The sequence below is a fragment of the Polyodon spathula genome, chromosome 31 (genome assembly GCF_017654505.1).
Source record: "Polyodon spathula isolate WHYD16114869_AA chromosome 31, ASM1765450v1, whole genome shotgun sequence".
Lineage (NCBI taxonomy): Eukaryota > Metazoa > Chordata > Actinopteri > Acipenseriformes > Polyodontidae > Polyodon > Polyodon spathula.
Window position 1 is genome coordinate 616,068 of NC_054564.1, and position 52,500 is coordinate 668,567.

Sequence of the window (52,500 nt, forward strand, 5' to 3'; positions counted from 1 at the left end):
GCAAAAATAAAAAAAAAACGAACCCTCCCAGGCCTCTGAGTACGCGGGCCCGTGTGCAGCTGCACCTGCTGCACCTGCTGTACCTGCTGCCCCTGCTACCTGCTGTACCTGCTACCTGCTGCCCCTGCTACCTGCTGCACCTGCTGCACCTGCTGCCCCTGCTACCTGCTGCACTTACTGCTACCTGCTGCCCCTGCTACCTGCTGCACTTACTGCACCTGCTGTACCTGCTGCCCCTGCTACCTTACTGCTACCTGCTGCCCCTGCTACCTGCTGCACCTGCTGTACCTGCTGTACCTGCTGCCCCTGCTACCTGCTGCTACCTGCTGCTACCTGCTGCCCCTGCTACCTGCTGCACCTGCTGCCCTGCTGCACCTGCTGCCCCTGCTACCTGCTGTACCTGCTACCTGCTGCACCTGCTGCCCCTGCTACCTGCTGCACTTACTGTACCTGCTGTACCTGCTGCCCCTGCTACCCCTGCTACCTGCTGCCCCTGCTACCTGCTGCACTTACTGCACCTGCTGTACCTGCTGCCCCTGCTACCTGCTGTACCTGCTACCTGCTGCACCTGCTGCCTCTGCACCTGCTGCACCTGCTACCTGCTGTACCTGCTGCACCTGCTACCTGCTGTACCTGCTACCTGCTGTACCTGCTACCTGCTGTACCTGCTACCTGCTGCCCCTGCTACCTGCTGCACCTGCTGCACCTGCTGTACCTGCTACCTGCTGCCCCTGCTACCTGCTGTACCTGCTACCTGCTGCCCCTGCTACCTGCTGCCCCTGCTGTACCTGCTACCTGCTGCCCCTGCTACCTGCTGCCTGCTACCCCTGCTGTACCTGCTGCCCCTGCTACCTGCTGCACCTGCTACTTGCTGCACCTGCTGTACAAAGTCTTGCTGTTTGTACATGCCTACTGTGATATAGATAACCCGGTTGTACTATCACGCACGGTCGGCGCTGTATTTCACTTTCTGTCTTGCCGCTGACTCTGCTCTGCTATCGGCTGAGCGCTCCTCTCACACTCTCTCTCCGGCTGCGTGCTTGTGTCGGGACAAGTTTCTCTACCTTCAGCAAAAAACGTCGCTTGTTTTTGTAAAGTTTCTCGTGTTTCGAGGCGGTCCTGCACTTTCAGCCTAAAACGACGTTCTGCGAAGCTAAGAAACAAGTAGGTGAGGAAACACTGGAGTGTGGATTATTATTATTATTATTATTATTATTATTATTATTATTATTATTATTATTATTATATGCATTTGGTAAGTGCGGGTGTCTAAGTGGTGCTATAATGTCACTAAACTCGACGTGTGTGTGTGTTTTTAATCTTTTTTCACGGTGCTGCAGTTGCTGGAAGGTGATCAGCACACCGGGGTTACGGGGGGGGGTTACGCTATTAAGAAATATTTTCTTTAAATATAAAAAAAAACAAAAAAACAAAAAAACAAACAAACAAACAAAACAAACAGCGACGTTGAGTCACGGGGTTTCTTTTCATGGAAAATGAAACCGAAAGTCATTGAAAACTGGTTCCAGTGAAATTGAGCGAGAGAAGCGATCTGATCTCGATTTACAAATACTACACACACACTAACACACACACACTAATTCAGTGCCACTAATGAAACAGTACCACTAATTACACACACACACACTTATAGTACAAACAGTGATTATGTACACACACTTACTAAGACCAACACACTTACTTGTGTGTGTGATGACTATGACACACCACACACATGTGTGTGTACCCACATGGCACACACTTCACTTAACACACTACATCACAACCACACACTCCATCATGGTGTATGGTGGGGTGTTCTGTGTGCTACAATCATACGTGTGTGCACTCCTAACACTACACACACACACACACACACACACACTAACACACACACACACACACACACACACACACACACACACTAACACACACACACACACACACACACACACTAATACACACACACACTCACTAATACACACACACACACTAACACACACACACACACACACACACACACACACTAACACACACACACTCACATACACACACACACACACACACACACACACACACACACACACACACACACACACACACACACACACACACACACACACACTAATACACACACTAACACACACACACACACTAATACACACACACGTGTGTGGAAAGGTCAGTAAACTCAGCACAGTTCACTTCGGAATCTCTTATTTTGACATCATCATGACATCATCGTCACGGAATTGAAGAACACCAAGCGCACTGCTGCTCATGATGTCTTGTGAGTCAGTTCTTAACATTTTTAAGCTGTTGATATGCAGGTAAATATTGCCAGGAGAGAAAGACTGTGTGTAGGGGTTTACTTATTTCTTTGTTTACTTTGTTGTGTCAGGGCTTGTAGATGATATCTATAACCCCCCACTGCTGCAAATGTATTAGTGAAAGAGCTGATTGAAACATTGTAAATCTGTAGACTTAGAGTTTTTTTTTTTTACAGGAATGTCTTTGAAAAACACAAGAGACAGAAATGACAGCTCTCAAATGTCGAAGTTGTTAAGAGACACACCGTCGCTCGGTCCCCAGGAGCCAGGGGATTCAACAAGGGCAGAGAACAGCATGACCCCCCCAAAGGGGTCCACTGCTGAAAAGGAGAGCGACAGGGACAAGGAAGAGAAGAGAGAGGTGCAGAAGAACAGGAAGGGAAAAGAAGAGAGGGAGGAGGATGAGCAGAAAGGGGAGAGGAGGGAAGAGAGGGAGGAGGATGGGGAGAAGGGGGAGAGGAGGGAAGAGAGGGAGGAGAAGATGAGAAAGAGGGAGAGTAGGGAAGAGAGGAAGGAGGATGAGCAGAAGGGGGAGAGGAGGGAAGAGAGGAAGAAGGATGAGAAGGGGGAGAGGAGGGAAGAGAGGAAGAAGGATGAGAAGGGGGAGAGGAGGGAAGAGAGGAGGAGGATGAGGATGAGAGAAGGGGGAGAGGAGGGAAGAGAGAGGAGGGAAGAGAGGGAGGAGGATGAGCAGAAGGGGGAGAGGAGGGAAGAGAGGGAGGAGATGAGAAAGAGGGAGAAGCCGACGAGAGAGAGGGAGGGGTCGACAAAAGAGAGGGAGGGGTCGACAGAAGAGGGGGAGGGGCTGAAGAGAGAAAGGGAGGGGCCAACGAGAGAGAGGAAGGAGCTGATGAGAGAGAGGAAGGAGTCGACGAGAGAGTCGTTGATGGAAGTGGAGATGTCCCAGGGAGGGGGGGTCAGCCCCAGCAGGGGGGCAGCGTGTCTGGGGGAGAAGCTGGCGTCGATGAGGAGAGCCCCAGAGTACAGAGAGGACCCTGGAGAGCTGCAGTTCGGACCCAGCCACACTGTGCTCATCAATGTGAGGCATTCACTGAGTTAGCTTACCATCCAGTACAGCCCCCCACAGTTGAGAGCTCACTGGCTTTGCCACGAGTCTCATATATATTTTATATTGTTAGTGAAAGAAGGGACTGGCTGAAGAGTTTGTCTACTTGACTGAGTCTCATTGACATGGTAGGCTAACACAACATTATCAAGCATGTTTCTAAATGCTCGCTGGTTAATCAAGCAGAGTGTCTTTCGAACACCTACAAACATATTCGTTGTCGTTAAGTGTGAATAAAACACAGGCGAACGCTGATATTAACACACTTAGATTCTGCTGTGGTTTGAACGTTTACAATTCCTTGTCATTCTGAGTGCAGATCTACACTCTCAGCGAAGCACACAGTATGTCCTTATCAACAGATACACCAGAGCGATTGAGCAAGCCAGCCATACCTGCCGTGCTCCTCCTTCTTTTAGAGCTGCTCCGACAGTGTGAGCAGCACTGGAAACGGGGAGGGAAGCAAGGAAGCACACAAAACAAAAACCCCAAACCGGATAGACAAGTAGGCACACTTCCCTACTAACACATACATACAATAAGGGGTGTGCTGGGGAAATTATTGTAACATTATTGAAGTGAAAGCAATACGTCCCAGGCTGTATAGGGTACCTTTGTTCTATTTATCAGTGTCACTGTGAGAGAGGTAAAGAGATCATCAGTTTAAAAATGTAAAAGCGAGATGCCTATTTTGTGCAAAGCAAAGAGACATTTTAATCAAAGCTTGCATTTCCATGCAACTGTACTGAATGTAGTTTTTCTGAATTTGGTCAAATGCCAGTATGAAACTGTACAGTAAGGAGGTCTATATAGACATGCTTGTTCATTTACCCTTGTTTGATGTACATTACTAAAGATAACTGTACGTATGGCAGCCAATCAAAATGCTCACATTTCACAAGCACTAATTGGAAGCTGTAAAGTTGCTTGCAACTCCTAGTCTTTATTTGTTTATTTATTTATTGCCTGGGCAGGTTCAGGGTTTCAAAACGGATAAGCAGCTGCGGCCGCAGCCTGGAGCCAGCGTGTGGAACAGTGACCATGTGAAAATGCCGTACTCCGTGAGGAACACTTTCACCAAGCAAGGGCCGGTAGGAGAATCACGCGGCCACCGAGAAATCACACAGCTCCTTCAGGCTGGGAAAACTGGCTTTCACTATGACAGCCTTTCCTCTTTTATCCTTTGCCTTTTAGTTTCGGAATGAAGATAAACTCCGTTGGGATTTGATAAGAAAGAAACTCAACAAGCTGTCAAACGTCACTAAATCTGAAACCATTGAGGTAGGAGAAAGCGACGAGCGAGGGAACGCTTCATCTACCAAACTAGCACCTCGAGCAAGGTGACAGGCTGGTCTAGCGCCACCTAGCCCCCGAGCCTGGAACCCAGGCCTCCAGAGCAAGGTGACAGGCTGGTCTAGCGCCACCTAGCCCCCGAGCCTGGAACCCAGGCCTCCAGAGCAAGGTGACAGGCTGCTCTAGTGCAGTAACATTAACCCACTAGCGCCACCTAGCCCCCCAGACTGGAACCCAGGCCTCCAGAGCAAGGTGACAGGCTGGTCTAGTGCAGTAACATTAACCCTCTAGCGCCACCTAGCCCCCGAGCCTGGAACCCAGGCCTCCAGAGCAAGGTGACAGGCTGGTCTAGTGCAGTAACGTTAACCCTCTAGCGCCACCTAGCCCCCGAGCCTGGAACCCAGGCCTCCAGAGCAAGGTGACAGGCTGGTCTAGTGCAGTAACATTAACCCTCTAGCGCCACCTAGCCCCCGAGCCTGGAACCCAGGCCTCCAGAGCAAGGTGACAGGCTGGTCTAGTGCAGTAACATTAACCCACTAGCGCCACCTAGCCCCCCAGACTGGAACCCAGGCCTCCAGAGCAAGGTGACAGGCTGGTCTAGTGCAGTAACGTTAACCCTCTAGCGCCACCTAGCCCCCGAGCCTGGAACCCAGGCCTCCAGAGCAAGGTGACAGGCTGGTCTAGTGCAGTAACATTAACCCTCTAGCGCCACCTAGCCCCCGAGCCTGGAACCCAGGCCTCCAGAGCAAGGTGACAGGCTGGTCTAGTGCAGTAACATTAACCCACTAGCATCACCTAGCCCCCGAGACTGGAACCCAGGCCTCCAGAGCAAGGTGACAGGCTGGTCTAGTGCAGTAACGTTAACCCTCTAGCGCCACCTAGCCCCCGAGCCTGGAACCCAGGCCTCCAGAGCAAGGTGACAGGCTGGTCTAGTGCAGTAACATTAACCCTCTAGCGCCACCTAGCCCCCGAGCCTGGAACCCAGGCCTCCAGAGCAAGGTGACAGGCTGGTCTAGTGCAGTAACGTTAACCCTCTAGCGCCACCTAGCCCCCGAGCCTGGAACCCAGGCCTCCAGAGCAAGGTGACAGGCTGGTCTAGTGCAGTAACATTAACCCTCTAGCGCCACCTAGCCCCCGAGCCTGGAACCCAGGCCTCCAGAGCAAGGTGACAGGCTGGTCTAGTGCAGTAACGTTAACCCTCTAGCGCCACCTAGCCCCCGAGCCTGGAACCCAGGCCTCCAGAGCAAGGTGACAGGCTGGTCTAGTGCAGTAACATTAACCCTCTAGCGCCACCTAGCCCCCGAGCCTGGAACCCAGGCCTCCAGAGCAAGGTGACAGGCTGGTCTAGTGCAGTAACATTAACCCTCTAGCGCCACCTAGCCCCCGAGCCTGGAACCCAGGCCTCCAGAGCAAGGTGACAGGCTGGTCTGGTGCAATACTCCAGGTCCTCATGTTAGTTTTGCATTTTTCTCTCATTGGACTGTTTCTCTGTTTTCTGCAGGAGGTGATCAAGTCCTACAATGTGAATTACAAGAACGAGTGGAAGTTTGATGCTCTGCACTTATTTTTTGAGGTTGGTTGCTCAGCTCTATACTAGCGCTGTAGACTTAGAAAAGTTTCCCACAGGTCTGGTAAAGCATAGGGAAGCATTGTAAAGGGCAGAGAGGTCTGGTAAAGCATAGGGAAGCATTGTAAAGCACAGAGAGGTCTGGTAAAGCATAGGGAAGCATTGTAAAGCACAGAGAGGTCTGGTAAAGCATAGGGAAGCATTGTAAAGCACAGAGAGGTCTGGTAAAGCATAGGGAAGCATTGTAAAGCACAGAGAGGTCTGGTAAAGCATAGGGAAGCATTGTAAAGCACAGAGAGGTCTGGTAAAGCATAGGGAAGCATTGTAAAGCACAGAGAGGTCTGGTAAAGCATAGGGAAGCATTGTAAAGCACAGAGAGGTCTGGTAAAGCATAGGGAAGCATTGTAAAGCACAGAGAGGTCTGGTAAAGCATAGGGAAGCATTGTAAAGCACAGAGAGGTCTGGTAAAGCATAGGGAAGCATTGTAAAGCACAGAGAGGTCTGGTAAAGCATAGGGAAGCATTGTAAAGCACAGAGAGGTCTGGTAAAGCATATTAAAAACATGGTAGATGAATAGTAAAATCATGGGAAAACTGCAGCTTTACTGTGGTAAACTTTTGTAAGGTAGCATTGCAATGTGTAAATGCAATGCGTGTGTCTGTCAGACTGCATTGTGTGCAGCATTCTTGTAGAAATGTTACTCAGTTCAGTTCAGTTCCTCTCCCTCTCTCCACAGAAAGGGGGATCCAAACCCGAGCTGTTTAGGGTTGTGAAGGCCATGGCTGAGCTGGCTCTCAAGCTACCAGACATCTGCCCCAAAGTAACAGTTCACTTGTTTCATTTAGTGTCCTATTTATTTATTGATTTCTCTCTACATCTGTATCTCACCCTGTCTTTCTCTTTCTCTTCTAGACTATCCCCCTCCTGAAGCAGGGCATGAATCACTCCCTCACCCTGTCTCAGGAACAGATCTCCTGTCTCCTGGCCAACGCCTTCTTCTGCACCTTCCCTCACCGCAACTCCACCCACCCGCGAGCTGAGTACAGCAACTACCCCACCATCAACTTCAACAGGTCAGAGACAGCGAGTACCAGGGCCTGGGCTCCTGTCTGGGGGGGGCTAGGTGGCGCTAGCGGGTTCATGTTAATGCACTAGACCAGCGTTTCAGTCACGCAGTGCACTGAATGAATAAAGAAAATCTTTCTCAACAGGCTGTTTGGAGAGAGTTCACAAAGGAAGCAAGAAAAACTGAAGACAATCTTCCAGTACTTCAGGAGTGTTACAGGTACTGCACAGCATAGTAAAAGCACGGCACAGTGTAGTACAGCACAGCGAAGCACAGTAATAAACACAGTGAAGCACATTGAAGCAGAGCACAGTGTAATAAACACAGTGAAGCACAGCACAGTGTAATAAACACAGTGAAGCACAGCACAGTGTAATAAACACAGTGAAGCACAGCACAGTGTAGTAAACACAGTGAAGCACAGCACAGTGTAATAAACACAGTGAAGCACAGCACAGTGTAATAAACACAGTGAAGCACAGCACAGTGTAATAAACACAGTGAAGCACAGCACAGTGTAATAAACACAGTGAAAGCACAGCACAGTGTAATAAACACAGTGAAGCACAGCACAGTGTAATAAACACAGTGAAGCACAGCACAGTGTAATAAACACAGTGAAGCACAGCACAGTGTAATAAACACAGTGAAGCACAGCACAGTGTAATAAACACAGTGAAGCACAGCACAGTGTAGTAAACACAGTGAAAGCTTGGTAAAGCATAGGTTCAGCATTGTGAAGCCCAGATAGGTGTGGTAAAGCATATTAAAAGATGGCAAACCAGCATAAACAAAGTCACAGTAACCATGGGAAAAGCGTGCAGGAAAGTTGCAAAATGACCCTGCACATGTATTCTGATCCTAGGGGCGAGACCAGTGAACTGAGCCCCGCGTGTGCTTCCTCTCTCCTCTCACAGAGACGCCTCCGCAGGGTCTGGTGACCTTCGAGAGACGAAGCCTTGTAGGACCACATGACTGGATACAGTGAGCTGCCAGCCTCGCGTCTTTCAATATCTTCCTTATATTATTATTAGTAGTTGTAGTCATAGTGTTCTACCACCTACTTCATAAATACATTGACTTCCTCAAACAACAGTCCACAGCAGGGTATCACACTTTAATGTCCTGTTTATATCAAAATAATGAATACAATATGCATTCCCATTGGCAGTGCATCAGGCCCTGGGGTCCAGTTGCAATCATAACTGTGTAATTAGTAATTGTATTTGAATCTTGGCACACCTGCGTAATTGAAATTGCAATGAGACCACATGGTTGATGGATCGCGGTTCAATCACACCCGTTTCCAGGCTGAGCCGCTGTCAGTCCCATGTTGTGTTTCACACCGAGTGATCCTTCTTCTCGTACCTTCGACCGCTTTCAGTGCCCCCCCCCCACTGTCATCGCAATTGTAACTGTAATGATAATGGACTCCAGGTCTTCATTACACACCGATATACTGCACAGCGGTACAGTAGCACACTGTCTCTCTGTCTGTCTGTGTCGCTGGCTGGCTCACTGACTGGCTGGTTTGTGGTGGTTTTTTCCTTTAGTATGTCAGTACAGATGCCGTTTTCTTCTGATTCTGTTCCTGTTTTTGTTCCTCCTCTTTCAGCTGTGACTCCAAGATCAGTAAACTTCACATCACTTCAGAGGGTGCAATTGAGAAGGAGGGGAAGGGAATGCTCCAGGTGAGTGTGAGTGCGAGTGTCTGGTTCTGTTGCAGGTTGGTTTCGCCTGTGCGATGGTCGATGGGGGTGGTTCTGGTTCTGGTTTCTGTTCTGACCCGGTCTGTCTGTGTCTCGGTTCTGCTCTGTTGCAGGTTGACTTCGCCTGTGCGATGGTCGGCGGGGGGGTTCTGGGTTCTGGTCTGGTTCAGGAGGAGATCCGGTTCTTGACCCACACGGAGCTCATCGTGTCTCGACTCTTCACTGAGAAGTTGAGCGATCGGGACGTGCTGTGTATCACTGGTACAGCTCTGCCTGAGTGTCAGTGTGTGCGCGTGTGTGTGAGTGTGTGTGCGTGCTTGCCTGCCTCTCTCTCTCTGAGTCTCTGTCTCAGTGTTTCTCCATCTCTCCAGGGCCCCAGTGCTACAGCGAGTACACTGGCTACAGCGACACCTACCGCTGGGTGGGGCCTCACACAGACACCACAGAGAGGTACACACCCTTCTCACTATCCCTCCCTAGTGTGTGTGTGTGTACAGTGTCTCAGTGTCAGATCTGTGTGTGTGTGCAGTGTCTCAGTGTCTGATCTGTGTGTGCCGTGTCTCAGTGTCTGATCTCTGTGTGTGTGTGTGTGTGTGTGTGTGTGTGTGCAGTGTCTCAGTGTCTGATCTCTGTGTGTGTGCAAACACGTCAGTGTCTCACTGTGTGTGTGTGTGTGTGTGTGTGTGTGTGTGTGTGTGTGTGTGTGTGTGTGCAGTGTCTCAGTGTCTGATCTGTGTGTGTGTGTGTGTGTGTGTGTGTGTGTGTGTGTGTGTGTGTGTGTGTGTGTGGTGTCTCTGTGTGTGTGTGCAGTGTCTCAGTGTCTGATCTGTGTGTGTGTGTGTGTGTGTGTGTGTGTGTGGGTGTCTGATCTGTGTGTGTGTGTGTGTGTGTGTGTGTGTGTGTGCAGTGTCTCAGTGTCTGTCTCTCTGTGTGTGTGTGTGTCTCAGTGTCTGATCTGTGTGTGTGTGTGTGTGTGTGTGTGTGTGTGTGGTGTAGTGTCAGTCTCAGTGTCTGATCTGTGTGTGTGTGTGTGTGTCTCAGTGTCTGATCTCTGTGTGTGTGTGTGCAGTGTCTCAGTGTCTGATCTGTGTGTGTGTGTGTGTGTGTGTGTCTCTGTGTGTGTGTGTCTCTCTGTGTGTGTGTGTGTGTGTGTGTGCAGTGTCTCAGTGTCTGATCTGTGTGTGTGTGTGCAGTGTCTCAGTGTCTGATCTCTGTGTGTGTGTGTGCAGTGTCTCAGTGTCTGATCTCTGTGTGTGTGTGTGCAGTGTCTCAGTGTCTGATCTCTGTGTGTGTGTGCAGTGTCTCAGTCAGTGTCTGATCTCTGTGTGTGTGTGTGTGTGTGTGTGTGTGTGCAGTGTCTCAGTGTCTGATCTCTGTGTGTGTGTGTGCAGTGTCTCAGTGTCTGATCTGTGTGTGTGTGTGTGTGCAGTGTCTCAGTGTCTGATCTCTGTGTGTGTGTGTGTGTGTGTGTGTGTGTGTGCAGTGTCTCAGTGTCTGATCTCTGTGTGTGTGTGTGTGTGTGTGTGTGTGTGATCTCTGTGTGTGTGTGTGTGTGTGTGTGTGTGTCTGATCTCTGTGTGTGTGTGTGCAGTGTCTCAGTGTCTGATCTCTGTGTGTGTGTGTGCAGTGTCTCAGTGTCTGATCTCTGTGTGTGTGTGTGCAGTGTCTCAGTGTCTGATCTGTGTGTGTGTGTGCAGTGTCTCAGTCAGTGTCTGATCTCTGTGTGTGTGTGTGTGCAGTGTCTCAGTGTCTGATCTGTGTGTGTGTGTGTGTGCAGTGTCTCAGTGTCTGATCTCTGTGTGTGTGCAGTGTCTCAGTGTCTGATCTCTGTGTGTGTGTGTGTGCAGTGTCTCAGTGTCTGATCTCTGTGTGTGTGCAGTGTCTCAGTGTCTGATCTCTGTGTGTATATATGAACAGTGTCTCAGTGTCTGGTCTGTGTCTCCTCTTGCTGATCCATGCAGGGACGGGTGGCTGAGACGCTGCACTACAATCATTGCCATTGACGCCATCAAATTCAAAAGTGAACAGCAGCAGTTTGAGATGAGAAACGTGGAGAGGGAGCTCAACAAGGTGGTGCCGCGGGCCTGTGTGACGATTCATACAGCCCTGCAATAAAAAAACAACTTTCCGCTCAGCAACAAGACGACAAGAAGTCACGCCCGCTCACTAATGGCAAAATTAACAGTAGAATGGAACTGTGTTTAATAATTTCAAATATCCAGCTGACCCTGTGTCTCTATATCGGTGAACATGTCCCTCTGACCCAGTGTCTCTATATCGGTGAACATGTCCCTCTGACCCTGTGTCTCTATATCGGTGAACATGTCCCTCTGACCCTGTGTCTCTATATCGGTGAACATGTCCCTCTGACCCTGTGTCTCTATATCGGTGAACATGTCCCTCTGACCCTGTGTCTCTATATCGGTGAACATGTCCCTGCTGACCCTGTGTCTCTATATCGGTGAACATGAACATGTCCCTCTGACCCTGTGTCTCTATATCAGTGAACATGTCCTGCTGATTGAGAGGGTCTGTGTTCTGTAATGCTGTTCTTGTGTTTGTCTCTCCCAGGCGTACTGTGGGTTCAGATCCCGGGTTCAAGCACAGGGCTACCCCTCTGTGGCGACTGGGAACTGGGGCTGTGGAGCCTTCAATGGAGACAGCAAGCTGAAAGGTGCGGCGGTTTCAGCACGTTTACTTCTTCGTTGGGTTTACATTTTGTATAATTATATATATATATATAGTGACAAATAAAGAGGTTTATCTAAACTTCACCGGGCCACCGATCAGGTAATCAGAACAGGGCAGGTCCAAACTCACACGCATCAGAAACTCTGCGTCTTCAGTGTAAACTCACAGGCAAACGTTTCCACTAGAAGTCATTATCAGTGTCCTCATTTGAAGTTTCTTTATTATTTCTCAGTTCAGTGCTGTCGAGTGTTTAATAGATACGGATGTTAACCCTAAAATCAGAACAGCAGAGAACAACTTCCCTCAGATGAAGCGCCTCATGTCCTTTCAGCAGCGTGATGGACTGTTGTTTCTGCCCTCTCCCTCCTTACCCCAGCTCTCATTCAGATAATGGCGGCCTCAGAGGCGAGGAGAGATGTTGTGTACTTCACCTTTGGTAACAAGGAGCTGGTGCAGGAGATCTGGAACATGCACAACTTCCTGCAAAAACAGCACTTCACAGTCGGTAAGAAACACAAAGGCAGCTGTGGCGTGCTGGGGATCTGTTCCTGTAGGTGTGGAAATACTGACGGGGTCCAGTGGCTATCATGAGTTTACTTTGAATGTCATCTAATGGGTTCTTCGTATTTCCCTTGATGTAATCATTCTGCGTGGTTCTGACTCCTGCTGCTCCAATAGCCGGCCTTGTCTGTCGGCACGTGATTTAAGTAGAATGATCTTCAGTGCCCTGGGTTGGGATTCTCCAGACAAGCTCAAGGCAGACTCTGTAGAAAACAAAAATGTAATAACTCCCCATTGGACCAACAGAACCGCTCCGAAAGAACTCCATGAGCTGAATTAAAGTGACTTGAGTGCTGTTACTGTTACAGGACTTGCAACACAGCACTCAGCCCCCCACTCCCCTCTCTCTCTCACCCTCTCCCAGGTAAACTCTACAGCGTACTGAAGAAGTTCTGTGAAAGAAGGCGCTACAATCCAGCAGGGGACCTTTATGGTTTTATCTACCAGTCCTACGCAGATTTGAAAAGCCGACATTAAAACAGCCAGCCAGTTAACAATCAGCCTCTGGCAGGTCCAGCCTTGATCACTGAACCGGGGGCGGGCAAGAGACTGGACCAGAAGGGTTTGGCACGGTTAGTTAGCCTGTGAAAAAGACATGGCCTGTAAAAACTGGTAAACATACAGCTACTCCACTGATAAACATAAACTGCTTCCAAATTGGGATTTTTATTTCAACCAATGTGATTGACTGGGAATAAATCAAACAAAAGCTGGGCCTATATATATGTATATAATTGATTTAAAACCTGAATGCCTTTGTGCAGGAGTCTCAGTGAAGGAGAACAGAGAATGCATACATGACTGTAATACAGATAGAGATGGGATGTGTTTGATTTTTTCTTTGATATATATATAAATAAAATACTAAGACTATCCACTAACTAATGATTTAATGAAGCTTCTTGGCTTGTATTGCTTGGAAGGATAAGGTATGGGGGGGGGGGATGGGGAATGCAGATTAATGTTCTCAAGCGATCACTGCCTCCAATTGGCTACACAGAACTCCTGTGTGTGTGGAAGTGCATGCTGTACACTGTGGTGTTTACCACGAAAATAAACAACGCTGTGTAAATACAAGCAGCTTCGTTCGTGTTTACCACGAAAATAAACAACGCTGTGTAAATACAAGCAGCTTCGTTCTCTCTGGGTATACACGCAGCGCATTGTGCTGCTCTGAGGGGAGTTGTTTAATTCGCTAATTATTGGTATACAATATCGACAGCAACGCAAGACAAATTCACACGGATGCCAGTGGAGAAGATAACGCCTTTTATTGAATGAAGCAAAAAAGAATCACAATGAGAAAAAAAAAAACCTTTTAAAATCACCCACATATGAAAATAAATAAAATCAGCTTGTATCCCAGAAAGATCTTTCCTAACGCGAGTGGCGATTCCTCGATCTCATTTTCCTTTAGGTAAAGCCGCCCCGTTTAGTTTCTCTTGGGTTTGGCACAGGGTCGAGCTGCTGGTACTGCGACGCTGAGGACAGACGCACAGCGCCGTACCACAGTAACAGAAACACACACACGGACACACACACACACTGCGAACTGCTCTGTAACCCAGACCTCAAACCAAAGCTCTCTCAAAGCATGCAGGCAACAGCACAGCTCTTTCCTTCGTTTAAAAGAGCCGGTTCATATCCTCTTCCACTCCATGGCAGCCGAGCTGCAGAGTTCAATCCAGCCCTCGGGAAAAATCCTGCCAACTCAACACTTCTACTTTTTACTTTATTTCCTGTTTTTTTTTTGTTGAGTTATATATATATATATATATATATATATATATATATATATATATATATATATATATATATATATATACACACACACACACATACATATACATACACACAGAGCACTCAAATAGAAAATTCCCTAATTCACAAAATGTACAAACTGCACTCAGATATATATAGATCTCTATCTATATATCCATCTATACATCTCTCTATCCATCTATAGCCATATCTAGATAGACAGATAAATAGATTTGCTTGTTAACAGCTTGCGCGTGTGTGTGTGTGTAAATGCATTATTTTCTGTATTGAAACGATGCATTTCGGATGGAAGGAGAGGCAACGGGAGACACCTTTGCCTGCCCAGTGACCGGTCTGTTCATTCTGTACGTCGCATGATTTCTGCTTCAGTGTTTTTTTTGTTTTTTGTTTTTTTTTATGTATTATTATTAATTCTGCATTGGTTGATTTTTTATGACTGATTGATTTGCGAAAAAGTCTTATCCACCTGTCATGTTTTCTTTGGGTTTGTTTCGTGTGTGTGTTTATTTATTCTATCCCTTTGTAATATATATTTTGTTTTTGAAAAAAAGCAAACAAAATAATAATATCAATAATAATAATAATTAATAATAATAATAATACAGATGATTCAGGAGCAGGATGTAAGATGGCAGTAGCATGCACAGACTACAGTGCTGGCGTCCCTTAGGCTCCAGGAGTCAGACACTGTCGAGGAGGACAAAACTGAAGCGCCATGAGCTTGAAACCACACCCTAGACTTCGTTTGCAGTTTAATTTTTTCTGGGCGGATGGACAGGCTGACAGGAGTAGTGGAGGTGAGTTTGCAGAGTGTGTGTGGGGGGGAAGGGGGGGGGACCCTCGAAGGCCCCCCATGTTGAAGACTGAGTGTGGACAGTGTGGGGGGATGGGGGACCCCTCTAGGAGAGCCCCTTGAAGGCCTCCAGGTTGAAGGTCGTGTCCAGAAAGCGCTTCAGCTCCTGCAGGTGAGTGTGTTTGTTACCAGTGGCAGGGGCTGCGGCGGGGTCACGACCGGCATACCTGAGGAGGGGAGAGCGAGAAGGGAGAGGAGTAATAACAGAATGAGAACACTAATACTAACACAGCCGAAAATAGTACTTACAACACTAACAGCAACGCTAGCAATACCAATACAACCCCCACAGGAGGAGGACAGGAGAGCAGGGCAGAGGAGGATAGGAAAGCAGGGCGGAGTTACCAGACGGGCCGCTCGCGGTTGATGGTGGTCCGGATGCGCGGCTTCACATAGTCGTAGTATCCCTGGTTCTTGTGCTCCTCCTGGCACCACACCAGCTCTGCATTGGGGAAGCGCTCAACCTCCGCCTTCACCAGATCAAAGGGGAAGGGAGACAGCTGCAAACAGCAAGCAAACACAGTACTGCAGATCAGAGTCACTACTGCAAACACACAACTGCTGCAGATCAGAGTCCCTACTATGTTACTAAAAGTTATTGAGAAGGCCTCTGGAATTTCCTGCAGGGACTGGGTGTTGATTATTGATCCAGCTCTCCACTGTAATCAGGGGAGGGTGTCCGGTGTCGATCGGGCTGGTTTACATTCACAGTGAAGAAACACCTGCTTGGGTTTGTGATGGGCGATGCTTTTCTTACTCTGCAGAGAACAGCGATCCACACTCTGGAATTCTCTCCCTGAGAGCATTCGCCTGGCTGACTCACTTTTGAAATTTAAAAATAGTTCAAACACATCTTTTTGATTTGGCTTAATCTGAATTTTTCAGCACTTTGTGACAACGCTGTTATGAAAGGCGCTATATAAAAACCCAAGCGGCTGTTTCTTCACTAGTTTCACTCTGCGTGGTAAATCTGCACCAATAAGAACGACCCTTGACTGTGGAGAGCTCGATCCAATCAAATCAATGACTCAGTGCAATAATGTCCTGGTGCAGCTCTGCCTCGGCCCGGTGGCTGCACCGACCTGCTCGATCCTGGCGATGGCGACGTCAGCCTCCATGCCCCGCATCGTTCGCTCGCGGTTCAGCTCATAGTAAACCTTCCCGGTGCAGAACACAAGCCTCTTCACCGCGGCCGTGCTCCGAGACGCTGCGCTGACATCCGGGATCAACCGCAGGAAGTCCGTCCCTGTGGAGAAACAAACAAAGTTATTATTGATTTGTCAGACTCTTTTATCCCAGGCGACTCGCACAGGTGTTCCAGGGCAGTGCAGGGTCACAATGCAAGCTTCATATTGAAACACAGTGTAGTTTACAGCAAGTGAAATAATACTAATACTGCTAGAACACAATATGAACCAGTTAGGATCACAGCAAATTATATCTGCAATGCAACAGATCAGGTTTTACTACCAGCTTGATCAGCCCACAATGTGTCTAGATAACAGGCTCAGGTGTATCTTATTATTAAACTCGTAGTGAAACCAGGACTGGATCACACTGCTATGCAGCGGGAGTCTCGCTCCCATCCCTGCCGGCGGCGATGGGGGTCACGTGGCTCACCTAAGGTCATGTCGTCGAAGCTGGACTTGGCTTCAGGGTGACGAAGCAGAGACTTGGGTGTGAAGATGATGAGCTGGAAAAAATACAAACACAAAATAAAGACACTTCCAGAAATGTCATTAAAAGTCGTGTCACTTTATCAGTTTCCTATTTAGTGTGTGGGGAAAACTAGAAAAGCACTGGTGTGTAATTCAACGTGTTAACATTCTTCAGCAGATTGCATGCCACTTCACGAAGCTAAATGAGTTCATTCCACGGGGGGGGCAATGCTTTTGGCCAGAGCTGCACACGTGTGAACTACAGACAGCATGCACTAGTGCTGCAGTAAGTTTATAACAAAGAGATTATATATTATATATATATATATATATATATATATTTTTTTTTTTTTCGGTTAAGCAGTGGCATGTCTGTCTAGTAGTTACACATATCTATCCACTTGTCATGATTTTTTCATTATGTATTTAGAAATTTTAAAAACAGTTTGTGTGAACTCTATGGGGTCCTGCCAAAAATGCTGAAAAAAAAATTCTGCATCATGAAATCGAATCCCGTGAATAAAACGTGGGCTGCCGGCACGCACCGGCTTCCTGAAGGGCTGCAGGATCTGTCGTCTCAGCACGTGGAAGTAGTTGGCTGGGGTCGAGCAATTCACCACGATCCAGTTACAGTCGTACAGCTGGCGCACTGCAAAATCACCTGTGATTTTCTATAAAAAAAACCAAAACAAACAGGAGACTCTCAAACAGCACAGGAGATAGCCACAGAACACTTAGACATTCAGCAGACGTTTTTATCCATAGCGACTTAGAGGCTAGGGGGGGTGAACTCTGCTACATTCAGTACAGAGCAGAATATATCCATCGGGTAGCATTAAACAGTTTACAGCAGGCATGGTAAGAACATTCCCATTGCAAAGCTGTCTCACCCATTCCAGGCTTTAACATGACACTGACAGAAGCCACACAAAGAAAAGCTAACCAAGGTCTACGGTCTAACTACGTGTTATCAGTTAGTGTTCTGTGAGTGCTATAAATACAGCGACGGAAATAAGACTCCTATTGCAGAGAGGCTGGACCGCAAAATCTTCAGCGATTTTCTTCAAATCAAAACAGAAAAAAAACAAACAAACCAAAAAAAAAAAAAAAAACCTGGATGGTTCTTCGTAAGTGTGAGGAGCTTCACTCACCGGGAACATGTCCGAATCATCATTGCACATCTGCAGGAACCGCTCCGGCCGAGCTGAGGAGTGTTCGGGGCCCTGGGGAAATCAATCAATCAATCAATCAGTAATACTTGGCTGCTCCGAGGGTTCGAACAGGAGGAATTCTCTTTTGCACATCAACCTTCCCCGAAGACGCAGTATGGAGATGATCTTTCTTTCCCTGAACCCACGCTGCCACGTATCGAAGCCAGGTGCCTTCCATCCACGCCACTCACAATCACATCTTTACCAGCACGAGATCGTGCTGCAAATCAGGCAGCGTCTCCACGGTACGGCCGGTAGCTTCAACTGCCTCGTTTCTTCATCATCCCCCTCACCCCCGCCCTGGACTACTCTCCGGTTTGTGCGACAGTTCAGAGTGGCTCTGGGGTCACTGTGTGTGATGCAGTGGCTCTGGGGGTCACTGTGTGTGATGCAGTGGCTCTGGGGTCACTGTGTGTGATGCAGTGGCTCTGGGGTCACTGTGTGTGATGCAGTGGCTCTGGGGTCACTGTGTGTGATGCAGTGGCTCTGGGGTCACTGTGTGTGATGCAGTGGCTCTGGGGTCACTGTGTGTGATGCAGTGGCTCTGGGGTCACTGTGTGTGATGCAGTGGCTCTGGGGTCACTGTGTGTGATGCAGTGGCTCTGGGGTCACTGTGTGTGATGCAGTGGCTCTGGGGTCACTGTGTGTGATGCAGTGGCTCTGGGGTCACTGTGTGTGATGCAGTGGCTCTGGGGTCACTGTGTGTGATGCAGTGGCTCTGGGGTCACTGTGTGTGATGCAGTGGCTCTGGGGTCACTGTGTGTGATGCAGTGGCTCTGGGGTCACTGTGTGTGATGCAGTGGCTCTGGGGTCACTGTGTGTGATGCAGTGGCTCTGGGGTCACTGTGTGTGATGCAGTGGCTCTGGGGTCACTGTGTGTGATGCAGTGGCTCTGGGGTCACTGTGTGTGATGCAGTGGCTCTGGGGTCACTGTGTGTGATGCAGTGGCTCTGGGGTCACTGTGTGTGATGCAGTGGCTCTGGGGTCACTGTGTGTGATGCAGTGGCTCTGGGGTCACTGTGTGTGATGCAGTGGCTCTGGGGTCACTGTGTGTGATGCAGTGGCTCTGGGGTCACTGTGTGTGATGCAGTGGCTCTGGGGTCACTGTGTGTGATGCAGTGGCTCTGGGGTCACTGTGTGTGATGCAGTGGCTCTGGGGTCACTGTGTGTGATGCAGTGGCTCTGGGGTCACTGTGTGTGATGCAGTGGCTCTGGGGTCACTGTGTGTGATGCAGTGGCTCTGGGGTCACTGTGTGTGATGCAGTGGCTCTGGGGTCACTGTGTGTGATGCAGTGGCTCTGGGGTCACTGTGTGTGATGCAGTGGCTCTGGGGTCACTGTGTGTGATGCAGTGGTTCTGGGGTCACTGTGTGTGATGCAGTGGTTCTGGGGTCACTGTGTGTGATGCAGTGGTTCTGGGTCACTGTGTGTGATGCAGTGGCTCTGGGTCACTGTGTGTGATGCAGTGGCTCTGGGTCACTGTGTGTGATGCAGTGGCTCTGTCTCTCACCATTCCCTCCATGCCGTGGGGCAGGAGCAGCACGATGCCATTCTGCCGGACCCACTTGGCCTGGCCTGGGCAGATGAACTGGTCGATGATTCCCTGGGCTGTGTTGTGAAAATCCCCAAACTGAGCTTCCCACAGAACCAGCGCATTGGGACTGGCCATGGCGAAGCCCAGCTCGAACCCTGAACACAGTGAGAGAGAGAGAGAGAGAGATAAATAACAGCGGTAGTGGTGACTCTAACAATCATAAGTCACGTTCCCATCAGAACCTATTAGCAGCATCTACACTTGTAACTCTCATTCAAACAGATCTGATGACCTCTAATCAAACAGAGTGCCTTCTCTTCTCTTCCACTCTTTGTATCACAGCCCTGACTGCGCAGGAAATACACCTGGAACACTTACAACAGGGATTGAAGCAAACTCCTACTGTAGAGCAGATTCACCCATTCCTCCAGGTTTTAACACCAGCTTGATCAGCCCCAGCGTGTCCAGGTAACAAGCTCAGGTGTGTCTGATTATACTCACAGTGAAACCAGGAATGGATCAGACTGCTGTGCAACAGGAGTCTTATTCCCACCCCTGTGTACTCACCCAGCACCCAGTACTCACACAGGGAGCTGTTGCACACAGTGTTAGTGTTAGGGACTCACCCAGCACCCAGTACTCACACAGGGAGCTGTTGCACACAGTGTTAGTGTTAGGGACTCACCCAGCACCCAGTACTCACACAGGGAGCTGTTGCACACAGTGTTAGTGTTAGGGACTCACCCAGCACCCTGCACTCACACAGGGAGCTGTTGCACAGTGGTAGGGACTCACCCAGGACCCCGTACTCAGACAGGGAGCTGTTGCACACAGTGTATTGGGCCTGGTTGGGCCAGAGATGGTTCATGGGGATGCAGGTCCTCTTATCCACATTCTGATCATGCAGCACATGGTGACGATGGCTGAGAGGAGAGAGAGAGAGAAAGAGAGAAAAACAAGTGTTAAATCATCCATATCTCCAGGAAAAAAAAACAAAACAAAAAAACAACAGTTCAAAGTTGAAATACTATTACAGAAATAAAAAAGACACAAAATGGTTTTGACAGAAGTCTTTTTGAAGACACAGAGCAAGACACGCACTGTGCACAAGACCCCCGGTGCAGAGCGGGTAGATCACAGGGTTCGCATAACAGGACAGACCTGAGCAAGGGCTGGTCTCCATCTTGCTCTGTATTTGAGAGGTTTGCATTAAAAATAAACGTACCTAAAACGTTCAACCATTCACACTTTTAAAGCATCTGCGTTTCTGGTTAAATGGTCAGTGTTTCTGACCCCCTTCCACCCCCCACCTGAAGGTGCCTCTCTCCACGTCCTGCCCACTGAGCCGCACGTTGATCCCCTCCTTCAGCAGGGATCCGAAAGCCATGTACTCCCCCAGCGCCCAGTCCACCGTGCGGGACTTTATCATGTCCCCGCGGGTCTTCAGGATCCGCTTCAGACCTGCAGACACGAAGAATACCAGCGCAGGATCACAGACAAGAACATCACGCACACACTCACCGACACACAGAATACCAGCGCAGGGTCACAGACAAGAACATCACGCACGCACTCACCGACGCACAGAATACCAGCGCAGGGTCACAGACAAGAACATCACGCACACACTCACCGACGCACAGAATACCAGCGCAGGGTCACAGACAAGAACATCACGCACGCACTCACCGACGCACAGAATACCAGCGCAGGGTCACAGACAAGAACATCACGCACACACTCACCGACGCACAGAATACCAGCGCAGGATCACAGACAAGAACATCACACACACTCACACGCACAAATACCAGCGCAGGGTCACAGACAAGAACATCACGCACACACTCACACGCACAGAATACCAGCGCAGGGTCACAGACAAGAACATCACACACACACACCGACGCACAGAATACCAGCGCAGGATCACAGACAAGAACATCACGCACACACTCACCGACGCACAGAATACCAGCGCAGGATCACAGACAAGAACATCACGCACACACTCACCGACGCACAGAATACCAGCGCAGGATCACAGACAAGAACATCACGCACACACTCACCGACGCACAGAATACCAGCGCAGGGCAGGGTCACAGACAAGAACATCACACACTGACACACACACACACAATATCAGCGCAGGATCACAGACAAGAACATCACGCACACACTCACCGACGCACAGAATACCAGCGCAGGGTCACAGACAAGAACATCACGCACACACTCACCGACGCACAGAATACCAGCGCAGGGTCACAGACAAGAACATCACGCACACACTCACCGACGCACAGAATACCAGCGCAGGATCACAGACAAGAACATCACGCACACACTCACCGACGCACAGAATACCAGCGCAGGATCACAGACAAGAACATCACGCACACACTCACCGACGCACAGAATACCCGCAGGGTCACAGACAAGAACATCACGCACGCACTCACCGACGCACAGAATACCAGCGCAGGGTCACAGACAAGAACATCACGCACGCACTCACCGACGCACAGAATACCAGCGCAGGGTCACAGACAAGAACATCACGCACGCACTCACCGACGCACAGAATACCAGCGCAGGATCACAGACAAGAACATCACACACACACACAGAGCTGACGCACAGAACATCACGCACACACTCACCGACGCACAGAACACAGCGCAGGCATCACAGACAACAACCGCACCCGAACACAAGACAGCGCACATCACGCACACACTCACCGACACACAGAATACCAGCGCAGGGTCACAGACAAGACCATACAGCGCACCCGTCACAGCCCTGCACGCAGGGTCACAGACAAGAACATCACACACGCACTCACCGACGCACAGAATACCAGCGCAGGGTCACAGACAAGAACATCACGCACTGCACTCACCACACGCACAGAATACCAGCGCAGGGTCACAGACAAGAACATCACGCACGCACTCACCGACGCACAGAATACCAGCGCAGGATCACAGACAAGAACATCACGCACACACTCACCGACGCACAGAATACCAGCGCAGGATCACAGACAAGAACATCACGCACACTGACACACAGAATATCAGCGCAGGGTTACAACCGAGACACGCACACACACAATACCAATGAAGGGTGAGGTTCTCAACATGGAGACAGACGGATCAATAGACACAGAGAGAGAGAGAGAGAGAGACGTGAAGACACAGACACAGAGAGGTTTCGTGGTTGGCGTCTGTCACCTCCGTGAATGGTGAAGTCCTCCACAGGCACAGAGCTGGCCACTTCTCCGATGTGAGTCAGCTCCTCCTCACTCAGCCCTGTGTGGGGGCAGTTCATGCTCTTGGGCTGGCCGTCCAGGGTGAAAAAACCTGGAAACAAAATCACAACACAGCTCTAAAACCGAAAACACACTGCCCTGCATCGCCGGCACCGACCACACCCGCACCCGAACACACCGCCCTGCATCGCCAACCACACCCGCACCCGAACACACCGCCCTGCATCGCCGACACCGACCACACCCGCCCCGCACCCGAACACACCGCCCTGCATCGCCGACACCGACCACACCCGCACCCGAACACACCGCCCTGCATCGCCGACACCGACCACACCCCCTGCACCCGAACACACCCGCCCTGCATCGCCGATCACCGACCACACCCACACCCGAACACACCGCCCTGCATCGCCGACCACACCCACACCCGAACACACCGCCCTGCATCGCCGACCACACCCGCACCCGAACACCCGCCCTGCATCGCCGACCTGCATCGAACCATCGCCGACCACACCCGCACCCGAACACACCGCCCTGCATCGCCGACCACACCCGCACCCGAACACACCGCCCTGCATCGCCGACCACACCCGCACCCGAACACACCGCCCTGCATCGCCGACCACACCCACACCCGAACACACCGCCCTGCATCGCCGACACCGACCACACCCACACCCGAACACACCGCCCTGCATCGCCGACACCGACCACACCCACACCCGAACACACCCCCCTGCATCGCCGACACCGACCACACCCACACCCGAACACACCGCCCTGCATCGCCGACCACACCCACCCACACCCGAACACACCGCCCTGCATCGCCGACCCACACCCGCACCCGAACACACCGCCCTGCATCGCCGACACACCCCCCCCACCCGAACACACCGCCCTGCATCGCCGACCACACCCGCACCCGAACACACCGCCCTGCATCGCCGACCACACCCGCACCCGAACACACCGCCCTGCATCGCCGACCACACCCGCACCCGAACACACCGCCCTGCATCGCCGACACCGACCACACCCGCACCCGAACACACCGCCCTGCATCGCCGACCACACCCGCACCCGAACACACCGCCCTGCATCGCCGACACCGACCACACCCGAACACACCGCCCTGCATCGCCGACACCGACCACACCCGCACCCGAACACACCGCCCTGCATCGCCGACCACACCCGACCCGCACCCGAACACACCGCCCTGCATCGCCGACCACACCCGCACCCGAACACACCGCCCTGCATCGCCGACCACACCCGCACCCGAACACACCGCCCTGCATCGCCGACCACACCCGCACCCGAACACACCGCCCTGCATCGCCGACACCGACCACCCCGCACCCGAACACATCGCCGACCACACCCGCACCCGAACACACCGCCCTGCACCCCCGACCCGACACACCGCCCTGCCCTGCATCGCCGACCACACCCGCACCCGAACACACCGCCCTGCATCGCCGACCCCGACCACACCCACACCCGAACACACCGCCCTGCATCGCCGACCACACCCGCACCCGAACACACCGCCCTGCATCGCTGGCTCTGACGTTAATATCGACCGTCTCGCTATTACAATTCAATAAGAAACTTCTTCAAGCTGAGAAGGAGGAATCCATTTCAATGTGATGTGAACCTCTACATGCGAAACCCAGGCCAGCACACTGAACCCACGCTGCAAAACACTGCAGGATACAGAATACTGCCTGGGATGCATGAGTTATAGAACTCCCTGTAATACAGTGAATACATGAATGAATGAATGAATGAATGAATGGGTAGATGATGGATGGATGGATGGATGGATGGACGGCTGGAAGGATGGCTGGATGCATGAATGAATGGACGAATGGAAGGACGTGTCTATGCTGTTGCTCACCGGGCCAGGGAGAGTCCAGCCAGTGCTTGATGTGCATGATCTTCTCATCCTTGGATCTCTCGTACGCCTCCTCGCAGATCTTATCATACTTGGAAATCTCTTCCTGAAAACAAGAGAGGGACACAGACATGTACACAACTGTGCCCGAGTGCCGCCCTTGTCAAAATCAACACAAGAGCTACACAACTGTGTCCCGCGCTGCCCGCATCACAGCAGTGAATACATGGAGCAACATAATCCTGACTGTTTAGACACATTCTTATTCACCACACGGCATGGGTCATAAAATGGCGGGCTCAACGTATGGAGTGCTGTGTTACTGTGCCTTGTGTGTGTGTGCCATTGTTACCCTGCTCCACTGAAGTGTGTGTGCCACTGTACCTCGCACTCTTGCTGGGTCACAGCTCCCTCTGACGTTAGTCTCTGTGTGTCTGTGTGTCTCTCTGTACCTCGCACTCTTGCTGGGTCACAGCTCCCTCTGACGTTAGTCTCTGTGTGTCTGTGTGTCTCTCTGTACCTCGTACTCTTGCTGGGTCACAGCTCCCTCTGACGTTAGTCTCTGTGTGTCTGTGTGTCTCTCTGTACCTCGCACTCTTGCTGGGTCACAGCTCCCTCTGACGTTAGTCTCTGTGTGTCTGTGTGTCTCTCTGTACCTCGTACTCTTGCTGGGTCACAGCTCCCTCTGACGTTAGTCTCTGTGTGTGTGTGCGTGTCTCTGTACCTCGCACTCTTGCTGGGTCACAGCTCCCTCTGACGTTAGTCTCTGTGTGTCTGTGTGTCTCTCTGTACCTCGTACTCTTGCTGGGTCACAGCTCCCTCTGATGTCAGTCTCTGTGTGTGTGTGCGTGTCTCTGTACCTCGTACTCTTGCTGGGTCACAGCTCCCTCTGACGTTAGTCTCTGTGTGTCTGTGTGTCTCTCTGTACCTCGTACTCTTGCTGGGTCACAGCTCCCTCTGACGTTAGTCTCTGTGTGTGTGTGCGTGTCTCTGTACCTCGTACTCTTGCTGGGTCACAGCTCCCTCTGACGTTAGTCTCTGTGTGTCTCTCTGTACCTCGTACTCTTGCTGGGTCACAGCTCCCTCTGACGTTAGTCTCTGTGTGTCTGTGTGTCTCTCTGTACCTCGTACTCTTGCTGGGTCACAGCTCCCTCTGACGTTAGTCTCTGTGTGTCTGTGTGTCTCTCTGTACCTCGTACTCTTGCTGGGTCACAGCTCCCTCTGATGTCAGTCTCTGTGTGTGTGTGCGTGTCTCTGTACCTCGTACTCTTGCTGGGTCACAGCTCCCTCTGACGTCAGTCTCTCTGCGTATTTCTGCAGCACTGGTTTCTGCTTCTTGATCTGCTTGTACATCAGGGGCTGGGTGAACATGGGCTCGTCCATCTCATTGTGGCCGTTGCGTCTGTATCCCACCTGGGAGGGAAGCGGGGAGCAGGGGCTTCAACACTGCGGCAGCTCATGGCTAATTATTATTATTTTATTTTTTTATTAGCAACCTTTCTCGAAACATGCTTTAATATCCTCTTTTGGTCAAAAAAAACAAAAACAAACCAAAACAACTTTAAAACATGACAACACCTTTTATAAAAAATAGAGCAGACCCTGGAGCGGGGGTCCCCAGCCCTGGTCCCGGACATCCCCCATCCTGCAGGCTTTATAGGTGTCTCTACATCATCAGTGCTAAAGACCTGGGACACGTGTTAATCTGGACTAATTCAGACAGAAACTGGTTCAATCCCGGTCCTGGAGGGGCCGTCCCTCCTGGTTTTTGTTCCAACTGTGTCCTAAATTACTTAATTGATCAATTATTACCAATTATTGTTCTAATTAAAGTAATCAAGGGCACAGTTGGAACAAAAACCAGGAGGGACACGGGCCCCTCCAGGACCAGGATTGGACACCACTGGTTTAAGTAACAGACAGTTCGGCTGAAACGAAACCCAGAAGAACCTGTAGCTCTCCAGCAGCAAACATTGAGCCAGGAAGAGTCTTGATGGGCTGAACTCCCATTTCTCGCCCGCAAACGTTTCCTATTTTCTTGTGTTCAAAACAAACAACCAACCAAATAAACAAACCACCACTAGAGCTGCATGAAGCAATTACTGGACTATCCGGAAGGCGCTCTCCATAGAGATCAGGTGCAGAGAATCAGTTCAGGGTCGCTGGTGTCGATCAGGTGGATTCAGTGAGTGAAGAAACAGCTGCTTGGGTTTGTGACGATCGATGATTTTCTTAAGATGCTGTGGAGGAGAACAGCGATCCACACAAACCTCTTCGCTCTGAACGGGTAAATCAGCCCGGTCGACAGCAGAGACCCTCCCCTGCGGAGAACTCGATCTGAACAAATCGGTCTGTGCAGCTCCAAACAACACAGTTACCAGACGACAGTGCCGAGGGCCTCACCAGATCCACGACCACGTCCTTGTGAAACGTGGCCCTCCACTCCGCGGCCACGTTGCACACGTACATCACGGCCTCGGGGTCGTCTGCGTTCACATGGAAGATGGGCGCGTTGACCACGCGGGCCACGTCCGTGGGGTAGGGAGACGAGCGAGCCATTCGGGGGTCCGTGGTGAAGCCAATCTAGGGGGGGGACAAGGAACTGGGGTTTACTTCTGTTTATTATATAGCAGACCCTGATATTGATGAGATCCAGCCCTCTGAAATGTCTTTATAATATACAGCACTAGACCCTGATATTGATGAGACACAGCCCTCTGAAATGTCTTTATAATATACAGCACTAGACCCTGATATTGATGAGACACAGCCCTCTGAAATGTCTTTATAATATACAGCGCTAGACCCTGATATTGATGAGATCCAGCCCTCTGAAATGTCTTTATAATATACAGCGCTAGACCCTGATATTGATGAGATCCAGCCCTCTGAAATGTCTTTATAATATACAGCACTAGACCCTGATATTGATGAGACACAGCCCTCTGAAATCTCTTTATAAAATTAGGGCTTCTGCAGTTTGGTGTTTTACTGTGACTTTTCTACTCTGCTTTAAGAATTTCAATTGATACCTGTCAAGCCATTCATGCATCTCTATTCACCGAGACATGTAAACAGTAACATGGATTTAAATGTACTGTCTTTTGGCCAAGCCTTAATTTCTCATTTACATGCAGAACATGCAAAACGAGACGGCAGCATGGTAATGTGGCTGCTCTGTGGTTACCTGGTTGTTGACGACCACGTGTATGGTGCCGTGGGTCGTGTAGGAGGGCAGGTCGCTCAGGTGGAACGTCTCGTACACGATGCCCTGGCCAGCAAAAGCAGCGTCGCCGTGCAGAAGAATAGACATCACCTGCAACACAGAGACAGAGAATCAGAGAGAGAGAGAGAGAGAGAGAGAATGAGAGAGAATCAGAGAGAGAGAGAGAGAGAGAGAGAATCAGAGAGAGGGAAAGAGTCTGTGAGAGATTGAGAGACAGAATCAGAGAGAGAGAGAGAATCAGAGACAGAATCAGAGAGAGGGAAAGAGTCTGTGAGAGATTGAGAGACAGAATCAGAGAGAGAGAGAGAATCAGAGAGAGAATCAGAGAGAGGGAAAGAGTCTGTGAGAGATTGAGAGACAGAATCAGAGAGAGAGAGAGAATCAGAGACAGAATCAGAGAGGGGAAAGAGTCTGTGAGAGATTGAGAGACAGAATCAGAGAGAGAGAGAGAATCAGAGAGAGAATCAGAGAGGGAAAGAGTCTGTGAGAGATTGAGAGACAGAATCAGAGAGAGAGAGAGAATCAGAGACAGAATCAGAGAGGGAAAGAGTCTGTGAGAGATTGAGAGACAGAATCAGAGAGAGAGAGAGAGAGAGAGAATCAGAGAGAGGGAAAGAGTCTGTGAGAGATTGAGAGACAGAATCAGAGAGAGAGAGAGAATCAGAGACAGAATCAGAGAGAGGGAAAGAGTCTGTGAGAGATTGAGAGACAGAATCAGAGAGAGAGAGAGAGAGAGAGAATCAGAGAAAGAGAAGACAGATACACAGAGAAAGAGATACACATATACAGAGATACCTAGAATTAGAAAGATACACAAACACACATACTGAGAATCAGGAGACATACCTAAACACACACACAGAGAAACTCACAGACCAGACAGACACACACAGAGAATCAGAGAGACACGCATGCACACAGTGACAGACACACAAAGACAGAGAATCAGGAGACATACCTACACACTCAGATCAGACAGAGACGCACAGAAACAAAGACACACAAACAGAATCGGACACACACACACACACACACACACACACACCCTCTTGCCGTCCGTGTCCCCGCAGTAGAACTGCTCTGCCTTGGTCTTGCCCTGCACCACGGGGTCCACGGCCTCCAGGTGGGAGGGGTTTGCCATGAGCGACAGCGTGATGTCACGATCCGTCACGCGGTTTATCCTGCGGTGGTACATCCCCAGGTGGTACTTCACATCGCCGGAGCCCTAGGGGTGGGGGGACGGGGACAGTCATGCAAGCGAAGCGAGCGAGAGAAGACAGCGGCTGTGTGAGGTACGAGTGGAATTCCTTTCAGACTGATGAGAGCTCACGCTGGCTGGGGTCGCGCTCTGCTGCTGCTGTTAATGACAGCCCGTTTCCTGTAATAACTGTCCGCTCCCGACAGGAAATATCGACTGGAGCAGCCCGTTGAAAAACCGCTCGCCACTTACTGCAGTGAACAATAAACCACAGCTTTGCTTTTATTAAACCTCTTATTAGCAGAGGCAGCATGATCATTTTTTCTGGTTTTTTGCTTTAGTTAATATGCAGCTTTATCTTAGTCAAATTCTATGATACAATACAAACTGGAATTAAGCAGCAGAGAGAGGACCAACACTGCATTAGAAGCCTCTGATTTCACACACTTAAGTGGACTAACACCAACACACAGTATTAACAACATCTCCAACTACTAGACAAAAAACAAGGCAGCTTCTCGCTGTTGAATTATTTTTTTATTTTTTTAATGCAAGTTGGTCCTTGTTTCGCTGCCGAATTACAATTGTTTTGCAAAGAATGCTGCGTTGGAATTCCGCTAGGTTTCGTAGTGCGGCACTTAGTTTTCAATTACAAGTTTTGAACATTTTAAACCGAGTATCGTTAGTGTAAAATTCATTGGGGGGGGGGGACAAATAAAAGCAACCTGGAATTCAAACACTCAAAGGCGCAATGAAAAACCCCAGTATCAGTGACGCAGTCTCCTGTATTTGATATATATACTGGTCTTTGTGGTGTTAAATGAGTCGCCCCCCCCCCCCCCCCCCCCAGTAAGGGGAGAATGGTGCGCCAACAAGGAACGAGTCTTGACGGGCTGAAGGGTCTTTTCTCGTTGTTTTGTTCTTAGCTGGACGGACTCACCTCGTCCGCAGCCTCGAGTTTGGAGTCAAACTGGCAGAAGATCTGCTCCAGCTCCTTCCTGATCACGTTGGCGAGAACATTGAGACGACCCCTGACAGAGAGAGGGGGGGGGTAGAGAGAGAGAGAGAGAAAGAGAGGAGAGGGAGAGAGAGCGAGGGGGAGAGAGAGAGAGTGTGGAGAGAGAGAGGAGAGAGAGAGGGGGGAGAGAGAGAGCGAGAGGGGGAAGACAGAGAGCGAGAGGGGGGAGAGAGAGAGAGAGAGAGAGAGAGAGAGAGGGGGGGGAGAGAGAGAGCGCGAGGGGGGGGAGAGAGAGAGCGCGAGGGGGGAGAGAGAGAGAGCGCGAGGGGGGAGAGAGAGAGAGCGCGAGGGGGGAGAGAGAGAGAGCGCGAGGGGGGAGAGAGAGAGAGCGCGAGGGGGGAGAGAGAGAGAGCGCGAGGGGGGAGAGAGAGAGAGCGCGAGGGGGGAGAGAGAGAGAGCGCGAGGGGGGAGAGAGAGAGAGCGCGAGGGGGGAGAGAGAGAGAGCGCGAGGGGGGAGAGAGAGAGAGCGCGAGGGGGGAGAGAGAGAGAGCGCGAGGGGGGAGAGAGAGAGAGCGCGAGGGGGGAGAGAGAGAGAGCGCGAGGGGGGAGAGAGAGAGAGCGCGAGGGGGGAGAGAGAGAGAGCGCGAGGGGGGAGAGAGAGAGAGCGCGAGGGGGGAGAGAGAGAGAGCGCGAGGGGGGAGAGAGAGAGAGCGCGAGGGGGGAGAGAGAGAGCGCGAGGGGGGAGAGAGAGAGCGTGAGAGAGTTATGCCAGGTTGTACAACTTGTTCCAAACCTGTTCTAAATGGTTTAATTAGACAAATGAATGAATGCTATACTCCGTGGCGGGTCTCTGCGTACCTGTGCGGCATGCCCATGATCACATTGTCCACTCCGTTCGCGCTGGACCTGTCGATGATGGTCTTCAGCGCCGGGATGAGGGACTCACAACCCTCCAGACCAAAACGCTTCTCCGATGACCACTTCCTCTGCAGGAACTCCTCGAACCTGAGACACACGACAACACGTCAGGGTGACTCCCCTCTCCACACTCACAGGGACTGATGTTCTGTGCTTCTCTAGACGCAACACAGAAGTTCTCTTGTGTCATTGCTCTGTATCTGAGTTAATGAATTAACGGACAGAGACACACACTTAAAGGATAAAGGCTTCTGCCAAATCAAATAAATAAATAATAATAATAATAATAATAATAATAACAATAATAACGTCAGAACCTAGTGCGGCACGAACGGATTATTAGGTTGTTCACTCTGAGCTTTCCAGAGCAGTACTGACAACTAGGTGAGCGTCACTGGAGTCAATCAAGGTAATCTACCCAAGTCCATCTTACAGCTTTCAGTTCACTTTTAGAACTACACTTACCAGAATGCACCGAGCAGGACTACACTTACCACAATGCAGTGGGGCTGGCGCGTCTCTACGTGAATGGGACACACACACACTGACCTGGTGGCGCGGACCATTCTGGCCAGCAGGGTCCGCTTCTCATCCAGAGTGAACTGCATCACCCCGGGCTTCTCGAACTTCTCCCGGATCCACTGGCACTGCTCCAGGTCATTGATGAACATGAACTCCACGCCGATGTGCTGGCAGTACGCCATCTACAGGAGCGGAGGTGCGACAGCAAGGGGGAGAGAGACTGAGGGAGATGGGCAGGGAAATTTCTTTCAGTGTAAAACAGTGTATGCCACAATCACAGAAAACTGGACTGGGAAGGAAAGAAGTGAACTGTGGTCACGTGGTTTCAGGGCACGGAGTCTGCATGCTGACCACGTATCAAGCCACGGGACTGCCACCCACATAATTCATGTCATTTTTTTTTTTAAACAAAAGTTAGTGCATGAATTCAGGTAATGTGTGTGTCTGCGTGCATGTGTGCGTGTCTCAGTGCGTGTACAGCTCTGGCCAAACGTTTTGATTACAATTTTCGGATTAAGACAATCAAAAATAAAACTATATTAACACAATTTAACATCATGTAATCAAAGAAACTACACAATGATATTGTAAAAAGTGTCTACCGGAAGCCATAATAGTCCAGTACAGTAAGTATTTCATGTTAGATTTCGAAACGTCACACTGTCAGTTAAAAACTGCCGAAGCGCTGGTGTGCAATTCAACGTGTTAATGTAACAAAATTATTCAGCAGCTTTCATTAAACTTTATGAAGCAACGTTAGTTCACTCTACAGGGTGATGAAAACACTTCTTAATCTGTGAAAGCAGGGTGTGGGGCGCGGAGGGCAGGGGTTTCCGTTTCTAAGGGTACAGGCAGTCCGCTCTACCTCCAGCCTGCGGATGATCTCCCTCAGAGGCAGGGCGCTCTCGCTGCCCCCGATAAACGTGGTGGTCGGCAGACGAAACACTTTGTCCAAATCTGACTCGTCCAGCCCGTAGAACCCTGCGTGGACATGGACAGGCGGAGGGGACCGAGGCAAAGCCAGTCCAAAAACAAATTGCACATGGAGCCGGGAACCGGGTAAGAATAATGAAAAGAAAAGATGAAAAAACACAAGGTTAGCAAACACAGCAACACATGCATAAAAAAACAATTAAAAAAAAACACCACGGTAACAATTAAATGGCATTGAAATGATCAAATGTGACACACACACACACACACACACACACACACACACACACACACACACACACACAGTATTTACATATAAGAAGTCCAGATTCGATTTGCATGGTGACATCATTGCACAGCAGCAGCAGACATTGCAGTTACAGGTCAAATGCAATTGTGTAAAGTGGAATGGTTTTAATTTGGGATGGTTTTAATTATAAAAGGCAAATCCGTGCAGACACAGAAAGGTGTTAGAAGAAAGAGGGGTCAGTACACACACACACAAACATTCCCACACTTGTGAGGGCTTCTCATTGACTCTCACTATATTTTTATTTACTGTTTCTAACTCCAGTCAAATAAAACTCCACACAGGGTGAAAGTTGACAAAAAACTATATATTTTTTGTCACTTATTTTTTTAAAAGGCATATTTAGTTCTTAAAAAGGTGTTTTACAAAACGGGCTTGTCCCCACAACGTCGTCTTTTCAGGAGTTACTGTCTTTATGGGGACATTTTCAGAGATTTTGTCCGCATATTGATAGTAATACCTGTTGATAGTAATACCTATTGATTACCCTACCCCCCCCCCCCCACACACACACACACACACACACACACACAGAGCGAAACATCAGGAGGTATTGGGTTTTGTAAAGAGAGGATAAAATAAAAAATAAATAAAAACCATCACAAATCCACTTCTTAAGCACCAAGTCCACATGCTGTGTGATTTCACTTCACTGTGAACGTGCAGAGGGCTCCTGGCTTTGCACATAATCTGAGACTCTGAATCCTGCCCAGACTGAGCTGTACAGGACACTCAACGTAAAAACTTTACACTACCACCAATTCCTTTAAAAAAATAAAAATAAAAATAAAAAATCGATCCCCAATTCCAATTGCCGTTCCCTTTTAATCAACGACAGCACATCGTCGTTCAAAAAATTGCAAAAAAATGGCTGCGAAGGAAAGCAGCTGCACGATCGCGACAGCATTAGTTAACTCTCTAAAATATCAATTTCGAAGGAATTGGAAATAGATTTTAAAAAGGAAAAAAACAGGAATTGAGCCTGAAGCTGTCACTACTAAACATCATCTCTGGATTATTCAGAGACAGAACCATAGTAATAAAAGACAAGCACATGAAAAGTGGAATCAGATAAGGGGATGAAGCAGGGAAGACACAGAACGGGGAAAAAACCCCCCCACAAAACTCAGGCGACGCGGGGGAGGGTGAAGGGATGCTCGATCGAAGCCTGCTGTGTTTTTTAAAACGGGCAGAAATATACATATATATTGTAAGATTTACAAAATAAATAAAATCGAGAAAAGAAAAAAACACAGAACACAAAAGTAAAATGAAACTCAGATTTTGTGCGGCTAACAAAACACTAACATCAGCTGGTCTGCAGTTCACACAGCCAGACGAAGCATCGCCGTTTCAGAGTCATCGAATAGTGTCAAGAGCCTCTCAAAAACTCAAACTGAACTTGAGAGAAAGAAAGATACATAGAGAGAGAGAGAGAGATAGATAGATAGAGCAAGAGAGAGACAGACAGAGACACAGAGAGAGATTGATAGAGATACAGAGAGAGAAAAAGAGACACTGATAGAGAAACAGAGAGATATACAGACAGATAGAGATACAGAGAGAGAGATAAAGACTAAGAGAGACACAGAGGCAGAGGTGTTAGCAGGCAGGTGCGTACTTCCTACAGTTAACATCGCCAGCCAAGTCTTGAACACGGCAAGGTCTGAGAAGGCAGCAGTGAGGGAAGCGGGACAGTTAGGGCCACCAGTGTGAGGAGGAGGTGAACGAAACAGAAACACATGTAGAAGAACACACAGTTTAAAAAAAACAAACAAACCAACAAACAAACTCCCACATTATACTGCGTGTGGCTCACAGCACTCCTATACATGTATCAGAGCACCCCATTGCTTCTGTATCACAGCACCCCATTGCTTCTGTATCACAGCACCCCATTGCTTCTGTGGTTCTGATTTGCTGTGTGTCTGAAATCAAACCACTGGAGCTGAAAACCTGGAGCAAAACAGGCGAGTGAGTGACTGTCTCATTTAATGGATGTCTTTAACAGAGCACATGTGCAATTCATTTAAAATGGTCAGAGAAAAGGAACACAGAGCCACACGTGATAAAACGCAGGAGACCTTTTAGAAGCTGTTTAAGACGCCTGATTAAAGCACAAAGCGGTCGAACATTTTCACACCCCAGTGCCTATTGTTTCTGTATCCCTGATTACTGAGCGGAAACGGAGAGTCTCACACCCAGAGGTTTCCACGCAGGCGGGTATATGCAGGATCTCAATGACAGGTCATAAGGTGTTCTGAAACATTCACTGTATATACTGTTGTTTTTGTGTGTTGCTGTAAAGCTTGGGATTAATTTTAACTTTGTACATGCATCAGATATGGTTGAAACACTAAGGCTGCAAAGCACAACTGCTATAAAGCATTCCACCTCAAAACACAGGGAAGCAGAGCTGCCAATTCAGCTAATAATAAGCGGGATTGGGCTTGTCTTTTTGAGAGTTGCGGTTTTTAATTAGCATAACACCCACACTCTAGAACGGATCATGCTTGTTTTGAAGAACAACTTAATGCTATTTTCCTGTCAGAAATCTGGCAACCCTGCAGTGAACACTACCCTACCCTGGCGACTAGATATACAAAGTACTGCAAAAGTTTAGCTTCACCTAGAATTTTAGGATTGAAACAATTATTATTAACAATTATTATTAGAAATTTAGCAGATGCTTTTATTCAAAGTGACTTAGAGACTGCTTTATTAACAACTGCTGCAGGCTCACTTCCAATTGTTTTATGTCTCATTCATAGAATAAAAATATATGAACATGAGTTTGATCTTTTATTTATCATCACATAATCAAAAATAACACCATAAATGTCGCTAGTGATAATGGACTTATTTTCCAATGCGCTGTAATAAACATGACTTGTGTAAAACTTGGTCAAACGATTAAACTAGAAAGACGCTCCATTTAACGACGTCTGTTACTCTACAGAGATGCTAAAAAATAAAAGAACACCCTAATAATTTCAAATGACAAACCTTTTCGACTAGAAGTTGAATTTGCTCCCTCGCCACTACGTTTCTCATTGTGTTTAAGTTGCTCTAAATTCTGCACTGTTGCATGTTTGACAGTTATAGGTGACAACTGCACTCTAAAATAACATGATTTTTTTTCATACTGCAAACTGGGATATTTAACTTAAATTTGGCTCGGTGCTCCAGTGGTTAAAGAAAGGGGGCTTGATACCAGGAGGTTCAAATCCCAGCTCAGCCACTGACTCGCTGCGTGAGACCCTGAGTAAGTCACTTAGTCTGTGTAAGGCGCTTTGGATAAGAGAGTCTCTAAATGAGCAATTAACGACAGGCACGCCTGCCAACAAAAGCCCAGGCAGTGAGCATTTGCATCCACTGCAGACCTTCGACCAGTGAAAGGACTTGTTTAGAAGCACACAGCAGGCAGCAGGCACCGCGAAATGAAACACACAGCTCTCTCGTTACTTCCAATATATCTGAGTCTCGGAGTCCTCCAGGGTTTATAGGCATCATTAAAGAACCAACTGATTAGAACATCTGTATCAATAACAGAGCGCTGCGCTGCACAGCTCTGACCAAAAGCACTGCATCTCACGACAGAATTAACAAACTGTGCTTCACAAAGTCGACCGAAAGCTGCTGAACAATGTTATGTTAACATATTGAATTGCACATCGCAAATGAAAAATGAGACATTTCAAAATCTAAACATGAAATACCACTATACTACTATTATTATGGCTTCCGGGAGACTTTTTTGCGATATCATTGTGTAGTTTTTTGCGATATCATTGTGTAGTTTTTTGCGATATCATTGTGTAGTTTTCTTTGTAAATGAAAAGATCTAAATTATGTTCATACAGTTTTTTTTTTTAATAATTTTTTAACCCTTTGCAGTCCTATGTCAGTCCGACATTACAATTTTCCCTTGCCAGTCCGATGTCAGACCCTGTCTGGCATCATCAGAAAGACGTCAAGCAAGGGTCTCTAGTCGTGTTTTCTCTGGAAAAAGCAGAGAAAACAAACCTTTCAATGGCCGAATGAAGTGGGGGGGGGGGGGGGGGGGATAAAAGGGGCGTGTCTGAGGAATACTCATAGCCCCGGCACCACCATGGTAACACAGACACAAGCAAACAAGATAGCTGCCTCCGCACCCAGCGCTCAAAGAACACCACGGACATCTGCAGAGATTTTTGAGATGTTACAGTAATAAAATAATGACTTGGATCGCATTATTGAGGAGTTTGGTGATAAAACGAGTGATCAGGAGAGGATTTATCAGTATGCACGTCTATAAAGAGGTATGTGAAAAATACAGCGAGCAAGGGGTGGGGCTTGGCTGGAGATGCAGTACTGAGTGTCCTTTTGCGATGCAGTGCCTTTTAAACCTGTTTTACTCTGGGGAAAAAAATTAAAATGTGAAAATAAATTGGACCCGACGCGCCTGACAAGCGCTGAATAACTGGACCGCAAAAGGGTTAATTATGTTTCAATTTTAAAATTCTAGGTGATGCAAAACTTTTGGCCAGAGCTGTAATAATACTGTACTGTACGCTGTACTGTGGCAACCCAAGAAAACCATGGAGAGGCAGAAATGAAGGCATTCTCTAAAAAGAGTTTTCATTCCAGCTAAACAGGCTGATAAGTGTGTGTGTGTGAGGAAGAGGGCGCTTGACAGCAGAGACAAAACACTCAAGCAGTTTCTACTCGTCTGTCTGTCTGTCTCTGTCCCTCACCGAGTTTGTCAGAGGACGTGATTATATCTGCAGGGACAAACGAGTCCAGATCGGCGTCCATGATTCCCAGAGGATCCAGCTGAGCTACGTGGTGCCCGCGAATCTACAGGGAGAGAAACAGGAATACGGACCCACGAGGAAAAGAACACAGCGAAGGAGGAAGGTGTTTTGGGGGGGGGGGGGGGCAGACAGAAAAAGGAAGAGAAGAGGGTGGGGGAAACACAACATTAGCACCACTGAGTGTGGTTCAATACAATTCCTCACTGAATGTTACTGGGGCATCGTCAACATTTACAATATTAATCCCCAGAGGGTCGAGCTTTGCAATGCGGTGACCTCTCACCTAGAAGCAAAGCGACAATGACACAGTTGGTGAAAAGTTTTTGGGTCGTCTTATTAATTAATAAATTAATAATTAATTATATTAGGTATTGGATTTTTAAATTATTATTATATTGTCAATTAAAAAAATAATTAAAATGTAGAAAAAATTAATAATTATAAATGAAAACATTGTACTATTGTCATGTTCTGAATTAATAAAAAAATAGATTATTATTATTTCAGACTTCAAAGCTTCGGTGCAGTTAATACAAGGGCATGGCTTTCAAATCATGAAAACAAAGCAGTAGCATGAAATAAAACAAAGCTTTTCTAATTTATAAAAAGAAGTGAAGTAGTTAAATTTGAGAAGTGATTTGAAGCCACTGTTGCTCCAAACAGGGAGGGCTGGAGCGTTTCGTTTCTATCGGGCTCTGCAGCTCCTTCCAAACGCTGGTTCAGAAGGGCTGCTTCATGCTTCTGTCGCTGATGACCGTGGGTACGGCAAGCGTGCGGGCAGCTATAAAAGCCGTGCAGGCTTCACTCCGCCCGCGCGGCGAACGTGGACGTTCAGCTTCATCCGACCCTGTGCGATTTCAGGTGGCAGATGCGTGAGAAAAGGCTGCAGGACTTTCCAAAAAAAAAAAAAAAACCAAAAACCAACAAGCGTTGGAAGAGTGGGGGTGACGTCATCCCGACCTGTCGCACAGGGTTGGAGACCCTCGCCTCCGAACAGAAATGACATCGGAGTCTGAAGTGTGAACCAACCTCCAGTGTGTAAATCTGCAGAGGCACGGGGCTGCAGTTCTACAGGGGCTCTTATAGTAAGGGAACCTGCATACTGTGGACTGCCCAGCAGTTTGATGCACTCCTCCTTGCTGCCTAGACACACTGTGGCTGATCAAGCTGCTAGTAAAACCCGGACTGGGTGAAACGGCTCTGCAACAGGAGTTCGATTCCACCTCCTGAGCTCACCTGATAAGCCCTGATGAGCGACTGCACAGCCAGATGATCCTCCACCAGCTTCTCCACGTTGGGCTGGGCCGAGACCAGGGACTGTGCCGACGCCAGGCTGGGCAGACTCACGCCCAGAGGGGGAGGGCTCTGGTAGGCCATGCCTGGAGGGGCGCCTGCATTCGCATTGCGGAAGAAAACATCCCATGACTGAAAGAGAGAAAGCAACACAAAAACACACAAACAAACAAAAAAAAAACAATCAGATCATGTGTATTTTTTATATATATATAATGGGGGAGGGGGGCGCTGTATTTTTCGGAACCCTGCCACTTGCGCTTTAAGGCAAAAATGTATTTCATTTTTATGATGGGGCTTCAGAACTGCTTTTTCAGCCACAATTTTTTTTTTTTTTTTTTTTAAAATCGAAAAACTGAAGAAAAAAAAAAAAATCTGCAACAACTCAGTCCTTCAATTACAAAAAAAAACTGATGTGGAGAGTTCAACTCAGCTAATGAATTTAAATTAAAATAAAAAAGCCTTTACATTGATGCCGACTATCAAAAGATCACTCCGAGCGAGCGACCGCATTTCTGCACCTCCATTCAACAGCGGCTTTTATAAACGACTTCGCTGGATTTACTGCAGTAAGAAGCTAAAAGGGCTTGGAGTTGCCAAATGTATATTTATTTATCTGTAATGTACCCTAACTTGTTGCATATTGTATTCTGAAGCTTGCATTGTAGCCCCGTACTGACCTGTAACACCTGCAAGTTGCCTTGGATAAAGGAGTCTGACAAATAAAGAATAACAACAACAATCAAACACCCATTGCGGCCCATAATGGCTTGTCTGATCACGTCTGCTTAAAACTACAAAAACAATTATAAAAGATGTGGGCAATGCATAATCCACCTCCCCCCCCCTTACTTCAACAGATCCAAAAACATAAAGATCATGCAAGAATGCGTACATCCTTCCAGTTAATTACTACACAAAAGAAAAGCCCACTCCCAGAGCTCTTACTGTATTCCTCCAGCGACGAATGCTAGACCAGAGCCAGGAGAGAATGCCACTGCACCCACTCGTGCTTAATGTCAACTGTGTAGTTCTTAAACAGAAGCTTTGCTAGATCTGGGAACAATGGGGACCCCTGTGTAGTTACAACTGGATTCATATGGACTGCAAGAATCAGACCAGCTATCTGCCTGGAGGAAGGACGGATTCCCAGAGGTTTCATTTCCCTCAATAACCTGCTTTTACACACTCGAGCGAATGACATTTCATAAACAGGGGTTCTCAAGTTTCATTAGCAATCTCCTATTTTCTTGTTACAACCCTGTTTTTTAAAATCACAAGGCTTGGCGGTCCAGCGGGTAAAGAAAGGGGTTTGATCCCAGGGGGTTCAAATCCCAGCCACTGACTCGCTGTGTGAGGGACCCTGAGCGAGTCACTGAACCTCCTTGTGCTCCGTCCTTCAGACACAAAACAAGCGAGGTCCTATTGGAAGAGACTCTGCAGCAGCAGCGGTTGTTGATGACGCAGAGTTCACCCCCCTGGTCTCTGTGAGCCGCTCTGGATAAAAGTGTTTCCTAAATGACTAATTAGTACTACTAATAATAATTATTTTTTTACACACTGCTGTGCAATCCAGCCAATTACTTTTATAAACAGGGGGTTCTGCAGTTTTATTAATCCTATTTTCTGGTTAATCTGGTGTATTGTTCCACATGTTACAGAAGCAGTGAGAGGACTACAGACTCGCACAGCAGACCCTTGTTTACATTGCAATCTGTACCACACACAAAAAAAAAGAAAAAAGAAAAGATATCTATATATTTTTTCTAGTCTGGTGTGTGCTCTATGTTTTTGAGCTGGTCCAGGCTTTACATTCACTCTGTGAGCTTGATATTATTATTATAATAATAATAATAATAATAATAATAACACTCCTATTGCAGTGAGGTCTCAGCTAGAGCAGGTTTTATATTCATCACGAGACTCCCATTGCAGAGCAGCGAGAGCCAGTCCAGGTTTCAACACGGTTGCTTTGATCTCACCTGATTCTATTTGAACCTGCATTTCATTCTGGCGCTAATTGCCGTATTCGGGTTATTAATTTCCACTCGTTAGTAATGTAATTTCTTCTAGTGTAATTTAAACAATCTGGTATTCCAAGCTTAACAACTATTAATTAAGGTTTAAAGGGAGGGAGATGAAAAATAAAAACCCAAAACTAGAAGCCCTAAATATAATATTACAGTGAGGTTTTTTTTTTTCTCCCCCCTCATTCAGAAAATAAATGTATTGAACTTTGCCCTCCACGACATCTGATTGAAAGATAACCCTGTCGGTACAGTCAAATCACCTCCGATTACAAACCTGGAGAACAACGTGGCAGAGAGACCTTAATCACGTCATGAAAGCCAGGACTGGGGGCAGGACTAGTGGACTTTAGACCGGGGGTGTCAAACTCAGGTCTCGCAGGGGGCCGCAGTGTCTCCTGGCTTTCGTTCCACCCCGAGCTCTCGGTTACTTAATTGGTCTAATTATTTGATTAATTGGAACACATTTTAACACTTGCGTCCGGGCCTCGAAGTGTTCTACAGGCAGTGTACCTTGAATCAAGTCATGAACTGTAAAACTATTAAAACATGTCCAATTTTTAAAATAATTAGATCTGTTATGTTAATTGACAGCTTAAGCTGGAACGAAAACCAGAAGACCCTGCGGCCCCCACCCGAAACTTCAGCTCCCAATTAAAACTCACTTGATGTAACTGTTTGTTCAAGTCGGACACGTTTCGTGTTTAAAAGTTCTTTCACAGCCGACAATTTAGAAAAGATTCAAGGTAAATCTTAAATGTGTCCCAAATGAATCAAATAATTAGACCAATTAAGTAACTGAGAGCTCGGGTTGGAAGGAGAGCCAGGAGGCACAGCGGCCCCCTCCGGGAACGGAGTTTGGCATCAGTTATAGAGCCTTACAAAAAAATGCTATATATATATATTTCTTGAGAAGCATTCTCATTAACACCACTGCATTTCCAGTAGCCCGTATGATCACCCTGCTGATGAAGTCACAGTCTGTGTGATGACTCAGCCAGGCAGCACATGCTGCTCGGAAACAAAAGGAATGAGAGTTTATCTTCAAACTGGGAACTCTGGAACCTCTGGGAATGAACGTCCTGTTCTAATAATCACTCCGCCATCCACAGAATTTCTGTAAAATCAATGTAAATATTTTAAGCGTGTTGTGAACATTTTTTTTTTTAAAACCTTTTCTCATTATTTATATATGTCACTAAAACACCTGTCTGTCTGTCTGTCTAGATAGTAGCCACTACGCTTTGATACAGCTTTAGTAGTGTTCTACTCATTCAACACAATGCATGTTTAAATCTCAGTTTTTGCTTCATTTTTGGCTGTACTCGCATCTAAACACAGACTGCAGCCTATTCAAACCCATTTAAAAAACAGAACCTTACAAGGGAGCTGTAGTCACAGCTAGCTGTACCCATTCACTGCGTGTGGACGGATGGAGTCGGTACCGTTTGTATTGACACAAGACCACAGCACAGCTCACTGTAGATCACAGAGTGGTCCTTGAACGAAGAATCCGTGTGTTTTATGTTTTATAGCTGGTATGAACACACTCTCTCCAGATCTCATTTTTAACAGCATGGTCCGTCATTAACTGATCCTTTGATCTTATCATTCCTCCTGCAAGTGGCTGCTCAGGACCGCAGGCATGAATCGGGACGCAGAATCGTACCAGGGCCTGCGAATCGCGATTCATATTGGACTAGATCTTGAGAGATTAGGGTATCAGTACAGGGTTGTTGGTTTTTTTCATTTGAACCCTACACAGTTTGGGGATCCAGGGCTCGACTCACAAAACTTTAAGGGCTGTTTTTAACAAATTACTTTCCCTAACCCATTTCCCCTCAGAAGAGGTTAAAACAGCGCTTTGAAAAAAGTGAAATCAAACCGCCACAAACTTTGAAAAACATTCCTCACCAAAATAAAAAATAAAAAAAACAGCCCATGTAGTTCTGTGAACAGCTCCCCCTCCCCCCCTCATTTCACATGTTGTATATTCCACACAACTCTACACACACTTGTCGGTTTGTTTTGAAACTGTTTCTACATAAAAGCTGCATCTAGTATCCTCTTAAATTCAGCACTTTCATTTTCCTTCCACCCTTGCTTGCTTTCTCTTTCCTATTCAGCCAAAAAACAGAAGTCAACGCGAGAACAAAAAGACACCAGTCAGCTGGTTCCAGGAGCCGCAGAAAAATTCCAGAATCGCGAGTCCGCGTCTCTCTCCCTCCTTCCTGCCCTCGTACAGAAGTATAAAAAATAAACAAATAAATTAATTAAAATTCCCCTAATAAAAGGAAAGCCAGACAGGACTGGCCTCTTGATCTGGTCAGGGGCTTCGTTTTGTTTTTAGTTTTTGCTTTGCAGCTTGGTTGGCTGGGTTAGCTGTCTTTTAAAAACGCTACACAGTCAAACCTCTGTCACAAGCCTGTCTGTACACTGTGCAGCTGTGACCAAAAGACTTGCATCACGTAGAATTTTAGAACGTAGGCATCTGAGCATCTTCGCACGATCGAATTTAATAAAAAAAAAAAAAATATATATATATATATCTGATATCTATATATTATATCTCTTATATTATTAATACTATATATATAACTTACTGTATTGAATCTAAACATTCATTTAGATCTTTCATCTAACATCATGGAATCAAAGACAGTACACAACAACAGTGCAAGGGTCTACCAGAAGCCATGATAGTATACATTATTTCATGTTAGGGGAACACCTAGGCCCAGTACACAGTGCGGCCTGTCAACAGTTTGACCGCAGCGGTTTACCTTGTCCTAACGCAGAGGTATCCTTCCGTTAGTGTTTTTGGAAAACGTGATGATTACAATTGAGAACAGCACTGGAAATCCGTTTGCTGTACTCTGTTATATTATTGGTTTTTTTTTTCCCCTCTCTCTCTCTCCTTACCTTATGTACACTTTTGGGGTTTTCCAGCCAGGCAAAATACATCTCCTCCACATAGTTCGAACTCGTCCCGCTGAGAAACGGCTCGGCCGCGACCGGTGCGGAGAAGCACCTGATTGGCTGAAACGTCCTGGGCGCGGCCGGCCGTTTGTGTGAATGATTCTGAACAGTCCGGGAGGCCGCCAGGGGCCTCAGCCTCGCTGCACAAGTCCTTAAGTGGTGCATGCTTCTGAAACCGCGTTGATAACGCCCTCTCTGCGTTTAACACCCTTCTCTCTAGAAAAGAAAGACCCAGCGTCCCGCCCTCCTTCGTCTGCAGTCTCTCGTTCCACCAAGATCCGTCTGGTTACAGGAGAAAGATGTCAAGAAGAAAAAACAAGAAAAAGAAATTAACTTCGGATAACATTATCTTATTTAAAAACATGTTACTTTTTGTTATTGTGTGTATTTATGTATATATCAGATTGTTAGTTTGCAGATGCTTTTATCCAAAGCGACTCACAGAGACTGGGGGGGGTGAACTCTGCTTCATCAACAACCGCTGCTGCTGCAGAGTCTCTTCCAATAGGACCTCGCTTGTTTTGTGTCTGAAGGACGGAGCACAAGGAGGTTCAGTGACTCGCTCAGGGTCTCACACAGCGAGTCAGCGGCTGGGATTTGAACCCCCTGGTATCGAGCCCCTTTCTTTAATCACTGGACCACCAAGCCTCCTAGATAAAGGCTTCTAGTCAAAGAATTGGTCATGAAACGTATTAGGTTTTTTGGTACTGTGTTTTCTACCTGAAACACTTCATGGTTACTGTCTGAATATTTGAGTTGTTGTCAGTGTTTGTGCAGGTCCCAGGGCTGGGGTGTGGGCTGTCCCTCCGAGACTCCTTGTTCTGAGGAGTTCCTGGTTCTGCTGCTATCCTGTATTCTGCTCTTTCCAATGTTTAAATTGCACTATTTCATTTATATTAGGCTATACGTTATTCTGCTCTTTCCACGGTATTAAGGCACTACTTCATTATTATGCTGCTATCCTGTAATAAATTTTCCACGTGCTAATGCACTACATCATACACTCTTTCCACTGTATTTAATGTATTATTTCATGTATTCTGCGGCTATCATGTATTCTGCTAAAGTTACAAGTATCCATGCTGTATGCACTGCTTTCATGTATGATAAGCACTATTGACATGTATTCTGCTCTTTCCATATGTATTAAAGCAAAAAACTTTCATTATTATGCTGCTATCCATGTATTCTGCTCTTTATCACTGATGTTAATGCACTATTTCATCTCTATGCTTGCTGATCAGTCATTCTGTCTCTTACACTGCGATTTAAAGCACTATTTCATGTATATGTGCTATCCTGTATTCGCTCTTCCACTGTATTTAATGTATTAGCATTGGTGTGCTGCTATCATGTATTCTGCTCTTTCCACTGTATTTAATGCACTATTTCATGTATTATGCTGCTATCATGTATTCTGCTGTTTTCCACTGTATTAATGCACTATTTCATGTATTATGCTGCTATCATGTATTCTGCTCTTTCCACTGTATTTAATGTATTATGCATTGTGTTTTTTTTTTACTGTATATCATGTATGATGCATTTCTCTGTATTATGGATTTTCTTGTTGTTGCTGCATATTGTAAAGCGTTTTGTGATGGTGCTCCGCTATGAAAGGCGCTATATGAAATAAAGATTGATTGATTGATTCCCCAGAGCGCTGCTAACTGCTATTGCTACTCGTACTGATAAGATTCATAAGATTAAAGCCCACCAGGAAACTTCTTCAAGCGGCTCGATGCTAGCTGTTGAAACAAACGGAGATTACAATGACTTTGCCTTTATGAGGTTCGCCTATTAAATGTTACTACAGGAAGGGAAAATACCCGTAACAACAAGCGAAACCAAACCACACAGACCCGCCGGTACCTGGGACACACGCAGTTTAAACTGTTCCACAGAGCGGTACGTGCAGCTCCGTTTGGGCAGTTTTAACCTTGCTCGACCAGCTGCATTGCAGGGAGGGTGCATTGCCGGCGCCGGTCGTTTCTGTTGACCGCGGGAGTCGATTGCACGGCGCTGGTTTGCACACCGCTACTCGGCTGCTTCTTTAAACAGCGCTAGAGGCGTGTGAAAGCTTGCAACGGCACGGCGGCTACACAGAGGCACAGTTTCGGTCGCCCCGGCGGGTTTTCTCGTCTGGTTTCGTAGTTTATTATCTCTGCAGACGGGATCGCGGTGCTGACCTTGCAGCGCCACCGCCACGCCGAGCTGCAAGCAAGCTCCGGGCAGCACGCCGAATCCCCGACAACGATTGGGCGCAGCGCCCAGGGCAACGCCCACAAATCGAATGCCCTTGCTTTGCTATTGGGTAAGCGCGCTGCCCGTCAGTTTGCCCTTCCCGAAGCCGGCAGTACGAAGATTACATTCATTACTGTGGGCAAAAAAAAAAAGCTATCTAGTTATTTACAGAAGCAAACCACGCAATTATTAGTATATTAATGTTTGTGAGCGGGTTTATAAAACAGTTCACCAAAACAAAACAAAAACCCCAAAAACCCCTCAAAATAAAACACAAGCGAATCTTACCTTCTGTCTGGCAACTCCCGCGGGCGAGATAACGTGTTTGTTGTTTTTTCTTTTTTAAAGAACTCACAAATATAAGTCTCTGTCGTCGTGCTTTGCGTTTTTTCTTTTTTGTTTTGAATCAGGTGTATAAAGGCAGCGCCGCCGCTCCTCTGCGGGCTGGGAGAGCGAGAGAGGGAGGAGGACGCGCTGCTGCGTCATCCGCAAGAGGGGCGGGGCGCTGAGTGACGCAGCGTGAAGGAATATCCGCTACAACGTGTGTGTGTGTGTGTGTTGTGTGTGTGTGTTGTGTGTGTGTGTTTTTTTTTTGTGTGTGTGTGTGTGTGTGTGTGTGTGTGTGTGTGTGTGTGTGTACTGGTCACATGTGTGTATCACTGGTGTGTGGTGTATACTACTGTATCACTGTGTGTGGGTGTGTGTGTGTTATTATACTGTATGTATCACTGGTGAGTGTGTGTGTGTGTAGGTGTGTGTGTGTATATACGTATTACGGTATCACGTGTGGGTGTGTGTAATACTGTATATGCACTTGCAGAGTGTGTGTGTGGGTATAACGCTGAGTGACTGTGTGTGTGTGTGTGTGTGTATATCTGATCACTGTGTGTGTGTGTTTGTGTCCCGGTGTGTGTGTGTGTGTGTGTGTGTGTGTTGTGTGTGTAACGTGTGTGTGTGTGTTGTGTGTGTGTGTGTGTATAGTGTGTGTGTGTGTGTGTATACTGTATCACTGTTTGTGTGTGTGTGTGTATATACTGTATCACTGTGTGTGTGTGTGTATACTGTATCACTGTGTGTGTGTGTGTATATACTGTGTGTGTGTGTGTGTTTGTATATACTGTATGTGTGTGTGTGTGTGTGTATATACTGTATTCACGGTGTGTGTGTGTGTATATACTGTCTCACTGTGTGTGTGTGTATGTAGTTACTGTGTGTGTGTTTGTAACCTGTGATCACACACACACAGGTGTGTGTATGTACGTAGTGTGTGTGTGTGTGTGTGTGTGTGTGTGTGTGTGTGTGTGTGTGTGTGTGGGTGTGTGTGTGTGTGTGTGTGTGTGTGTCTGTGTGTGTGTATAGTACTGTACCACTGTGTGGTGTCGGTGTGAGATACTGTAGCACTGTGTGTGTGTGGTGTATCTACTGTTATTGTGTGCTGTGGGGTGTGTGTGTATATATGTGTGTGTGTGTATATTACCCAGTCTCACGTGTGTGTGTGTGTATATACTGTATCCCTGTGTGTGTGTGTGTGTGTGTGTGATGTAATTGACAAGTGTGGTATGTATCACTGTGTGTATGACATGTGGTGTGTGTGTACACAACACATTCTATACTGACATGTGTGTGTACCATATCGTAGCATCACGTGTGGTGATGTGTGTGTAGGAAATATACTGCACACTCACAACGTGTGTTGTGTGTATATACTGTACACAAGTTGTGTGTGTGTGTGCACACACACGATACTGTATCTGTCTGGGGGTGTGTGATACATATACTGTATCACTGGGTGTGTGTGCACTATAATTATCTGTGCAGTGTGTGGTGTTATATACTGTGATCATGTGGTGTGTGTGTTAGTTACTGTCTCACTGTCGTGGTGTGTATATACTGTTACTGTGTGTGTGTGTGTGATCATACTGTATCACGTGTGGTGTGTGTGTTGTCATACGGTGTGTGTGTGTGTGTGTCATATATACGTATCACTGTGTGTGTGTGTGTATATATACTGTATCACTGTGTGTGTGTGTGTATACTGTATCACTGTGTGTGGGTGTGTCAGTGTGTATATCAGCAGTGTACAGGGTGTCAGTGAAAGTGAGTGGATGCACAGACAGGTGCACTTTGTCCTGTGTTCAGCGGTATTACAGTCCTGACGTGTGTGTGCTCTGACTTACAGACCCTGCTGAGCGGCACTCTCTACCTCCCCCACACTGAGACACACTCAAACACATTGAGACACACACACAAAGAGACACACAGACACTGAGACACACACACAAAGAGACACACTGAGACATGGGTGCACGCACACACACACACACTGACACACGACGACTGGTGGGCTCTGTACACGCGTGTGTGCTGACTCTGTTGTGACTCTGTGTCTTTGTGAGACTTGTACGTACACGTGTGGGTGTGACTGTTTGTTTTGTGCTCATGTGTGACTCTGTACGCACATTGTGTTGTACTATGGTGTGACACACTGATGAGTGTTTGACCAACACACTGACAACGGGTGTGTGAAGGACTGTGCTGACTGAGAGACACACTGAGACACACGCACATTGTCTCTCACACACTGAGACACACTGAGACACACTGACACAAACTGACACTCTGACTGACACACACACACTGACACTGATACACACACTGACACACACAGTCTCTTGAAGTCATAGTTTTTATTGAATTTTTTTTTTAACACAATTCCTTAAGTGAGAGAATTAAAGAACATAACACATCCTAGACTAGACCAGCAGAATTATTATCATGAGAATCAGAACGCGTATTTATAGAAACTAGACCTGACGAGAGTCAAAACTTCAAGGAATAATAATAATATCGATACAGAGAAGGGGAGAGGAGAAGGAGGAGACGAGACAGTAGTCTTGGTTTGAGCTTGCCGGAGAGAATGCGTCTTTAACCCTTTCACCCGAGGGGAGACGAGACAGTACGCTGAAATTTGAGAGCAGAGGAATGCGTCTTAAAACCCTTTCACCACATAGTGCTCTGTGCATAATTGGGGAAATTTTGGGGCTTTACTTTTTTTTTTTTTTTTTTTTTTTTTTTTTTTTTTTAAAAACAACTCTGCCATCTCCTGGCTGTACACTCTGAGGACCTGACTTCTGTACTCCATGCAACGTTGATCAATTACATAAATCCGTAGAACATAAATATTAAATATAAGTTGTTTTTTTTTTGTTTGTTTGTTTGTTTGTTTTGTTTTTTGGCCCAAGGTTAGCCGGACCTCTAACAGATTGACATCATATGTAGTGAACATGTACATCCTCGTAAGGAGCATTTTGCGGGTAAAGACTTATCTATGAAATTTGTAATATATACTATATATATAATAGTTATATATATATATATATATAGTTTGCTTCCGAGATGCTCGAACACGCACTGCTGCATAGAGCTGCACAGAGCTGCACAGAGCTGCATAGAGTTACACAGAGCTGCACAGAGATACACAGAGCTGCATAGAGCTGCACAGAGTTACACAGAGCTGCACAGAGATACACAGAGCTGCACAGAGGTACACAGAGCTGCACAGAGCTGCATAGAGCTGCACAGAGCTGCACAGAGATACACAGAGCTGCACAGAGATACACAGAGCTGCATAGAGCTGCACAGAGATACACAGAGCTGCATAGAGCTGCACAGAGCTGCATAGAGCTGCACAGAGCTGCATAGAGTTACACAGAGCTGCACAGAGATACACAGAGCTGCACAGAGCTGCATAGAGCTGCACAGAGTTACACAGAGCTGCACAGAGATACACAGAGCTGCATAGAGCTGCACAGAGGTACACAGAGCTGCACAGAGCTGCACAGAGGTACACAGAGCTGCACAGAGCTGCATAGAGCTGCACAGAGCTGCACAGAGATACACAGAGCTGCACAGAGATACACAGAGCTGCATAGAGATACACAGAGCTGCACAGAGCTGCACAGAGCTGCACAGAGATACACAGAGCTGCACAGAGCTGCACAGAGATACACAGAGCTGCATAGAGCTGCACAGAGCTGCTCAATTTCTTTCAAATGTCTTAAACGACAGCTTGCATCAAATATCGGAAATATTTCAACTAAAGATCTCTGTACAATTGAACGGTTTTTAAGGTAAGCATTTCAATATGTAGGGTCATTAGCTGTATAATATACTATATCTAACCGGACAGGAAACTGTTCATTTCTGATGTGAAATACCTTTTTTTTAGAACGTGAAATGCGCCTTTTTAATTTAAATTTTTTTATTTTTACGGCTAACAAATTCAGCCCTAATAAAATCACTACTGCTGAGTGCATTCTGGGATTGAAAAGTTAAACCGGGGTCGCTCCGACAAGCCACACAGATGCAGAGAAAAAACAAAACAACAAACATACTTAATAATAATAATAATAATAATAATAATAATAATAATAATATTTATAATACTTAAAGTTCATCAGACAGAAACAGTCGTGTGCATTTACAAAGCTGAGAAGTTAGAGAACACAATCAAAGTTTAAAGTCATTCAGGAGAAAAACAAAGATCGATTCTGCTCATTGGCAGTCATGCAAATAAACCCACTTATGTTTTAACTCTTATTATAAACTGTCAGTTTTGTAAATATATATATATATCTTTATGTTTATTGTTTAAATGCTAACACATTTAGAAGTAACAAAAACAGTTTGGCATGCTTGTTTTTGTGTGCAAATTATTTTTAACACTTTAGATATTCTTGAGAACACGCACACGCACACGCACACGTACACGCACACGCACACGTACACGCACCCAAACCACCACAAGAACAAAACAAACAAACCGATCAAATGTAAAAAAAAAAAAAAAACCATACCCATGGACTCCATGAATTAAAAAAATAAATAAATAATGGAAAAATAAAATAATCTTGAAATGCAAGCCCTGCATTCGTTTGACAAATAAAATAAATAACTTAGCCATCGTAAGCGACTTATCGTGCGACAATTTTACAACAGAAACTTAAACATTGTTATATTAATTCATTCTCATCGTAGTAATTATTTTTTTTACAGTTTCTTCAAAAACATGTTTTTTTTTTTTAATTTATTTTTTTAATAAGAATTAAACATTGCATAATTCAAAAACATTCACAACTACGGTTTGACGATAGGGTTGGGGGGGAGCAGCCCCCCCCCCCCCCCCCCGCCGCAAGAAAAGGCGTCTCCAAACAACAATGAAGATCAATCAGAATGATTAAACACTGATTAGTGCTGAATACAGAAACAATCAATATAAATAAATCTGACGACAGACGTTTAGACGAGAAGGTCCAGATTCGCAAAGCCTTTTCTTTAATTAACTATCATATTTAATTTTATATTAATCATATAAAAACGCTGAAGAGCGAGTACAACCTGCATCACGACTGCCTGGCTCCCGATCTGTAAAATCACTACAATTTAGACCTTTTTAAAACAAAAACAAAATCAGGAGTTAATCAAAGGTAGCGAGAAAAACAGAAATAGGCTTTTTATTTTTCAATGTCATTTGAAGACGAAATCGAAAAGTTTGTCGTTGAATTCGTTTTAGTTTCTTTTAGACAGTAAAAGATACAATTGTCCCAGTTTGCGTATTACCCTCACCCCCTAACCAAACCTTCACCCTCTCACCCCCTCACCCACATTCTCATCCTCACCCTCACCCCCTCACCCACCCCCTCACCCCATCACCCACATTCTCACCCTCACCCTCACACCCTCACCCACACCCTCACCTCCTCACCCACATTCTCACCCTCACCCTCACCCCCTAACCACACCCTCACCCTCTCACCCCCTCACCCACACTCTCATCCTCACCCTCACCCTCACCCCCACACCCTCACCCCCTCACCCACATTCTCACCCTCACCCACATTCTCACCCTCACCCACATTCTCACCCCCTCACCCACATTCTCACCCTCACCCCCTCACCCTCACCCCCTCACCCACATTCTCACCCTCACCCTCACCCCCTCACCCACATTCTCACCCTCACCCACATTCTCACCCTCACCCACATCACCCTCACCCTCACCCCCTCACCCATCCCCTCAGGTCCCATCACCCACATTCTCATCCTCACCCTCACACCCTCACCCACACCCTCACCCCCTCACCCACATTCTCACCCTCACCCCCTAACCACACCCTCACCCTCTCACCCCCTCACCCACACTCTCATCCTCACCCTCACCCCCTCACCCACACCCTCACCCCCTCACCCACATTCTCACCCTCACCCTCACCCTCTTACCCTCACCCTCACCCCCTCACCCACATTCTCACCCTCACCCTCACCCTCACCCTCACCCACATTCTTACCCTCACCCTCACCCACATTCTCACCCTCACCCACATTCTCACCCTCACCCTCACCCCCTCACCCACATTCTCACCCTCACCCTCACCCCCTCACCCACACCCTCACCCCCTCACCCACATTCTCACCCCCTCACCCCCTCACCCACACCCTCACCCCCTCACCCACATTCTCACCCTCACCCTCACCCCCTCACCCACACCCTCACCCTCTCACCCACATTCTCACCCTCACCCTCACCC

At 47.4% G+C, this 52,500-nt stretch overlaps 2 protein-coding genes across 2 annotated transcripts; one reads left to right on the plus strand and one right to left on the minus strand.

Annotated features, from left to right (window-relative positions):
• Window positions 1-3,151: 3,151 nt before the first annotated feature.
• Window positions 3,152-13,164, plus strand: pargl (poly (ADP-ribose) glycohydrolase, like). The gene is made up of 15 exons (XM_041233556.1): window positions 3,152-3,369; window positions 4,371-4,487; window positions 4,591-4,677; window positions 6,191-6,262; window positions 6,993-7,076; window positions 7,169-7,329; window positions 7,468-7,541; window positions 8,240-8,306; window positions 8,938-9,013; window positions 9,145-9,292; window positions 9,403-9,481; window positions 10,993-11,101; window positions 11,603-11,705; window positions 12,099-12,227; window positions 12,648-13,164. Exons 1-15 carry the CDS (start codon window positions 3,181-3,183, stop codon window positions 12,758-12,760), a joined length of 1,608 nt encoding a protein of 535 aa, XP_041089490.1. The 5' UTR covers window positions 3,152-3,180; the 3' UTR covers window positions 12,761-13,164.
• Window positions 13,165-13,537: 373 nt separating this feature from the next.
• Window positions 13,538-46,415, minus strand: LOC121303098 (2-oxoglutarate dehydrogenase, mitochondrial-like). Its single transcript, XM_041233547.1, has 23 exons — window positions 46,202-46,415; window positions 43,613-43,951; window positions 38,607-38,795; window positions 37,311-37,413; window positions 32,197-32,312; window positions 31,359-31,513; window positions 30,750-30,896; window positions 29,874-29,964; window positions 28,781-28,960; window positions 27,697-27,825; window positions 26,913-27,092; window positions 25,770-25,922; window positions 24,513-24,615; window positions 22,563-22,691; window positions 20,631-20,781; window positions 20,116-20,243; window positions 19,297-19,475; window positions 17,728-17,799; window positions 17,122-17,247; window positions 16,539-16,611; window positions 16,001-16,164; window positions 15,264-15,418; window positions 13,538-15,085 (listed from the first exon to the last, which is right to left on the minus strand). The coding sequence occupies exons 2-23, from the start codon at window positions 43,832-43,834 to the stop codon at window positions 14,965-14,967; spliced, it is 3,066 nt and encodes a 1,021-aa protein (XP_041089481.1). The 5' UTR covers window positions 43,835-43,951; window positions 46,202-46,415; the 3' UTR covers window positions 13,538-14,964.
• Window positions 46,416-52,500: the final 6,085 nt, after the last annotated feature.

What these genes read in the sequence shown, in the direction of transcription:
- LOC121303098 (XM_041233547.1), bottom strand. Translation starts at nt 43,834, where the DNA reads ATGCACCACTTAAGGACTTGTGCAGCGAGGCTGAGGCCCCTGGCGGCC. An exon ending in AGATCATCCGCAGGCTGGAG is followed by an intron (nt 31,514 to 32,196) that starts GTAGAGCGGACT and finishes CCGCTCCTGTAG; the next exon opens with ATGGCGTACTGCCAGCACAT. An exon ending in CCATCGCCAGGATCGAGCAG is followed by an intron (nt 15,419 to 16,000) that starts GTCGGTGCAGCC and finishes TGCTGTTTGCAG; the next exon opens with CTGTCTCCCTTCCCCTTTGA.
- pargl (XM_041233556.1), top strand. Translation starts at nt 3,181, where the DNA reads ATGAGAGAGAGGAAGGAGTCGACGAGAGAGTCGTTGATGGAAGTGGAG. An exon ending in GTACTTCAGGAGTGTTACAG is followed by an intron (nt 7,542 to 8,239) that starts GTACTGCACAGC and finishes CTCCTCTCACAG; the next exon opens with AGACGCCTCCGCAGGGTCTG. An exon ending in GGACCACATGACTGGATACA is followed by an intron (nt 8,307 to 8,937) that starts GTGAGCTGCCAG and finishes CTCCTCTTTCAG; the next exon opens with CTGTGACTCCAAGATCAGTA.